Here is a 63075-nt window from a genome sequence, read left to right on the forward strand (position 1 = left end):
GGTTACATCTGAGCTAATTTACAATGCTATTATAATAGGGGTGGACACTTATCCAATCAAGATATTCTAGTTTTGCATTTTGAATTAATTTTCTGAAATTTGGAGAATTTGTTTTTCACTTGGAAGTTGTGGGTTACAAAGTGCAAATATAGTTGGGAAAAGCCTGATTTAATGCAATTTATTTCCAGGCGATAAGGCAACAAAAGGTGAAAATTTTGAAAGGGGGTGTAGACTTTCTCGAGGTATTGTACCTTTCCTCGTCCTTGCTATAAATAAATTATTTGTTATTATAAATATATGTACCATTGAGGGATTCGTGTCTTTTCCTCCATTGGTTTAACCTGGTCCGTGCGTAGTGTTAGCCAGGAATTTCTACCTCACCAATTTGCTCTGTTAGCCGGTGCGTACTTGGCAGCTCTGCTCGGCTGCACCTAATTAGGTAAAGTTAAGACAAGTATGCATTGAGGGCATGAGTTTCCCTTTGATATTGTCGTCTAATGGTAAGGTAACCATGCTAAGTAGTGGTGATACCCTGCTAGGATTGGCAGTACCAATTAGCGTTCGTGGCTGATTAGCAACCCACCGAGCTGCGGAGTTAACCATGGCTGGTGGCTTCAGGATCGGGCGTTTGGGAGGAACCTGAGTGCTCCCTCGGTTGGTGCCCAAATGCCCGACTGCTCAGTCCGCCCCTGGGTTAACATCTGTAGAGATCTCAGTGTGATCGAAAAAAAGGACCTGTGGCATCTAATTTATGCAAAAATGCAGAGTCCTCCAGCCCTATATTGTGCTGACAATATGGGACTTCAAAGGCCTTTTTGGCATGCGCTGTGGGTGCGTTTTCAGCAACTCACTTCTGCTCGACAGCGTCAAGACTCGTGGAAGACACCAGGAGTGAAGATACGATTTGGGATCTTCCAAGGTGATAGCCTTTTGCCTCTCCTGATTTGTCTGTCCCTGGACTCATTGAGCAATTTCATTAATGATAGAGGACATGGATACACCCTGAAATCCAATAAGAGAGTGTCCAAATAAACAGGGAAGATGACACATCTACTGTACATGAATGATGTAAAACTCTTTGCACCAAATAACGAAAAGTTGGTAGAATAACTGAAATTAGTGAAGCGGTACTCCAACGACATTCAAATGGAATGTGTCCCAGCTAAATGTGCCAAGTGCACAGTCGTACAAGCTATACCAGCAAAAACAGACATCATAAAAATCGACCAAAATACAAGAATACAGGAACTAGAAAATGAAGTATCATACAAATACCTCAGAATAGACAGATGTAGGCCACCAAATATTTTGAAGGCAGCAAAAACCGAACCGAAAACGGCAGCTTCGTTGGGAACAAGGATCGCATATGAGGTGCCCAGGTATCATGCAGTTCGACATGCGTTTGTGACGCAGCCTGGTCCTGCAGCTTTTGGGGACTTGTTGACCCCATGCTGCCAGGAGTGAAAGCTTAAGTTTTGGCAACTCCCTCTAGTCCAGTCCTGCCAGTTGAGGCCAAGAGAGGCCGAGTTCCATGAGATCAAAGACCGCACCGAATACAACGACGTTGATGGGAGCAAAAACCGAGCCGAGGATGGCAGTTTTGGTGAGGCCGAGGGGCTGTGTAGGTGCTGCCCAGAGATGCGCTGCTTGACATGCATTTGGAACGCGGCCTTACCTTGCGGTTTGCTTTGCAGCTTGTTGAATTTTACCGAATTCATCCCATCAATGAAGGAAAAGACCGAGACTGAGCATACCCAGAGGTCACACTGGATGTTGTGCAGATTGACATTGTCGCCACTTTGGGGGCGGAGGAGGAAACAGAGCACGGATAAGAAAGACGGCTTGGTTCCTGAGTCGTGGTTTCTTTCTGGGGTGAAGATGGATGCTTTGGGATCAGGGTAGGCTCTGTTCAGTCTTCAATTCAGATCAGGGAAGTTCAAGATCAGGGAGATGAGGAGACCGGTGGTGGTGGCGCGCGCACACACACACACACACACACACACACACACACACACACACACACACACACACACACACACACACACACACACACACACACACACACACACACACACACACACACACACACACACACACAGACACACACACACACACACACACACACACACACACACACACACACACACACACACACACACACACACACACACACACACACAGTAGCCATATTGGATTAAAGGGGAAAATTTGAAATTTGGACATCTCTGAAACCGCTCAATGAAAAAAATTGAAACTTGGCATATGTCAACCCCCCATGGGGTATATAGGGGGATGATGATGATGTCGTCATTGAAGAGGTATTCCACCCATAATTGGTTGAATTGAAAACTTTATCTGAAACTTCATGCGTCTGATCTACGACCCGATGTGAGTGAAGAATTAAATTTATGACATCATCAGTCACGTGGTCTGGTGGCCTTATTGGATTGAAAATAAAAATGTAAAAAATAGTCTCCTCCAGAACTGCTTAACAGATTCATATGAAACTTCACACATATGATCGATGAGCCATGGGGAATATAGTTTGAATTTTTTAAAATATTCATCTTAATTGATGCAATTTAGCCTTAATGTGCACAAAAGTGGTTCTTAAATATCCTAATAATCAATCAATAAAGCGACAAATAATGTCAATGTATGTGACATAATTGGGTGCGGAGATGATATGGGTTTGTGGGCCATAATAGCAGTGGACATGCCATTTGTATTTTGGCTTCTGCACGGGAAACAAATTCTTGTTACTGACATTTATTTTTTCACTTAATTTTAATGTTTAAAGATATATATTTATATATTTTTTATTTTGGGTTTTCTCTAAATGCATTTTTAATTTTTTACTTATCATTGTCACATGTTCAGTGAATGATGGTATTTTTGTTCAGAATGAGTATGCTGGGTGAGATCTACCAAGTGCAGCTTATTCCACATGCAGCCTACTTGCCATGTGTGAAGTTTCAAATTTTACTATGGAGCACTTTCAGAGAGGTCTAACATTTCTACTTTTTCCAACGTGGCTGCAGCACTTATGACGTCATAATTATTGAAACATTCTACATGAGTAGTTTCACCAATGGTGAAAAATTTGTGTCAATCCGACAAGCGGTTCCAGAGAAAAGGGAATAACAAAATGCAGACACGCACGTTCGTACGCACATACGAGGCCGATCGCTTTACCCCGCTTTTCGCTTCGCGAGCATGCGTTCGTTATTTTATGGAAATACACTGTTACAATTTTTATAAGGAAATATTTTCCAACTCGTTTTCATTTCCAATCAGCTCTATAATAACTTGTCTTTGAGCAGCTACTGAATGTGTGATATCAGAATAAGATGTGATCATTTCTAAATGCCTTTTTGATAATACTGCAGTACTGATGAAAATGCCATAGTTATACTTTAGTGTTACTATTGTACCTTTTCATATGAGGTGCATAATATTAACTCGACACCTCTCATCCATGTCAGCCTCCACCATGGTGAAATCAGAACGAACTGATTCGTCACACTCTCATGGATTGTTTAACCCTAATATGGGGCCTTTCAAAAAATTACGTGACAATATTTTTTTAGGGAGGTGCATACCATACGTGCTGATGGGCTTGATTAAACCTCACTAATTATTTTTTTTCCCCATATGATATTTTTTGGCGTCCCTCATTGTGGGTCACACTCGACCCAAACAAAACCAAATAGAAATCTCATGTAACAAACCCAGGCAGTGTATAATCAGGAGGATGGTGGCCATATTATTTTGGATTGGTGCCATGGTGGGTGGAGTCAAGCAACAAATGTGGGTGGGGTCCATTTCAAATTTTTTTTTTTTTTTAAATGGGTGCACATTTCAAAAATCGACCTCAACCAGAACCACAACAACAACCACGCAGAGCTCTTGTGGACCAGCGACTCATTGCAGGTAAAAAGACCTTGTCTTCTTACAGTCTTACATCTTCAGATAGAGAAACAATCTACCATAGCAGCTTCATAAAGAGTTCTTCTGTAATTAAAGAATGGCAGGTCAGACAATGATGCAAACTGGGATGGAAACGAGACGAGGAAAAGCATTTTGAGGCAAAGTCGAGGCCCAATGAAGCAGGGACCCACAGCCTGTAGCTCGAGGGGTCGGTACACACTACCAAGTGTCAAACCTGGGCTGTGTTCAGTTATGAAGCAGCTAGCTAGCGTTTGCCAAGCCAGCAGTTATCAAACGTTTCGCATGGAGTGCTTGCTTGAGTGCTGTAAGCTACTTAGCAAGTGCCCTACAAGAAACTTGGTAACTGAACAAACACCCCAGTCTTCCTCTGACTGTCAGAGACAGTGCTGCCTATGCCAATGCTTCTGACAAATTGTTGTGGAAATACAAGTTGCCCTGATGTTGCACTCAGCCCCTTGAGTGCACATGTGCGTTGCTTGTCTTTGGGATATTCCGAGCGATTTGGCCACATCCCTAATGCCCCTGTTGTTGATCCCCAAGCCAACCCTAATTAAACGGCTCATCATGGAGCTGTATTTTAAATGTATCTTCATGCACTCAAAATTATTCTTATTCCTCAAAGAATATTATGTTTGATTTAATAATCTTCGTTTCACGACAAGAGAATGTGTTCCGGTGAATGGAAGATGGCTGACATCTCAATGGCCAGGATTGGCAGCGTGATGCCATGGTAACTGGTATTATTAACCAGGCAAGCTTTGGAATAGAGAAGGTTGAGCATATTGAGTGAAGTCTAGCGTGTTTTGGATATTTAATTGATTTAAAGGTGAGGTGTGTGTGTGTGTGTGTGTGTGTGTGTGTGTGTGTGTGTGTGTGTGTGTGTGTGTGTGTGTGTGTGTGTGTGTGTGTGTGTGTGTGTGTGAGATTTCTCCTCTAGGAATTGATGAGTATTCGAGGTGGACACTTGTGGGTGTTTCACACTTTCTTTTTCCTCTCTCAATGGCTCCAGACATACAAGACAAAAGGGAAAGAATAACACCTTTCAGAAGGCTAGAGAGCCAGATCAGTCACAATCATAATGAAACAATCAGAGTTCCAAAGTGCTCCGGACTATGGAGGTATGAGAATCAATTTCACACCAGGGAGTCCAGACAAAGAGGAACATTGAAGACCAGGCATGTGCCATTGTAAACCTTCGGCTACAGGCTCTCATTGCAGGGGCCAAGTCAGCCACAAAAAACGGCATGCAAGCCCCTCCCAAGAGACCCAGTGATTGGCTTTCCTTGAGATACTCACACCCACCCCGTCTGCCTCCCCCCACCCCGGTCTCCTCGACTGAACAAGCACATGCTTTCCCTCCTGGCAGAGCAGACGAAACCTGGACAAACTCAGCTGGCACAGACAGTTGTGCTTCAGCCAAAGCAACGAGCCACAAGCTGGCTGACGTGCTGTGGATATGGTGGTTAAACAGAGTGCTCTGGGTTGATTACGGCCCATTCGGGCGGCTGTGGACAAGTCACCTGTTAGAGAGGAGAGACAGAGACAGAGACAGAGAAAATGCCAGTGCGACTGCACAGGTGAGTACTTCTGGTTAGATTCCTGTAAACAATCAATTTATCAACAACTTTTTGAAAGAATAATGATGTAATATTTTCATTCCAAAAGGTTTTTGTGCATTTTCAAATAGGATATTCTAACAAGTATGATAATGTGACTGTATGTGTGCGTGTAATATATATATAATATACATCTTCTCTTCCTCATTGATACATACAATATATATATATATATATATATATATATATATATATATATATTGTATGTGGAAACATATAATATACATCTTCTCATGTGTATATATATATATATATATATATATATATATATATATATATATATATATATATATATATATATATATATATATATTATACATCTTCTCTTCCTCATTGCTATATATATATATATATATATATATATATCATCATCATCATCATCACCGTCACACGTCACACATATGGAGGGCAGCCCTGATGGCCTCGAGGTATGTACACTTGCTTCGAAGCTGTCTAGCCTGGGTTTGAATCCTGACTCAGCTGTAAACTGCCATCTGTTGTTGCACAGGCAGGGAGATTCATCAATGTGTGTGCTGTCCTCGGATGGTTGTTAAATGGGAATCCTGTCTACTGCCCTCAGTTGGTGGATGATAAAGATGCCATGTTGTCCTTCGTGAAGAGTAGGTGATCTATTGCTGGCACCCTGGCCAAATTCCAAATTTCTGCCTGAACCTTTGTTGACTGACAGGGTCTGTCTCTCTCTGCCAGCCGGTTCTGAAAGACTTCGGCCAAGTTTCCACCGGCCAACCCCACAAGAAGGTGGGGATAATTGTCGTCGTTAAAGAACACACACACACACACACACACACACACACACACACACACACACACACACACACACACACACACACACACACACACACACACACACACACACACACACACACACACACACACACACACACACACACACCTATATGTAATAACTATGTCCAAAACACCAGTATTATCATATAGCCAATGATTATTTGGTGAACCAGCTATTGTTAACATTCGTAATGTCCAAGTTTGACGAACTGTACAAAGAATACAATTGCATGAACTGTGAAAACACGACACGGGGCAGGAGAGAGTGAAAGTTTATCTAACGGAGCCTTTAAACGAGACTTGTTTTCACAGATTGCTCATCAGGATGTCCTTTTTTTCTTGCTTTTCTGGACATTCCAATGCCTGAATGTGAGAGCGAATGGGCCGCGTCAGGGTTAACCCAATCGTTTCGAAGTTGTGACTAAAGGCTGGGTAATGTCTCCTGCTCTGCGATCATCCCGTTCTTTTGCCCCCAGTTAGATGTTTGTGGTTTGGCTCAGAGTTCAAACTTTTTCCCATTGTCCGTTTAAAAGTTCGTTTGGTGTTTCTTTGTGAAATGGTCACACCAGGAGAAAAACGTTTTCCACATTTGCCTGAACTGTTCATAATGTGTGCACACCTACAGGTATAAAAGCTACTCCAAGTTGACGCAACAAATACAAAGCGTTATTATAACCTAAATCTGACTACAAATCTTCACTGTAATGACATTTGTGTTGTTGAAACATGGTATTGTTGTTAAAGAGAAGTGTTTGTTATATGCAAAAGTTTTTTTTTAATTGTTTGGATAGTTTTGTGACCCCAAACAGCTTTGATAATGCAAATTTTTGTGAGACATTCATAAACCTTTTGAAATTGTAAAAAATATTTTTTTATCACCATATTGTGATTTTGAAATTTTTAAACATTGTGATTGGAAAACGTTTTGTTATTATGAGCATATTGTGATTGGAAAAAGTTTTTATTCTCATCAGCATTTTGTGATTGGAATTTTTTTTGGTATTATCAGTTCGTCTCCCGAGGCAGTGGGTTTTAAAATCGCTTTTTTTTATAATCACTTCCGTGCTTCTTTCTTTTCTTCTTTACCATTGAGCTTCAGTGTGTCTGTCTCGGCCAGAACATTTTAACCAATTCAGCTTTTGTTATCAAAATTTCAGCAAACCTTTACTTACGAGAATATGGAGAAGCCAAATAGGCATTATCAGTCCATCCACAGCACGTCAAGCATGAGACGGCAGGTTTAAAGTAAATAAATAAATAAATAGCTTCCGTATTTATTTATTTCCCATTAAGCTTCAGTGTGTCTGTCCAGGCCATAACATTTTTTTTTTTTTTTTACCATTTCAGCTTTTGTCTTCCAATCTTCAACAAACCTCCATTATGAGAATATGGAAAACACAAGTTAATAAAATGTACAATTGTTTTTTAACTGTTGTTTTCGTCAAGTTTAATGAGTACAAGCCAGACATGGACTGGCTTTCCATTTTAAGATGCTATCAAGTTAACATTTTGTGTTTGGAAGCGTTTTTGTGATTATTAACATTTCATGATGTAAAATGTCCTTGTTACCATTTTGTGATTGAACACATTTGTATTGTCAGCACTGTGCGATTGCAAAATGGTTGTTTTTGTATTTGTGATTGGAAAATGCTTTTGTTACTCTGAGCATTTTGTGAGTGAAAATGTTTTTATTATTATTATCACTTTATGATTCTAAAAATATTTTATTTATGTTGTTACCAAATGTGATTATAAAACATATTTGATATTACCCTTTTGTGCTTGTAAAATGTTTTTTTCTCATTACCATTTTGTGCCTTGAAAACATTTTTGTTCTTCTGAACATTTTAAATGTTTTTTTTTGGTTTTACAGGACGAGACAGCCGGGTTTTTTATTGCTCCTGTGTTTCTTAGATTTGCCTGGTTTTCATGTGGCTGATTCATTGCTTGTTAGGCCCTTGAGGGGGGTTGAATGTTCCTGTCATGTTAATTGTTTATTAGGTTGGAATTTTTCTTTAAAAAGTGTATTGTGAATTGAGCACCTCACAGGCAGCACCTCCATCTGCTCTTTCACCCCCCCCATTCCCTCTCACTCTGTCCTCTATTCTTTCTCTTTCTCACAATTTCTCTTTCTCTCACTGCCTTGTACCCATCAGCAAAAGACACCCTCTCTCAATGCAATTATTATTATTATTGTTTACCATTTGAGCTTTTGTAATCACATGTTTAACAATCTTGTGTTATGACAATATGGAGAACACTTCTTAATAAAATTTGCATTTTTTAAAGTTGTTCTTTTCTTCAAATTTAGTCCGAGTATAAAGTGGGCGTGGATGGGTTTTGTATTTGGAAATGCCTTCTCGTTAACATTTTGTGATGAGAAATTTTTTTTTCCGATTATTACCCTTTTGTGATTATAAAACGTTTTTGTTTTTAGATCCTCGTGGAGGATCTCCAAGTCTTACTCACGTTGCTGTTCTTCATTTTCTTCTTATGGACTTTTTTTTCACAGCCTACAGTTTTTATCGAAACTTCCTGAAACTTGGCATATATATGTAAAAATACCCTGCGCAGACAGTAATCATCTCCGATTTTGAAAATTCCTCCTAGAAAAAAAAGTTATGACATCAAAATATCTCCGCTAATGGAAATCGCCTAAAAATTATCTCCGAAACTAGGCAAGCTTTTTCAATTCTGTTTGCGGTCATTGAACGGCATTAGCAGAGATGAATTACCGCACACATGATACATCACTATGACGTCATATCAATTTTTATGATGTCATTCCTATTTTTTGTTTCACAACCCAGAGTTTTCATTGGATCTTCCTGAAACTTGCCATGTATACGCAGAAAGCCCACGCACAGGCAGTACCCATCTCCGATTTTGGAAATTCTTCCAAGAAAAAAAGTTGACGTCATAATATCACAGCTAATGGAAATTGCCTATACCATTATCTCCGAAACTAGGCGCAAGCTGTTTCAATTTTGATTGTGGGAATCAAGCCGGGCATTAGCACAGATAATTTATCGCAAACCTGATACATCACAATGACGTCATATTCGTTTTTATGACGTCATCATTAAGAGGACGAGGATATTAGCTCATTTGAGCTTGTTACCATTTTGTGAATTGAATGTTTTTGTTGATGTGAGTATTTTCTGATTGTAAAACATCCTGTTTAGTAAGAGCATTTTGTAATTGGAAATTGTTTTTTCCGATTATTACCCTTTTGTGATTATAAAACGTTTTTGTTTTTGTTACCATTTTGTGAATTTAATGTTTTTGTTGATGTGAGCATTTTGTGATTGTAAAACATCCTGTTTAGTATGAGTATTTTGTGATTGGAAATGGTTTTGTCATTATTTTGTGATTGTTAAATATTTTTGTTCCGAGAAGTATTTTGTATTTGGAAAAGTTTTGTTTTTATTCACATTTTGATTACCATTTTATGAATGGAAAATGTTATTGTAAATTACCATTTGATGATTAATTATTATCAAACGTTTTTATTATTCCGACCATTTTGTGTTTAGGAAACATTAATTTTGTCACGATTTTGTGTTTGGGAAACATTTTTGTTCATATTGAGCATTTTAATGAGAAAAAGTGTTATTACTTATATTTTGTGACTGGAAAACGTTTTTTTTTTAATATTGTGAGCATTTTGTGATTGGAAAACAGATGTTTTCGTTTGCATTTGTGATTTGAAAATATGGTTCTTATTGTGAGTAGTTTGATTGTTAAACACTTTTGTTTTATGACCATTTTGATATTGAAAATAGTTTTGTGATTATTACCCTTTTGAGAATGGAAAACGTTTCTGTTATTATTACCAATTTCCGATTGTGAAACATTTGGTTTATTATTACTATTCTGTGATTATGAAATGTATTTGTAATTCTTACCTTTTCATGATTTGAAAATATTTTGTTATTATTGCCATTTTGTGATTGTAAAACGTTTGGGTTATTATGAACATTTTATGATGTAAAATGTCTTTGTTAACATCTTTGTTCATTTTGTGATTGTAAAACGCTTCTTTTATTATTATTATTTTGTGATTGTAAATAATTTTCGTTATTACAGTCAGACCCTGGGTTATGTCAGTGATTTGTTCCTTAAAAGTGTATCAAAATTACATAAATCAAAACAATTTTTCTCGTAACAATTAATGGAATAAGTGGGGGATGCGTTGCTAACATCACCACTTCACTTATTATATTTCACTTTTTACCAATGACATTATCATATCATTTTTTTATCATCATTTATTTAAGTCAGTATTATCCCCCTTATGGGGGGTTGCTGACTTTCACTCCTTCCATGACATAACTCCAGCTCTCCACTTTCTTTTATCTTCTGCGTCTTCCACTCCCAATCCCAATTTCTGACTTGTTTTCATAACCAACTCCTTCCAACTCAACTTTGGCCTTCCTCTTCCCCTTTTCCCCTCCACTTCCAAATTCCATACTCTCTTAACTCCCTCATCGTCTCTTTCTTAGCACGTGACCCAACCATCTCAAGCCACTCCTTCTTACCACCTCCACTATTGTATCTTTCAGACCAATCCTTTCCATCAACTCCTTCGTGTTCTTTCTGTCTACCAACTGCACTCCACACATCTTTCTAATCATTGCTCTTTCTGTTCTTCTCAAGAGACCTTCTTCTACCGATCTCACAGTCCATGCCTCGGAGCCATAAACCATTACTGCTCTCACACAGGTGGTATAGATCTTCCCTTTCAACTTCAAAGGCAGTCTTTTACTACATAACACCAATCAAGCTCGTTGAACTTCATCCAATCCAATCTCGTTCTTCTTGTAACTGCAAGCTCACCGCCTCCACGACTGTTGATGGTGTCAACCAGATAACAAAATCTGCTTACTCTCTCAACATCTTTCAATCTTTGCTCTGAATCTGGATCCTGATCCTGGTGGCTTAAATTTCTTCTTCTGATGCAGGCTTTACACTCAAAACTACCATCCATTCTTTGTGTCACTCTTTTCAGATTTGTACATCTACCATGAATCCATTTGTGACAAGAACTGCATCTGATGGCATTACTTACCACTCTTTTACCACAAACTCCACATGAATCATTCTTGGCCAATTCAATAACCCCTGTTTCTTCACCACATTCCATAATTTTCGTTTTCCCCATGTTGATTTTCAAACCTTTGCCTTCAAACGCCCTCTTCCATTTGTTGAACTGTGATTCCAACTCCTCCATTGATTCTGCAATCAAGACTAAATCATCCACATAAAGGAATTCAAACAACACGCCTTATCTTTCTGACTCTGACAATACGTCGCGTACCTTCACAAACGGGAGCGGCGAAAGCACCGATCCCTGATGAACGCCTATGGCCACATTTAATTTTCAAGAGAAACCACTACCAACTTGAACTCGTGTCGTCGCATCTTCATAAAGTTTCATTACAACCTCCACCAAAGCCTCAAGAACATTTCTTTTGCATAGCGCCCATTCAATGACTTTCCTGGGGACTCTGTCAAATGCCTTTTCCAGGTCTACAAAACGCATGAATAATTTATTTTTCTTTTCTTGATAGCACTCCTGCATGTGTCTGACTACGAAGATCGCATCAACCGTACCTTTTCCTGGCATGAAACCATATTGCATCTCATCAATCTTCACCACCTCCCTGAGCCGTTTCTCTAACACTCTTTCCACAAGTTTCACTCCACGATACGATCCACATTCCATGACACTCCCTTTACCTTTGTAGGTGGGTACCAAGGTGCTTTGTTTCCAATCCTCTGGCATGCTCTTACCTTGCATTATCTCATTTGCAACCTGATGTAATACTTCTAATCCATGAGGAGACGATGTAAAATGCTCCTTCGTAATGCTTGATGGACCAGACCACCTGCTTTTCCATTCTTCATACTTTCCAAAGCTTTCTTTATTTCTTCCTTTGAGATTCATTTCACTGGGCCCTCCGTTCTTTCAACTTCCACTAAACCATCCCACTGATTTTCCTGATTCATGATGGATTCCATATGCTTCTTCCAGATTCTTCTTCTATCTTCATCAACAAAGAAAATCCTCCCATTTTTATCCTTTATACAGTTGCTTTCAGTGATGTCACGAGATTCCCTCTTCATTATCTTCAGTTTCTGAAAAATTCCTTGTCTGTTCATCTGCAACTGTTCCAGCTCTTTTTCAGCTTCTTTCTTCATGGCTTCTGCCACCGCCTTCTTCGCTGCCTTCTTATCTCTCTTGTATCTTGCTTTGTTTTCTTCCGAGTTCTGTTTCTGCATCTTCTTGAAGCTTTCTTTCTTTCTTTCTTTCTTTCGATGGCCACCTTCACCTCTTCGTTTCGCCACCAGGTTTCACCATGACGTGGTTTTCCTTTACTAACACCACAAACTTCATTTGCTGCTTGTTGAGCACAATTCCTGTACTTTGTCCAGATATCTCCATCCTCTTCCTTTTCCTTCCAGAGAATATCCATCTTTTCAGCAAATTTTCTTTTTACTTCTCCATCTTCCATCTTCCAGGTCTTTGTACGCTTGCTCTGTTGTTGTTTCTTTTTCTTCACCTCATCTATTTTGTCCACATCCATTACCACCAAGCTGTGCTGGAGTTCCCCAGGAATAACTTTCACATTTCGAATTTTCTTTCTCCAACTTTTTCCTACTAACATAAAATCGATCTCCGTTTCTGCTCCACTGGACCTAAATGTTGCCTTTTTCTCATTCTTGAACCAACTGTTCATGACAACAATATCCGCCTCCACACAAAATTCTAATAAACTTCTTCCTTCATCATTTCTCCTTCCAATACTAAAACCGCCATGAACACCTTCATAGCCATCTGCATCTCTACCCACATGACCGTTGAAGTCACCAGTGACAATTAAAAATTATTTTGGCCCCGTGCTCTCTACTTCTGCTATCAGATCTTCATAAAACTTTTCTTTTTCAACTTCCTCTCGTCCCACCTGCGGCGCATATCCATTTATCACACAAATTAATTGCTTACCATGTACCATTACCACCACTAGAATCCTGTCACCAATTCTTTTTATATTAATAATATTACCACTCAGTTCCTCTTTTATCAAAACTCCCACTCCTGCAGCTCCATCACCACCTGACCACAAAAACTTATACCTGACCCCCATCGCACCAACGAATCTTGCTCCGCCTCCTTTCCATCTTGTTTCTTGCACACAACACACATCCACTTTCCTCTTTCCTCTTTCTCAGTTCCATTGCTACCTCCATACTTCTTCCCACCATTGAACCAATGTTCCAACTCCCAAACCTCAAGCTTGAATGCACATCGGGTCCATGAGAACCATCATGGGGAAGGACAGGCCTTCACGATCTTGCTTGAGGGTTTGTACCATTCTTTTTGATGTAGGCCGGTACCGCCCACGGCAATCTATGGGCTGGTTGCTGCCCATGTTGAAGTTAATGGAGCCTAAATTTTTATGGTGAGCATGCCCTTGCTTACCACCAACCTGTAACCCGAGGAGGGAGTGTAAATGGCCGTTGCCTCTTTCATAAGCTCCTCCACCCTTTGACAGGTCTTATTTTTAATCCTGCTGGGTGTCCATACACACCCTCCTCACCCCGTTTCCCGGGTGGGGTTGCCGGTTTAGTCGCCAACGACCCGACCATGGACAGCACAGTACTGGTTTACATGGTTACTGAGTAGGAGGTTACAACCTGGGCTGACATACTTTGTGATTAATGACAGTTATACTCAATTACACATACATATAAAAAAAAACAATTACCAGACATATTTAAATAAAAATAAACCTTTTCCGGAAGTGGTCAGACTTGGCAGAACCTCTTTTTCTTCCTCCTTCAATGAAAGTTGACATTTTTATAGATGGTTCGCACCATTGCCGGAGGCAAATCAAACAACCTGGCAACATCAACAGTATGTTCTTCAGCATCCATTTGACAAATAAGTCCAATTTCATTTCTGAGGCAACACTTTTACAATGCCTCTTAGCCACTCTCCAGTACAGTACTAGCTTGGTGTTGGCTTAGTGGTTGGGGTGGCGGCTTGGGATCCTCGGGTCCTGAGTTCAAGCCCCGTTGGCCGCTGAACTAAAATTGAACCAGGAGGTTGACTCAGCCTGTCATCCTTCCGAGGTCAGCAAAATGAGCACCAGTGTACTGGTAAGGGGGACACTGCATCAGCGGCATAGCCGCTTCCCAACCAATGATGCAACCAGCAGCCACAGGCTGCACTCGATCGGGAGAGTACCGTACTGTCAGACCCTGACATTCGTCAGGGATATATTCCTGAAAAAATGTCACGAATGTCAAATTCGCGAATGTTGGAGAATTGTTTCAATGGGAAAGAGGGGGATAGGTTTCCTGCGGTTCGTGATTCATCAGGGAAAATCAAAAATCCTGTGGAAAACTGCGAATATATGAATCGCAGGGCCGTAAATGTAAAAGCAGGTCAGAAAAACCGTGAATATGCAAAGCACAGAGCCGCAAATGTCGAAGCAGGTCACATTTTATGAAACATGAATATGCGGGGTCTGCGAATAGTCTAATAGTGAATAGTGGAACTGCGAATGTCAGGGTCCGACAGTATATTTCTTTGTGTGCAACGCAAAGTACAGGGTGGTTTATGAAAAAAAACGCAACCCAAAGTTGTTTTTCATACTTTTTAAATTTTCCATTAAAACACCATGAAACTTTTGCATAAGAATCTGTGTAATATGTAGAATAATGTAACACACAAAAATGAAACTAGTGATTTCAGAAGACTGTTCACAAAACATTAAGAAGATTAAGATTTCAGAAGATAGTTCACACTAAATGGCTGCCATGCTGCAGCAGGCACAAATGGGTCCTCCTGCTGAAGTTGTTGATAATTTGCTGCATTCCTGAAGCAGAATAGCTTTGATGTTGGTGGCAATTGCATTTTTGAGGTCATCAATAGTCTGAGGTCTCCCCTGGTACACTCTATCCTTCAGGTAACCCCAAAGATAGAAGTCAGGTGGGTTGAGGTCCAGAGAATAGGGCGCTCACTCAACATCTGTCCTCCTTGAGATGATTGGATCACTGAATTTCTGTTGTAGTCACTGTATCGATATGTTGGAAGTGTGAGGTGTGGCCTCATCTTGCTGAAACCATTGCACAGCCCTGTCGATGTGGTGCTTCCTCACTAATGCAACCCGGAACTTGTGGCTACCTTTCAAGTACCGTTCAGTGGTTATGGTTACCGATTTCCCTTCTTCATCTTGAAATCAGAAAGGCCCAATGATGCCAGATTTGTTTATGGCAACCCATGGAGTGCATTTCTGGCTGTGCAATGGCCTTTTATTCAAGAACTTCATCAGGAGAACGAGAACCCCAAAAACACGTTTTTAGAGTTTAAAAAGTGATTTTAGAGTTAACATGACTAAAAAAGTAGGCCTCATCAGAAAACTACACATTACTCAGAAAAATTAGATCCCTATGCATTTTTTTTCTTCAATCATTCACACATCGTCACACAAAGTTGTTTATCATTGTCTGTTAGTTTTAGCTTCACTTGTATGTGAGGGGTACATTTTTAGTTCATTCTCCAGAATTATTTGTTTACTTGATGTAGATAAGTTCAATTCTTGAGATCGACAATGCAGCGATTTCTTGGGGCTCCTCAAAGCTGCTTTATGGACCACTCCAATGTTTTCTTGTGATCTTGTCGTCCTCAGGCGATCAGACTTTGAGCAATTAAGATCTTGGACTGTCCCGTGGGACTTAAACCTCTTTATTAATAAAAAAAGCACACTTATCTAGGCTAATCTGGTCTCGAACTTCTTTCTGAATCGTGTGTGAGTCTGTTTACATGACTTTGTGGCAAAGTAAGACTCCACAATAAAGATCCTTTGTTCAATTGTCCATGCCATCTTCAAAATAAACAATATGACTCTGATGTTTGCAGGTTTTTTTTCCTCCAAATGATGCTTCAGACAAACCTCCAATTACAAAGAAATTGCAGGAAAAAATAAAAATTTCACATAACTTTAATAAGGTTGCGCTTTTAAAAATAAAAACACCCTGTAGTTCTTTCAGTGATTTTGTGATCTCCAGATATGGTACTTTGGCGATGTGTTCTGGCATCTGTATGAGCCTTGCAAGTTCTGAAAACGCTGCGATAATAAAAGGTACGGCTTTTAAAGCAACGAAACGATGTAAAATGGGGAGACGTAAATTGGGGTATTACTGTATTATGATTTTGTGATTGTAATACGTTTTTGATTTTATTACCATTTTGAAATTGTAAAACGTTTATGTTACCATGACATACTTGACCTTTTTGCTATGAAAAGCCTTTTTACTTTTACACACAAGTTCCTGACAAACTATTTTATTGATATTCAATTTTTATTTTTTCATTTTATTTTACTGACAGTCGTTTTGTTTTGAACACAAATTCCTCTGGCTGATACTTTATTGGAATTGGCAGTCATTATTTTTACAAACTTAATGCATTTTTTTTAAGCACACTTTTTGTTGTCTATGATATTTTAATGAGAGGCAGTCACGGAGATTGTCTTGATTCAAATGAACCTGCAGCCTCAAATGGAAATCATTAATTAATTTTATTTTATCAGTGATCTCCGGCTGTGTGGAGGAGCTAGTACAGAAATCACATTCAGGGCAAAGACAATGATAAAGGCCCAGTCACACCTTGACGATTTAGCCAGCGTATGCCGATTTATGAAAAATTTGTCTAAAACGCTGGCACACGTCGAATATGTTATGGGTAAGTTTTGTATACGTTAAGAGCACGCTGAAAAACACTGCCATACGTCGTAGTACGCTGGCTTTCATTGTTGTACTTTGTGGTTGTCCTCAAAATTTTGCATGCTTGAAATTTTACGACGTATGCCGGCGTATGCAACACACGTTCCGCTACGCTGGCCATAACTTGGAAGCACGTTATGCGATCGTTGACACACGTCAACACACATTACTTGTAAGTTACTCATAAGTCGAAACACGTCGAGGTAATGATTAGCGTACCCGAAACTTATTTATAACCTATGAGTAACGTGTTGTAGGCAACGTTATACGATCGTTGACACACGTCGAGGCACGTTATGCGATCGTTAACACACGTTACTTGTAAGTTATTTATAAGTCGAAACACGTCGAGGTAATGCTTAGCGTATCCAAAACTCATTTCTAACCTATGAGTAACGTGCTTTGAACCAATGAGTAGCGTACCTCCAACGCATATTGACGTATGTAGATGTATTTGATTGACGTCTTCCGCACGACCACATAACTTAATGAACGTGTTTCTAATTTACAGCTACCGTATAATGACGTATTGGCAGCGTTTAAAAAACAACAAAAAAAAAACAACAACTTCCGATATTTCGTCACGTACCGTTACGTCACGTCCGATTGCCTCTTCAGTTTGCTCGTCTTATTCTTAGTTCCTCCTCTGTGAATATTTTCTGTTTGAGGATATTGTCACGTCGACGTCGAAACTTAAAAGCAAATGTCCGAATATATTTTAAAATTCGTGATAGACTAAAAAAAAAAAAACACAACAACAACAACTTCAGATATTTCGTCACGTGCCTTCACGGAGCCAAGGAGAAAAAAAGAAAATGTGCCTTGACGGGGAAAATAAGTTTCGGGTATGCTAAACATTACCTCGACGTGTTTCGACTTATGAGTAACTTACAATTAACGTGTGTCAACGATCGCATATCGTGCCTACAACTTATTCCCAGCGTAGCGGAACGTGTGAGCCATACGGCGAGTACGTCGTAAAATTTTCAGCATGCTTGAAATTTCACGACGTATTAGATGTATTACGACATATGACAGCATACTTCATCATTTTTCAGCGTGCTCTTCACGTAAACCAAACTTACCCAAAATGTATTCGACTTGTGCCAGCGTTTTAGACACATTTTTCTTAGGTCGGCATACGTTGGCTAAATTGCCAAGGTGTGACTGCGATGTTGACACTTCCAATTCTCAGGCAGTTATGATTTGAATCGGCGAGCGGCAGGTTTTTAACAGGCTACGCCACGTGATCGTCGGCGATACGTGCCGCGCGCTATGCATACATAAGACTATCGTTGGGCATAGGTTGTGAACGCCGACAACATGCTCGGCATTCGTTGGTATAAGTTATCTATATGTGATTAAAACGTTCAGTGTACGTTACAAATACGTTATGCATACGTCCAACTCGTTATAAATACGTCCAAAACTTTTTTTAAAAACATCAAAATTTCAGCGTACGCCAATGTTTTACATACATTTTTATACGTTGCCATTGCTGGCTAAAACGTCAAGGTGTGACAGGGCCTTAAATGTCAGAGTACTTTCATGTAGATTACAAAAAAAAAATTGTAAATGATGGACAAACATGCTATATGCAATTTGAACCTGGATTTCTCACATCCTGAAACAAGGGGTTCATATGGGAACGATAACCAGGCCACCCCATTGTTGTAAGTACACGATTTAACCATGCAGCGAAATGAAGAACGAGCACAGCATGATGTAAGTGATGTAAGAGCATATTATGTCGTTTTATGGAAATGGATCTGTATGAGACAAGCAAGCACAGTGCTCTGGAAGCACTTTGGAAAATGAGCTTTGAGCTCATTTGCATTTTTTGTATTCATAGTCGAGGCTCATGGAAGAGCTGGAGAAAACTGGAATGGAACAAAATGGAAAGGGGGAAACATCAACAGGAAACACCAATTTTCTCAGCACTTGTAGTTCAGCGGGATGTTTGTAAGATGTGCACTACAGTGTGATGTTATAACTACCATTGACTCTTAGTGCTTTTTTCAGATTGTTTGTACTATTAGGATGAGAAATGGCAAAATTAAAATGAAGCTCTTTTGCCAGATTTCCATTTGTATAGAATGTCTGACCGCACTCATCGTAATGGTTGGAGCATCTGTTGTAGGTTTGGGTGGTCGGCGGTTCAAACCTGACCCCGGCCAAGTCATACCAAATATTTAAATATGTACTGCTTGCTTGCTTGATGCTTTAGCATTTAAAAAGGACAGAGCACAGGCAAACAACCGAAGGTTGGCAACCATTGCACAGGCTTTGATAGGCCTAATTGGCATGCTTCTGCGTAAAAGTTCCTTAAAATGGAGCATATTATTATTATTATAATAGGTATATTATAATCTTAAAACAAGCTTTTTGTCTACTTCTGCAACAAATGCAACAAACAGCTCTTTCTTTGCAGTTTAACATCGACCGTACATGGATGGGCATACACACGCAAAGGAATTTAAATTTGATTATGGTTTCTCTGCACAATGGTTCGTTATGGTAATTGATTCGTATCCCTTCTGAATGAGGGATTTTATTAAAATGCCTAAACTGTCGATACATCCACCACAGAGTATGTACAATGCATACAGTACACATCTTTTTGTCATCCCCCATTTTTCATCTTTTGGACAGTACACCATGACTGATGTGCATTAACATTGTTGTGACTAATGACAAGGCGGTGAACCCATAACCACGTTAGGTGACAGTTGGGCATCAGACACAGCTCGTTGATGGCGAGCATTTGTCCGTCTGTGCTGAACTACCGGAAAGGCATGTGTTTGCCATTATGCACGAGGTGGGTCGAGGCAGACAGAGATACTGGAACACATTCTGCTCTTGGGTTATTTCCACGTGCCTTGTTTAAAGCTGGGGTTACGGGGTTAATGCTTCCCATCACACCGAGTGCTCTACGACTTCAAGCAAGACCGTTACACATCTTGGCAAAGGGACCTTTTAGATTTAAAGCTCTTGTGTCAAGCTCTCCTCCACAACCACATCAGACTGTTAAAGTGGCTTTGATGATCTAGCATTTGATTGATGCCTGCAGAATATGAACGAGTTAATCAGGTTAGTGCTCATTGTAAAATATCTCAGGCCTGAGAATGAATCCAAGTTATGCATGTACATGTCACAAATGAAAGGTTCAATGAAAATCAAGGCATATGGCAGTGTGTGAGGAACCATGAAGCAATTGTAGGCATGGAGGGCCTGTGTTCCATGCCGTGACATGACAACGGGACTTGTATAGGGAAAACATGCTCTTTGTTGCAACAACAGATGGGCCACACAACATGCCCTCAAACATGATAACATGACAGACTACATACAGTACAACCCAATATTCCACACAGCACGCCATGCCAGGCAGCGGATGCGCAGTCAGGCACAAAAGAGTTCACGCAGGAAGTCATTGTGAGGCTTTGTGTGCCGCCATCTGATACTGATCTTCTACAGTGGATAGTGTAACCCAACAGTCACTTACGCGCATGAGTCTTCAACAACCGAACCGCGGTCCCCCATCACGCCGGACTGTCCGCGACCAGATGCAAAGTCCAAGCTGTCTGGAAAAGAAAATTCTTCAAAGGATGAATGTATAGCACAACATCCCAATGGCACGATTCTAAATGACGTCATAGTTTCATCGTCGTCCTCATAACAAGACTAATTATAGTGACATAGAATGAAATGACAAACTGTCAATTTAAAGTTTCAAAAAATTTAAATTAAAAATGGCCTTCAGTACAAGGCGGCTTTAAATATAATTCAAATGAAATTGTTACATTTAACTTATTCATGTTGCCTCGAGTACGAACTTACAGCAAGCTCGATGAACCATGATACTTGTACATCTTTCCTACAACAACGTCCATCAATTACAAAACTTGCACTTCATTGTTAAAGCAATCTCGATCAACCATAATACTTGTCCTTAATTCCAACAATGATCCTTGTATTTCATGAAATATCATACACCTTGATTTAAACTTAATCCGAGGATACTCATTCGTGAAATACATACACCATATTTGCTTGAGTGCCTGGCTCCCGGTCAAGAGAAAAGAGAAACCATAATTCAGTGTTTATTTAATTAAAAACCCCCCACAATGCACTTCTTTACGTATGCTCGAGAACACTGGAAAGAATGTGATAAACGAGACATGAGACCATAACATTCACAATGCGTTTGTTGCCATGACTGTAAGCTCATGGATCATTTATTTGGGGGAAAAAAGTCAAGAAACGTTCTGCAAAGAGATTTCCAGTAGGCTTCCAGTGAAGCGTACCCAACTCCTCCCCCCCCCCCCCCAGCCCTCATACCCTCTCCTAAACACTGTTGGTTGACTCGATTGTCTGCCCAGTTTCTGTGGTAACAATGGCATCAGGCCGAAGGCAGGAAATACTGTGGAGCTGAAATCAAATCGGCCTGGGCAGCCATTTTTATGTCCGCATAATGACAGCACGGACGCCAAGCAAGCCACGGTTGGCCTTGACCAGAGGGTCTCGCACATCACAGCTCGTTCCAGCCAAAAGTGAATAATGAGAAAGTTGAGCTTTTGGGAAGAAAGAAGGTTTTTCATTCACCATACTTTTGTTTAATGATTACAACACAAAAGGCTCCTTTATACGAAGGGTTCGAGTTCGGTTGGCGTTTCCACAATGTAGGAAGTTTATAAACCTTTGTATTAAGTTGACTAAAATAATAAAATGAGATATGTCGTACCAATAACCGTCATGCATTTAAATGGCCAAAGTTAATATGAATAGAAAGTTCTTGTTGGTAATCATTTACAAGCAGGAAGCAATGTGGTGAAAGAAAGTTTTGAAAAGTTTAAAAGTTCACATACTTGTCTTTAAACAGCATGAAATTGTACCACAGGACAATTGTGTTAATATATAAGGCTGATTACTGGAGCAACTTTCACATTCCAGGAATTGTAAAACATTCTGGTGTCTCCAAACCATTGCCTCAAAGGTTTGTGATTCATGCATCTGGTGAAAAAAAGCCAAATCCACTTTTGTGAGGTTGTAACATAACCATGTGACATACAAGGGTAATGACAAAACAAAACTCTTTTGGACTTTGATGAACACTCAAGCAGGAGTTTATGCTTTAAATTATATGAGAATTCCACGGCTATCTGTGGAACCCAAAAAATATGTGCCGTGGAGGCCACCTCCTCACATGGGTAAAATATTTTGTCTACGGTGATCTAAGGCTCATGGAAGAGCTCGTACATGTAATCGCATACGGGACAAGGACATCAGGAGACATGGGTGTCGTTGAACATGAAGTACAAGGGCATTAGTTGAAACAATGGACACATCAACAGAGTATATGGCATTGAACATGGGATCCCAGCATCATGAGCTGCAAATGTGCAGATGAGAATGCCAAATGAGGTAAAACTAAAGTGGTAAACAGGCAGGAAGTGGTTCAAATGAAGTTTACATTGCAGTTGTCAAGTGGGAATTGAAGCAGGAAGTCATTTTTGGGAGATTATTTTTCACCAGAAAATGAACCGCTGGGAGATCTTGGTGAATTTGAAGTTGGAGACAAATATATTGTACTCTCTTTAACTTCAGTTGTTTTTCGTACACAAGCGTCTCAAAATTAATGAAATGTTCGTATGCCATAATTATGGTCCTGATAGATTTTACTGGTAATCTGGAAGTCTCCTTACATATTCCATGAATGTTGCTCGCACTTCATTGAGAAAACGACGAGTAAACGTATAATTGAAGGAAAGATTCTGTATGATCCTCGAATTCATTCTCAGTCACAGGAAGTGTCCAGGCATCACTCATGAAGAAAATCCTGCTGAGAAAGAAAAACTAACAAACTGTTGTCAGAATCTTATTAGTGTGTGTGTGTGTGTGTGTGTGTGTGTGTGTGTGTGTGTGTGTGTGTGTGTGTGTGTGTGTGTGTGTGTGTGTGTGTGTGTGTGTGTGTGTGTGTTTTTGCGTGTGTAGAGAATGGCAGCTGAAAGGTAAAGGTTTTAACGTACAACCTTTAATAGCCGTTGTGTGTTTGTGTAAATCTATTCAAACACTTTTTGGTGCAATTTTGTATGACGCTTCACACTATTGTGTTAATACAATATTATATTGGCTGTGCAGGCCATTGGATTGCCATAGCAACTCGGATACATCACTATACTTGGCAATTTGGCGTTGCATCAACTCGGTGCTGGTTTTACTGTGACACAATGCCAAGAGCTGTGTGTTTGACACTTTAAGTTTGTTGGTGGATGAAGCAACTAACATGGAAAGCTGCCCTGGGATAGAGCCTTTGTGAAACGATTTGCAACAAAGTGATCAAATGTAACTCTGCCGAGTTTGAATGCAATTTCCACCTCGCCCTACCTTTGCTGGCAGGTTCGATAAATGGTGCAATGCTTCCATATAGGGCTTTCAAAATGACATATAAATGCAAAATGAGGCCTTTTGTGTACGTGCTGTGTGTGTTTACAGTTGGTTGGTTCTGCTTGACGGGCACTTTTAACCTGCCCTGTTGCTAGTGCAAAAACTATGATTCAAATCGTCTTTTAAACATAATTTTCAGCATTTTAGACAAAACTGTGTCAATTTCATGATGGTTCACCATAATTGTTCTGTTTTGAAATGCCATTTGGACTCATGGGAAAACACACACACACACACACACACACACACACACACACACACACACACACACACACACACACACACACACACACACACACACACACACACACACACACACACACACACACACACACACACACACACACACACACACACACCAGATGGATTATTCCACTTTTACCAATAGATGCAAAAATCTTGTTCAATTTTTCTTGTGGCCCCGGAACCAAACAAACAATATATTTATAACGGCCCTCACAGCTCACCCCCTCCACACATAGTTAATAGTAAATATCATCATCTTAAACCAGGGGTGGGCAAAATACGGCTCGAGGGCCAGGTTCAGCCCGTATATTACTTCTGTCCGGCCTGTCATAACTCCCAGACCAGACTATTTTTCCGCCCTTAAAAAAAAAACCAGATCACTGAGTTTTGGATCAAAATTGTTATTTAAACACAGTCAAAGCAATAACATTTGGGGAATTTTACTTTATTTGCGAACGTTGTACAACAGGTAAACAATGCCATGTCTGCGGTGCAGGGTTCAGGCCTATGATTGGCTGCTATGATTATGTTGCTAATCACAGCAGCCAATGGTTTAGCACTGGAACCATGTAAAAATCTAAAACTTAGCTACAGTGTATAGTTTTCAGTTTTGCAGGAATTCACATTTGTCTCATTTCAGTGGAGGGATACAAACATGAGTTTATCGAAGAAGAGAAAAGTGGACGCTGAATGCCGAGTGTTCAACAAGGAGTAGACTTCAAAATACTTATTTATGGATGGAGTAGGGAAATCTGTATGTTTAGTTTGTAAATAAAGTGTCGCCATATTCAAAGAATACTACTTGAATCGACACTTCGAGAGAAAACACGCAGCCAAATATAAGAACATGTCTGACGAAGAGAAAGCTGGACAATCGCATGACATAGTTGCTCGAATGAAAAAAAGTTCCTGAAGTTTAGTATTTTTTTTAATTTTAGTTTGTTGTGTTCATGCCCGTGAACCCGTGATGGGGACTGGGTGAAGATTTTATTTATTTTCTCCATTTTGTCATGTTGTTATCCGTGTCGTTATGTAAAGAAGCTGGTCTGCAGACCGGAAAACTAAATCCCTACTCTCCTCTCTGGTTTCTCCTAGACCCCCCCCCCACCCCACATACACTGCATGTGACAAATACGTATTTAAAAACTATGTTAAATAATAATAAAAACTTTTTTTTAACCTTTAACTTTAACAGACATTTGGACAATCTGGCAATCGCAAACTCACTGGTCTCTTCTCCACGATTATGATGCGAAAATGTCTGAACACATTAAACTCTAATTGAATTAACCATTCACTCATGCATCATGAGTTTGAAAACTATTTGGATGATGAGGAGGTAATTTTATTACAAAACAGATATGCAGCTCGTGACGACATACCGAAATTCTTACGTGGTCCACCCACAAAAATTATTGTCCTCCCTTGTCTCAAACTTATCCTGTATATTCACAAGCTCCAGTTATGTCCTCCCCATATTGTGAGTAACCGAGCATTCTGGGTTCATCAATACCTATTCCAGATACACGGTCCATTCACTGGGAGCGTAACGTTGGGGGTTTGTGTAACACACATCTATCACCGCGGAATTTGTACGACTACAACCAGGTGTCCATTCGGCGAGCTGAGAACGTTCTCCAAGCGTAGAGGCACAGCCCTTTCTCTACGGTACTTTTCCAAGTATTTTCGGCTTCTTTTAGAAGTGTTGGGAGCCATTTAATGATACAATCGTTATCTACATTGCAGTCAAAATCCTCTGATTATATGAAATGGAATTTGTGCATAAACTATAAATTGAGCAAGTGTGGCTGATGTGAAGGTCAAATGTTAAATAAATAATGGATAAATTAGATAATGTTAAGTGAAGTGAGAGAAGAGAATATATGGATATGACGAAGGAATATGACAAAGGCTTTGTCTACATTTCTTGTAACTTGTCTTGATCACCTGTGCATTCGGAAATCCATTGTAAATGTAAAGGAATAGTAGTGTTTGTGAAAGCTCGTGTCTGTTGGCGTTGGTGGACATGATAAATAAATAAAAGTTATCAACTGAGAGCTGATGATGTTGTTAACCATCAATGGAAGTGAGATGTGGCTGTGGTTTAGAGCGTTTGCCCTTTTTTAGTAAGAAGAGAGACGTGTGGGTGGAGGGAGGGTTAATTTTCGGGATTTTAGGGAAGGAGGGTTAATTTTAATTTATCCACCGACCCCTGAGTCGGTACTCGGTAGTGTAGACCTTTTATCCTTGAATTCCACTCCCTTTGGCCCTTATATGCAAGACTCCTTACCCCCTGACCAGTTGAATGATCTAACAATGAACACCTTTCACTTTCGACCCCTTCCCATCATGAATATCAATCATCTTATTCTTAAACTTCCACCAACCAATGTTGGCAGATGGGATATCCAGCTTCACGTCCATCCAAGGGACGGCACACTTTGTGGTGAAATAATCGGGTCGGGAATCAAACCCAGGCTGGACTGCTCAAAGGCAGATGTGCAAATACTACCCCAAGTCATCTCCAGTTTGGAGTTATAAAGAGTCGGTGAATTCAAATGAAGTTTCTCCAAATCTCAAACAGTAATGGCGGATAATCATATGAACAGGATATTTATAAATCAAAGAAGCGTTTTGTTTTGACCGATAACAAAATGCATTTCAGTAAGTTTAAAAGGGTGTACAGCATGGGGGGGGGGGGGGGAACCTCTCGTTAACGCTGAAAATTCAGTGTAATGGCGAGAAATTAGATCACCGAGTGATTCAGGACTTGGTCGTGTAATAGTGGAGTGTCTGCTCTGAGTCTGGGAGGTTGGTGGTTCAAACCCTGGCTGAGTCACACCAAAGACTTTAAAATTTTTAAGTGCTGCTTCCTTGCTTGATGTTCAGCATTTAAAACGATGGTGCACAGACAATCTCCATAGATTGGCATCCATGGAGAGGACGAAATTCCTCCTCAAGAAATGCCCTGCTGAGTGCAGTGAGAAAGTCAGTGCCTTTGTTTTGGCATCGCTCGTAACCCAGAGTGCCTCGGGAACTGACGGCACTTCCCCCAAGCTCAGTGGCTGTTTGTCTGGTCTAACAGTCCTGTGTTTCTCTCATGTATCCATCTGTATGTCCATGTGTGTGTGTGTGTGAGATGTGTGTGGCAGCTCCACTACGAGCCTTAGATGCTGTAAAAACAACGTATGAATTTTTTTTTTTGTATTTCCTTGTACACTCTGATGAAAGCTTTTTTGGTACATGCTCAACATACCTCACCATATCCCTTTAATTCGAGCAGGAAGAAGAGCAGGCCAGATCTGAGCCAGAGCAAAGATGTAGCTCCACTGCCAACATGGCCGCAGGAGCATGGAGATACCTGGAACGGTGAGGAAGCCTCAGATTCTCCCGTTTGGCAACTGCAGGTAGAACTCTCGACACCCCGAGAGAGTGAGGCCGAAAGCAAGCCGACTCAGGAAGGTGGTGCGGGGAAAACGTTGCACCTCGAGAAAGGTGCGCAATCTGAAGATCCTGCCATGGAAGACTTTTGGAGAGAGTTTGAGCACTTTAAAGAGGATCAGTACGAACAGGACGCTCTTGTTATCAGAACTCCAGAAGGTAACAAAACACTTTGATCGAACAAAAAACAATCACTGTGCACTTCTAAATGAGGGGCCTGTTGTCCGTGTGTTCCATGTACCATTCATCACATGTTGCATGTATCATTAATTTTAACTCACTGTGCAAACAGAGTACAAAACATCTTACAAGTCTCAACCTCCTCTGTAATACTTGTGTGTAAGGTCCATTCTTTACTTTTTTGGGGGGGAACACTTTGGTATTTGGGGAACTTCAGTGCCATCTTTCAGCTCAATTTGAGACTCGACTTTCAAGCCTCTCTCTTGAGAAACCGAAGCCCCCTATGCTTTCCTGGCACTTCGTTTTTTTTTCTAGCCGGAGAGCAAGAGGAAGCTTGGCTGCAGGAAGCCGGACTTGCCACACTCGTGCAGGACGTTGGCGACATTGGTGCGACGGCCCCGAGCCTTGGATCCAAGATGGCCTGCGTAGATGATGGGATGGTCCTGCTTTCTACGCTCACTCGAGCCCAGGCAGCAGCCGTGTTACGCCGTCTCGACACTTATAACCAAACCGTGCGCAAGAAGAGTCGACCGGTCACAAGGGATGTCCGAGAGATCTTTCCTTCCACCGATGTGACCGCTCAACCCGTAAGCATCGGATGCTCCACGAACTTGTTTGCCGTTATAAGGTTTTGGATGACACCGATAATATTGGAAATATTAGATGACGTGGGGTTTCCTTGATATACACTGCTAAAAATAATTTTCCGAGGACGAAATTTTTTTTTTTTTTTTAAATAACAAAAGTTTTCTTGAAACAAGAAAACCATGAGAAAAATGTTCTTGCAGCTAGAAAATGTTTCCCTTGGTTTTCTTCTTTCAAGAAAGCGTTTCTAAGAAAATATTTTCGTCCTCGGAAGATTTTTCCAGTGTTGACAAACCAGTTGATTGACAAGGAAGCCAAAACCTTTGTTTCTACATCTGGATGTCAACAATAAACAAACTATAACGGCACTTGGTGGAGCGCATCCTTCCACCAGGCTGAACAGTTTACATTTTGTATCCCACTGATTGGCTGGATCTGGATCCGGACCTGAACCAAAATCGAATCATCTTGTTCTCATCACCTATCCAACTCATGCACTTAGTTTTGTCATAATCTGTCCACGACTTGTTGAAATGTCATGCTAAATATCGTTTTGGGCATTATCGCTCAAAGGTGAAGAATCACTTCGAATTTTTTTAAAAAAAATTTTGTATCCGCATTTGGATCTTCACCAAAATTAAATCAATTCTTCCATGTCACACACCGAACCTGTCCATCAAATTTGGTCCGGATCCGTTCACAACTTTTTGAGATTTCTTGCACACAAACAGAAAGACAAACAGACAGGGGTGAAAACGTAACTTCCATCCACCTTCGGTGGTGGAGGCAACAACTTATTTTTGGCCAATACCCATCAATCTATTTGAATAATAATAATAAAACAGCCATTCTTTTCATACCGTGCGGCACATAGGACTGCTGAGACAGTTTAATTGTCTAAGTAGTACAATCCTGGAAGGGTCGCCACTCTGACGCAAGCATAAGCTTTTTGATTACTGCATAAACTTTGGTATAAAATATTTGTGTCACAAGGTTGGAAAACCAGCTTGTTGTACAACGTTGTGTTTGAACCTTTCAGGGTCTTGAAAATGGACTGCATTATGCTTTGAGAGCTGCGGCCAAGGAGGACTCGTTTGAAGAGGACAGACATCAGGAGGACAGCAGAAATGTCCATGGGGAAATCGAAGATGGACAAGGCAAGTGACACCATGGTTACACGTTCTAGCTTTACGAGAGCCAATCCACAGAGCAATTCGATTGTAACCCAAAGTTAAACCTTTTCTGCTTATGTTGCAGCATCATGTGAGTCCTCGTGGTCACGTGACCATCGCTTGGACAGAGATGACATAACGAGGGAAGATCTCAGGACGGAGGTACCGTATTCAGACCAAGTGATCTCGGCTTGTGAGAAGCTTCATCGGGATCTGGTGAGTGAGATTCGGGTAACGTTTTCGGTTAACATTGTACCATTGTCGGTGGTCACATAGGAGGATGACAAATAGAACACGAGGTTACTTGGCAAAGACGCAGGTGTACAATAATTCCTATTTATAAGATATCGCTGTCTACTTCATTGTAAACGAGACGAGGAACCAGTGTACGAGTAGTTTCGCGTTTTACTCGCTCGCACTCCCCCATGTAATCCAAGAGCTCACGTCGCATCACCTGCAGTGGACTATGGAAGCCAAGGTTGGGTAAGGTGCCATCTTCTCAACGCACTGATAAATTGATCAGTGTTTATTACAAAGGCACAGGAAATTAATGGTTGAGTTGTACCGAGTTATTAATCTAGAATGAACAATACATTTAGAATTCAATGTATTCGTACAACCACATCGACACAATGGGGCACACAATACATATGTCACTGTCGAGCATTCACAAAACCCGCAGGGCGAATGTCCAAGGGGGGAATGTCCCTCCAATTACCACCACAGCTGTGGAAAATTCCACACTCCACCCCTTACCCCTCGTCGGGTCACAAACCCCCTCCCCCACACCCCTCACATGATCATGATTCGCCCTCACATGGTCATCACTCTCCATCCCCCACACATGGTCACAACCCTCCCACCCCCACACACAAACATATGGTCACGAACCCCAAACGAAGCGTTTACAACATTTAGTGGATTTTTTTGGACTCAACAACCAACTCAACAACCATGAAGCAACATGCACGTTGATATTCTCTTTACAACAAAAAACAAACCTACAGCCTCGTAGCATTATTTGCTCAGTGGGATGACCCTATCGTTTTGACTGCGGGAAATTTCTGAGCAGCATTCAGAGAGAATACTTTGATTTCCCAGCAAATTCACCATTAAACTCAGTTCAGTTCGTTCATCTTCATGAATGGACTCCCGAGAAGCAAAATCATTCTCACTGGACGGACCCGAGGCTGGTTTTCAAAGCGCCGGCCCGAGCTGTTCACCAGCAGGTGTGACAGACATCCGTCATTGACACCTCGCTGGATCTATTCCAGAAGGTCTTGGACCCTTTCACATGAGGTTGGTCTGATGAATCATTATTTTGGATTTTCAGCTTGTGTAACGAAAACCCAACAAGGAGGTGATATATATATATATATATATATATATATATATATATATATATATATATATATATATATATATATATATATATATATATATATATATATTTCCAGACATTCCTCTATTATAGCTGTGTGTGTGTGTGTGTGTGTGTGTGTGTGTGTGTGTGTGTGTGTGTGTGTGTGTGTGTGTGTGTTGTACAGTTTCAATGGAGGAGAGACATCATACAAGTGGAATGCCTGGAAGTCGATGCTGACAATCAGAGCACAGCGTGCGGTCTTGTGTTACAGAGAAACGGTTTCCTGTCCAAGATCCCCGGAGCGTGGACAGAGAGGTTGGGTCAAACGCGCGTCAAAGATCTCTCACTCCAAGACATGAAAAAGGTTCGATTCTTGGCGCTGATCGAGCTCACCGCTTTCTTCGACGCACTCGGCATCGAGCTGAAACGCAGCAAGGCCATTAGAGCGAAGGTCAAAGGTGAGGGTCGCAGCTCTGCAAGGATGGGGCCAAACTCCAAATCCCCTTCTGTTCTGTTCTACTTTACGGGTCCAGTTTCGCAAAGATCGATCCAAATACAATGTTAATTACAAGGGGTATTTAGAAAACACCTTTGGTGTACAACAGTGTGATATGATTGTGCATTATGCATCCCATACTCATGGGAAATGCATGTTTAATGGGATTTGTAAACACTAAAAAGGGCAGTTTTGGTTCCCTGGTCACATCTGGAGGACCATTTGTGTTATGCTGGGTCTACCCATACAGGTGTGACCGATTTTATTGATCTGCTCCCAATTGAGGAATTCAATAGGTTTTGTGATCAAACACAGCATCTTGCTATTCAGTATCGAATGACTCGATGACGATGTACATACCAGACACTGTGAAAGCGGCCATCTACATATTACATATGTACTGTGAGGTGGGGAGGTTGGGAGGGATGTTAGAAAAGGAAAAATGAGAAAAGAAATGGTAGTGGCAAATATCGGGCTGAAAATGGAGGGGTTAAAATACAGCAGTAGAGGAAGGGGTTAAAATAGGGCAGTAAAGGGAGGGGCTAAATTAAGGCAGAAGAGGTAGGGGGCTAAATTAGGGCAGAAAAGATGCTTTGCTGTGTGGCAAATGTGTACAAACTCATTTAGTACCAAACCTCGACATGTTAGCTCTACTATTAGATCTCGATCGAGTTCATGCTTTATTTGAATCCGATCTGGATTCTAACCTGACTACTCCTGTGTTGTACAATCAGAATTGAAATTCCTAATTCCTCAGAAGTGGACATTCAATTTGATCCAACTTGTCCACAGTGTCAGATGAATTTTTTGTGCGTGATGTTCATTGCCGATAATTATTTAGTGGAACAATAAACCTTGTGTTTCTATCTTTTGTAAAAATGCTTCGAACCTCGTGCTACGGGCCGCGGAGGTCCGCAGAGAAAGGATGGTCACTCATCTTTGCTGTGTTAAAGTACAGTGGGATTATTCTGATGATGGATTATTCCCCATGAGTGATCCCTCCCCTCTTTGGCAAAACGGATCGGCAAATCCCTGTGACTCCTTGGCAAGGTGCTGGGATTCATCGGACCTTATGGCAGTGGTGGAAGGTCCTCTGAGCATGACACCTTTCACATTTTATTTGAACTCTAGTGCTCTCTCCAGTCCATTGGAACCTTTTTAGCATCAGCGCAATTTCCTCAAATTCATTTGTTGCCAAAATGGGGTTTAAAGTGGATGGCATGGCTTGGTCACTGGAGGAGCCATGCGTTGCAGTCAGCCGGCATGTTTTTCAAATTTAATGAACAGAATGACAGGAATTGTATACCTGTTATCCAGGTACAAAGATTCCCTGCATGTGTTTGAAGAATTGCAGATTTTTTTTTCACCCGTTCTCTCATTTATTGTGACATTTCAGAATGGCAGGATATCTGTGTTTAAGACAAAACTGGCATTCTGCTGAAAGGCCAGCAAGGGACGCTGCACCACGAAGCACGCTGTCCTTCAGAGGGAATGGCAGATCATAAAGTTGGGAAAACAGATTGGATTAATGGAATGAGGATATGACATGAACATGGTGGGCTAAGTTTTCTTACATGTTGATTCACTTGCAGAAGGAGGGCTTTTTGGAGTACCTCTTTGTACGCTGCTAGAGCAGGATCAGAAACGAGTTCCTGGGACTAGGATTCCTCTAATAATGCAGAGGGTAAGCACAAGTGTTTGCTAACACCCTAAACACCTCACGATGAATCACGCACCTCATGGTGATGTGAAGTGCACCTGTTAAAGTGCGTTTTGTAATGGCAGTGGTGCAAGTACACACTCTTTCAAAACCTTAAAAGTGCTCATGCGGTGACATGCTTGGCATAAGGAGCTATGCATTCTTTAACAAGGGGGCCTCCATGCATGGGAAGTGAGATTTTACATTCATCCAAATGTAATGAACCGTTCTGGGTCTGTGAACTCGAGGATGGAGCATCCTGGGACACAGCAGGTAATAAGTGGCCTGTGTCATCTGCTGGCATTTTTGGTAAACGTTGAAGATTCCAATCATTTATATATCGTAGGCCATGAAGTGTAGCTGTACTTGTAGAATTCCGCAATTTTTCAGACACATTGTTGATCAGCACTCATGCATGTGCACTTTTTGCAATGACAGACTTCCCGTCCCGCTCCTATCTTTCCATGCTTCCTATAGTCCAACCACAAGATAACATCAGGTTATTTTAATCAACTATAATCCTGCTTCTTTATTTTCATTTTCGACAGCTGTTGCAGCATCTGGAGGATTATGGTTTGTGCACAGAAGGAATCCTTAGGGTCCCCGGGTCGGTGGGTCGAGTGAAGGTAAGGATATCTGACAGTTTTCTGCAGCACTTGCATGGTAAATTATGTCTTTATCCGTTTCCAGTTCCGAGGAGTTGGGTTAATTAATTACCAATAATTGTAAGACCATTATCTGAGAGGTCTAACTATGACCATTACAACTAACTTGGAAAGGCAAACGAATGGTAGCACATGGCAGCACCCTCACCAATGATTATTAAATGGAGAATTCTCGTTTTATCTGCGACGAAGTTTTATCTTCGTCGTTTTTATCTCATGACTTTGTCTTGGTTATGTGCTTCTCAACGTTTTATCTGCGCTGAAGCAAATAATATCTTCAGAAACACATAAAACGTGACCCTCCCTTCTGTAATGTGTCTAAAACCCCGAACATTCCTCCCCTATCATGCCTTTAAATCATGTCCCTTTGTAATTTGTCTATGTGTTTCTTTTATAAATAATTCTGCAGCTCTTCCTCCTCTTCCTCCTACCCTAGAGGAAGGCGATTTTTTTTTTTTTTTTTTTTTTTTGTTGTTGTTGTAGTTTCACACAAAGTCATCACTTTTCTCTGCCTTGTTGCATTAGATTAACGTTTGCCATCACTTTATGCTTGGGGGGCCATTATTAAGGGCAAAAACACAAGGGGGTCAGGACAAACAGTATTGCGATATACACCACGAGAGTTCAGCGAGGTGTTGCAAAAACTCATCTCAAAAACCATGAATGGTCTAAATTATGCCAGATGATAACTAAGTAAGTATATAGAGATGTTGCCTATCATTGGTGGAACTCGTGAAACAGAAACCCGCAATATATAAGGGGTTACTGCACAATATAATTGCCAATTTGTCAAAGTGATAAAACAAATGCCCAGAAGAGGAAGGCATGGCTGGGTTTTGCAACGATAGATCCTTCCGCGTAACCATCCAGATCAGGCAGAGACCAAGACAGGTGAAAGTTATTTTCCCCAAGAGTCGCTATCTGCTCTGTGGTCTACGTGTGGATGTCTTTTTCCAAGGGCCATTGTGTACCTTGAGGTCCATGTGTGGATGTTTTTTGTTTTTTTCCCCCCCAACGGTTATCGTTTACCTTGAGGTCCACATGTCGGTGATTTGTACAGTTGTGTGTTAAATATGAACAATGTGGAAATGAATCGGATAATTATGCTCAATTTTTTTTTTTTAACACATTTAATACGATTGCATTTTTCCTTCTCCAAAAACACTGTTGATTAAACTTCAAGGAGTTCGACTGTGTTTTGATATTTATAGCACAATAGATAATCACCAAAATCAAATTGACTTTGAAGCGCTGTTTTCACTTCCTAACACTAATATTTCAACACCACTTTCTTCTAAAGTTCTCTTTCCATCCCAAAGGGACATCCTTGCATTTTCTTTGCCTCACAGACTCTGCGACAGGACTTGGAAATGCACTTTTATGGCAGGACCTTTGACTGGGATGCTGTGCGTGGCAACGATGCAGCGACTTTACTCAAACTGTTCTTACGAGAGCTACCCTACCCACTGCTTACCCTTGAGTACCTGGCGGCTTTTACTTCTATTCAAGGTGTGCACATCGCGTTTAGGGCTCCTTGGGCCTAGTGACTGCCATTGCGTTTCATTCTTTGGAGACACAATCTGGGTTGTTGGGAACATTACATGCACATCGATGGAGATCACACAAAGTAGTTGCAGACACTTTTTGGTGGTTATATATATACATGCTGATCAGGTAATTAATGAATAGTCCCAAGTGGGACAGACGCTCATCTCCCGATGGAGAACGGTCTCAGTCGGGCTGCATTAGGTGATCAAGGGGTCTGAGGGGTCTTAAAAGGTCTTTGGGGTCGAAAGGGTTTTATGATTCTTCTGGTTCTAAAAGGCCATAAGGGTTCTAAAGGGTATTAAAGGGTTTTTGAGTTGTAAGGGGTTTTAGGGATCTAAAGGGTCTTAAAGAGTCTTCAGGGTCTTGTGGGTCTTCGGGTGTTGAGAGGTTAAATATCGAGGTTTAATATAAACAACAACAAAACATCTCGTGAGATGACAGAATCTCATGATATGTGATAGACATACAAACACCGATTACATTTTGAGTTAATTAGCTAATTATCTCACCATCGAGATGGAAATTACAAAAGGGCTTCATTAGTTTTTGCACATCGACGTCATGAATAATCTTGTTGAGTTTCAAAACAATCCAATGAGCTGCCTCGGAGGAGTAAGGAAAAAACAAAAACAATGTCAATGGACTCGCTGACTGACTGACTGACTGACTGACTGACTGACTGACTGACGGAAGGAAGGAAGGAGGGAAGGCCGCACTGACTGCAGGACATCGTTATTGCTTTTACAGCTCATCTCTAGTCCATCATAGACCAGCTAAACATCAGACTCGTGTTCTACCTGCGTTATTAACATTTACTGCCATGAGATGTGCACAAATTACTAATTTCGTGAACAATTAATTTCTGAAATGTTTAAATACTTCTTGAAAAAATTTATGATTATTGATTTGATCTTTTTTTTTTTTGCTTCAAAGTTTTTAAAGCTCGTGGGGAATCTTGTACATCATCACAGGCATGAGGACAATCATGGTGCTGGGGTGCACGACAAAGACATTCAGAGACTTCAATGTATTTTGTTTTTACATCATCATATTTTATATAAAGCTTACCCTGAGGTCCACACCCTCACCATGAATCTATCTGTCTGTCTGTCTTATGTGCAATCCTTAAACTGCTGGACGGAATGAGTTGAAACTTCGTGGTTGTACTCAGGGTGTACCCAGAAGATTTTAGGTGGATAATTCATAGCCCCGTTTGTTTCGGCTGAAGTGGTGATGCAAAGTCTCTACGTAAATGTGTATAACGTAGCGTCGGTCCTGGTGTGAGTGGGTATTAGAAATCATAATGTAATAAAATACGTCAAATCTCTGCATGAAAACCATAGACATTGGAAATGATCATGATCGTTTGAGGTGCTTGTTTCGTAGAGGAGTACGGGAGAAGGGATGCTGAGTAAATTAATTAAAGGGAGTGGGATTGCAGACGTTTGCTGCAATGGGTCATCAGTTGAATTACAACGACACGAGTAGATAATGGACAAATCAACAGTGCATGTGATTTCAACCTGGGATCTGGGCTTTCATTTTGTAAAATGTCAATGTACAGTGACTGGCAAAAGTATATACCCCCCCTCCCCACCCTACAAATGCCACTTGAGCTTATTTCATGAAGCTTTCAAATCATACTTAATAAAAACAGTCTTCACAAAGTACTGCAAAGTGATAGACTGAAAAAATGCAGATAAAATGTGAATAAGTTGGATTAACAGAGAAAATACCAGATGATTCCCATATCCCAACATCCCAGAGAAAATCCCAACAGAGAAAATCCCAGTATTCAAACCCTTTGCCGAATTAACCCGAAATCACTTCAGAAGCGAATTACCATATTTTCCAGTGTATCAACTGCGCTTTTTTATCAGAGGAAAAAAGTGAAAAGTCAGGGATGCGGTTGATTCACACACAGATATTGAAAGAAACATCAGTGTTGAAAACAATCAATTTTTCAATGCTGAATTTCAATTATATTCCAATTGTCATACATATACAGGTGGATCTTTATTCCACATATTGGGGAACTTTTAGAGTTTTCATAATTATGTAAATGTCTGCAAGTACAATTGATCTCGGTTGGAAGTGGAAGATCCCAGAGAATTGAGAAGTGGAAGAAGTAGGAGAGCCGGCAGAGCTGAGAATGGGGTAGGCAGATCAGGGGTAGGAGAACTGACAGGGTGGGAAAACTGTAGGGAGCAAAAGAGCCAGAACACCAGCGGGTAAAGGAGTCTTAAGGGAGCACCAGTGGATAAAGGGGTCTTAAGAGTCTTGGGGTCTTAAGTGTCTTTGAGGTCTTAAAGTTTTACAGGTCATTGGGGTGTTTATGGTCTTTCAGGTCTTCAAGGTCTTCTGGCTCTGAAAAAGACTTAAGGGTCTCAAATGGTCTTCAGGATCTTCAAGAGTCTAAGGGATTTCAACTGTCTTTGGGGTCCAATGGGTCTGTGGGGTATTTGGGGTTTTAAAGTGTCTCAATTGTGTTTGGGGAATTCAATGGTCTTTTGGGTCTTTATGTCTTCGGGGTCTTTAAAGGCTGAGGTTGTGGATGAAAATACCCTTAGGAGAATCCCTTGGTTGGACTTGGTCTGTGTGCCAAATTTGGTGGTTGTCAGTCCAGCGATCTTGCAAAAAGCGCAGACAGACAGACCTCCGATGGATGTTATTTATTAGATACGAACAAATTCAACCCTTCGCTTCACTGATGGGTCAATAAAGTGGAGGGTTAGAGAGAGAGATAGAGATAGAGATAGAGATAGAGATAGAGATAGAGATAGAGATAGAGATAGAGATAGAGATAGAGATAGAGATAGAGATAGAGATATATATATATATATATATATATATATATATATATATATATATATATATATATATATATATATATATATATATATATAGATATCGAGATATATATTATATGGGAGGTGGGAAGAGCGACACCTCACCAAACGTTGCTATTCACTGCAGGAGGGAGGGGTGTGTGTGAGTGTGAGAAAAAAAAAACAACAAGACAAGACAGGTGAGGGGTGGAGCTGGGGTTAGCAAAGAGAATGATATGTGATGCTTAATGACCGAACATGAAAACAACAACAAAAAATATGTGTCAGAACAGCTGTACACACAACAACACTACAGAGTTTGTAAAGTAATCTGCTGGCACATCTGCAAAAACTTTGTTATTCCAATTCCAGAACATTTGTGGGAAAATGACCCAAGAGCAATTACTGAAAACATTGAAGTACCGCTCATGTACGGCCTTATGATCCCATCGGGCGTGAACATTGAAAACAAAGCATTGCGACCAGATATCATACTTGGGTGCAAAAAAAAAAGAGAAGGCATTGCTAATTGAGGTGTTAATACCAGTGATTTTGGACTAATGCAAAATCAAGAAAATGACCAAATACCAAGACCTCAAGCATGAAGTGGAAGAATGCCAAAATTGTACCAGTGATGATGAAGAAGAACCTCACAGAGATATTAAAAATCATCTCTGGGAATATCACGACATAAAACTACAGTTGGAAGCCGTCCTGGGCTCAGTAACTATCCTGAAGAAAGCCCTCGGCACAAAACTTTGAAAACTTCACAGCTTGGTCCGTGAATCATGACCCCTTACTGAAAAGAAGTTGGATACTTTGAGCCCACACTGGGAGGACTCTATTCCACATTCTGAAGCCCCATATGCACACACACACACACACACACACACACACACACACACACACACACACACACACACACACACACACACACACACACACACACACACACACACACACACACACACACACACACACACACACACACACACACACACACACACACACACACACACACACACACACACACACACACACACACTGCCTTTTATTCATGTATACTATATGTATATATATATATAATTTATTTTTTTTTGAGGGTGAAAAATAGTGGTGCATTTAATATGCGGTCGCAGTTAATGCACTGGAAAATACGGTATTTGTTTGAAAGGTTATAAAATAAGTATAATCTGTTTCACGTGTATGTAAATGAATTGTTTAACTTAAAAATTAAGCTCCTCCACTTATCCAAGGAGTTTTAAGGTGCAACTTACTTGGTCAACCAACAAGGCAAACATGAAGACAAAGGAGTTTTCCAAAGAAGTCAAACATAAAGTGGTGGAGAAGCTCCATTCAGGAGAGGGTTATAAGAAGATTTCAAAGTCACTCTTTATCCCTTTGAGTACGGTGAAATCCATCATTAAGTGGAAGACATATTCTACCACCCAGACTCTTCCCACATCAGGTCGTTCATCCAAACTCAGCAGCTGGGCAAGCAGGAAACTGGTTCGGGATGTCACTGTAAATCCAACAATGACTTTGAAAGATCTGCAAGGCTCTTTGTCCTTGATGGAGGTCATTGTTCATCAATCAACAATGTCCCATTCCCTTCACAAAGATTGCCTCTGTGAACAGGTGTCAAGAAAGAAGCCATTATTGAAAAAGACGCATCTAAAAGTTTGTATGGAGTTTAAGAAAAAGCATCTTAATGATACGGCAGGCATGTGGAGAAAGGTTTTGTGGTCAGATGAGACAAAAATTGGACTTTTAATCTAAATCCAAAGCGTTACATCTGGTGCAAGCTTAACATTGCACATCACCCTGTCAACACCATGCCCATTGTCAACCATGGTGGTAGCAGCATCATGTTAGGGGACTGCTTTTCATCAACAGGGACTGGCAAGCTTGTCAGGATGGAAGGGACTATGGATGGTCAAAAGTACAGGAGAATCCTTGATGAAAACCTGCTTGAGTCAGCCATGAATCTGAAACTGGATCAGAGATTCACATTTCAGCAGGACAAGGATCTGAAGCACAAAGATAAATCCACACTGGAGTGTCTGAATAACAAGAAAATAAATGTTCTTGAGTGGCCCAGTCAAAGTCCTGACTTGAATCCAATCGAACATTTATGATGAGACTTGAAGATTGCAGTCCATCAACGATTCCCATCAAACTTGGCAGAACTAGAGCAATTTTCACATGAAGAATGGGTAAAGATTTCACCACCTCACTGTGCAAAGCTGGTCGAGACCTACCCTACCCAAAGAGACCTACCCTACCCAAAAAGACCTACCCTACCCAAAAAGACTCGGAGCAGTCATTGCTACAAAATGTGTTTCCACCAAGTACTGACCAAAGGGGCTGATTACTTGTTCAACAAGTGAATTTTGATTTGTACATGTTTTTTTGCAGATATTTCTGACACATAAACTCCTTCAACTATAACATTGTTTAGTTTGATCTCTTCATCTATGAATAAAAAAGTAAATTTGGAAAAATTGTTTCTACATAATTCATAATTCATTTAAATGTGGAATTATAATCTATCATTTGAGCCTGGTGTTGGCTTTGTGGTTAGTGTGGTGGTTTGGGATTCTGGGGTCCTGATTTTGAGTCCCGTTGGAAGCTAAATTAACACCAGGGGGTTGATTCAGCCTGTCATCCTTCTGAGGTCGGCGAAATGAGTACTGGTGTACTTTTGTACTGGTAATACTGGTGTACGATGCCTGGTGTTGGGTTAATGGTTCGGGTGGTAGGCTTTGGACCCTCAGGTCCTGAGTTCAAATCCCACTCACCTGTTGAATTAATACCAGGTGGGGTTAACATGGCCTGTCATCCTTCCCGGGTCAGCAAAATGAGTGCCAGCTTGCTGGTACACTGTGTCGGAGTGGCGACCCATCCAGGATTGTGCCCAATAGCAATGGAGACCGCTTAAGCAGCACCAACGCTCTGCACAGAGTATGGTCCCAATCTCCTCAAATAGGGGCACTGCATCAGCGGCATATCCGTGCCCCAAACCGATGATGCAACCAGCAACCAAAAGGCTGCACATGAAGGGAAGGGGTATTGACGGATTTATTAAACCTGGTATTGGTGTGGTGCAGGCATGATGGGCCTCCTCCTGTGCAAAAACTTTCCTTGTAATCCTTGTAATTATTGGGATGGGCTGAATACCTTTGCAGGGCACTGCATAAGCTGATCATCTCCAGATGATGTAAGAAGTATAAACGTTGAACAACAACAACAACCCCCCCCCCCAACAAAACATTATTAACAAGCATTGTGAAAGTTCACTTGTGTTTCCTAATGTCTTTGTCCTGCCTGTGATTTCAGTACAAGCTTCTCCATGAGCCCTGTACATAAAAAGGAAATGTCTGGTTTAAACATTTAGCAATTTCTTAAGTGTCTAATCGCAGTTTCAAGGTTCCAACTGCAATCCAAGTTAATACATGAGTTTGATGTTTATCAAACATCTACACCAAGAAAATAACACGAAGCTAACCCAAAACTTCTACCCCTCCATGTTCCATTCACCCCACGTGTTGGTTCCAGACATCCCATCTCAGAAGCAGCAGCTGCAGGCTCTGAATCTTCTCATCATGTTATTACCCGATCCCAACCGCGACATGCTGCAGGTAAGGAATGGTTGTGAACCATCAGATGGGCAAAGGAATACTCGACACATGACACCAGGTTCTGCCTATATGGTTGTGTGCACGTCACCGTTTATCGTTTCAAGGTGCCTTTATGAACAGCTTGGATGATTTGGAACACACTGTGCCACATGCTTCCGCAGATTCACCCTGGGGTTGTTTACATCCTGGCAGTGAGGATGGCAGGAAGGCCCAGTTCCATGTCCTATTTTGTCCTGGGTTCAATTCTCAGAGCACTAACATCCGACTAAACCTGCTGTAATGTGGGGAGTTCCACAAGGGGATGCTGCATTGTGGAGCACTGACATTCAAGGGAGACGTTAAGCTGGCTGTCTTGCCTTTGCAGCTGTTGACATTAGTGGGGTGGCGATATGGCCATATACAGTCTGACCTACTACGACTGATACTACTACGAGTAGTCGTTTAATGACCATTTTCCCATATTATGGGGTTGGTCGGGTATGCAGTCTGACAATATAGATTAATTAATAAGGGGATATTGATTGTAAGTGTAAGCTAAGTGATTGAGATTTAGATGGTAAATATGAAAAGCATTCAGGCCTCATGGGCCACATGTAAACATTAACATTTGTTATCAAATTGAAGAAGTAAACAAAGTGTTTTTCAGCCTAAAAGCTTACATCTCCAAATGCTTGTACATATGGTAGTCTCTTTAAAACATCTAGGTTATTCCAGATCACTGTTGAACTCTGTTTTCAGTTTTGAGCATCTCTTTGTTTTTATGCAGCACAAGGCTGTGGGGTAGCATCATTGGCTGACAGTGTGGCTGTGCCACTGATGCAATTGCCCTCTGGTGGTTAGAGCAGGAATTTGGAATTGGGCGATGGTGCCAGCGATAGCTCGCGAACTCTTCTCGCAAATGATAGTTGATGTCGGCTAATGTTCGTGAAGGACACCATGGAAGAATCCTTAACGTCCACCAACGAATGCTGGCAGAGAGGATTCCGTTTAACTTCAATCCAAGTGACGGAACATTCATTGACGAATCACCCTGCCTGTGAAACACTAAAAGGGACCAAAAGGACTGTTCACTCTCTGCTCTCACCGCCCCAACTTTCTCTCCCCTTTTTTTCCCCATACTTCAAAACAAGAAGGCATTAATGACGTTAAAAGGTTAAATTAAATGATGATGAAGATCAAATTAAATGAAGACGTTAAATTAAGAGGCAATCGGAGGTTAAAATTAAATAACGATGAAACATCGATTTTTAAAATATAATTCACAATCTGGTAAGATGAGATGAGGGAATCGTGAGATGACGGAATCTCTCGTGAGATGAGGGAATCTCTGGTGAGATGACGGAATCTCTCGTGAGATGACGGAATCTCTCGTGAGATGAGGGAATCTCTGGTGAGATGAGGGAATCTCTGGTGAGATGAGGGAATCTCTCGTGAGATGACGGAATCTCTCGTTAGATGACGGAATCTCTGGTGAGATGACGGAATCTCTCGTGAGATGACGGAATCTCTCGTGAGATGACGGAATCTCTGGTGAGATGACGGAATCTCTCGTGAGATGACGGAATCTCTCGTGAGATGACGGAATCTCTCGTGAGATGACGGAATCTCTCGTGAGATGACGGAATCTCTCGTGAGATGACGGAATCTCTCGTGAGATGACAGGATCTCTAGAGAGATGACGGAATCTCTCGTGAGATGACGGAATCTCTCAAGAGATGACAGGATCTCTAGTGAGATGACGGAATCTCTCGTGAGATGACAAAATCTCTGGTGAGATGACGGAATCTCTGGTGAGATGACGGAATCTCTGGTGAGATGACGGAATCTCTGGTGAGATGACGGAATCTCTGGTGAGATGACGGAATCTTTGGTGAGATGACGGGATCTCTGGTGAGATGACGGGATCTCTAGTGAGATGACGGAATCTCTCGTGAGATGACGGAATCTCTGGGGAGATGACGGAATCTCTCATGAGATGACGGAATTTCTCTTGAGATGACAGAATCTCTGGTGAGAAGAAGGAATCTCTGGTGAGATGACGGAATCTCTCTTGATATGACGGAATCTCTCTTGATATGACGGGATCTCTGTTGAGATGACGGAATCTCTCTTGATATGACGGCATCTCTGGTGAGATGACGGAATCTCTCGTGAGATGACGGAATTTCTCTTGAGATGACAGAATCTCTGGTGAGAAGAAGGAATCTCTGGTGAGATGACGGAATCTCTCTTGATATGACGGGATCTCTGTTGAGATGACGGAATCTCTCTTGATATGACTGGATCTCTGGTGAGATGACGGAATCTCTCTTGATATGACGGGATCTCTCTTGATATGACGGGATCTCTGTTGAGATGACGGAATCTCTCTTGATATGACGGCATCTCTGGTGAGATGACGGAATCTCTCGTGAGATGACGGAATTTCTCTTGAGATGACAGAATCTCTGGTGAGAAGAAGGAATCTCTGGTGAGATGATGGAATCTCTCTTGATATGACGGAATCTCTCTTGATATGATGGGATCTCTGTTGAGATGACGGAATCTCTCTTGATATGACGGGATCTCTGGTGAGATGACGGAATCTCTCTTGATATGACGGGATCTCTCAAGAGATGACAGGATCTCTGGTGAGATGACGGAATCTTTCGTGAGATGACGGAAACTCTCGTGAGATGATGGAATCTCTCGTGAGATGATGGAATCTCTGGTGAGATGACGGAATCTCTGGGGAGATGACGGAATCTCTCGTGAGATGACGGAATCTCTCTTGATATGACGGGATCCCTGGGGATATGACGGAATCTCTCAAGAGATGATGGAATCTCTTGTGAGATGACGGAAACTCTCGTGAGATGATGAAATCTCTCGTGAGATGACGGAATTTTCGTGAGATGACGGAATATCTGGGGAGATGATGGAATCTCTGGTGAGATGACGGAATCTCTGGTGAGATGACGGAATCTCTCGTGAGATGACGGAATTTTCGTGAGATGACGGAATCCCTGGTGAGATGACGGAATTTCTGGGGAGATGACGGAATTTCTGGGGAGATGACGGAATTTCTGGGGAGATGACGGAATCTCTCGTGAGATGACGGAATCTCTGGGGAGATGACGGAATCTCTTGGGAGATGACGGAATCTCTCGTGAGATGACGGAATTTCTCGTGAGATGAAGGAATCTCTGGTAAGATGACGGAATTTATCGTGAGATGACGGAATCTCTGGTGAGATGATGGAATCTCTGGTGAGATGACGGAATCTATGGTGAGATGACGGAATCTCTGGGGAGATGACGGAATTTATCGTGAGATGACGGAATCTCTGGTGAGATGACGGAATTTCTCGTGAGATGACGGAATCTCTGGTGAGATGATGGAATCTCTGGTGAGATGACGGAATCTCTGGTGAGATGAGGGAATCTCTGGGGAGATGATGGAATTTCTCATGAGATGATGGAATCTCTGGTGAGATGATGGTGTCTCTCGTGAGATGACGGGATCTCTGGTGAGATCCCTGAATCTCTCGTGAGATGATGGAATCTCTCGGGAGATGACGTAATCTCTGGTGAGATGACGGAATCTCTGGTGAGATGACGGAATCTCTGGTGAGATGACGGAATCTCTGGTGAGATGACGGAATCTCTGGGGAGATGACGGAATTTCTCGTGAGATGACGGAATCTCTGGTGAGATGACGGAATTTATCGTGAGATGACGGAATCTCTGGTGAGATGACGGAATCTCTGGTGAGATGACGGAATTTCTCGTGAGATGACGGAACTTATCGTGAGATGACGGAATCTCTGGTGAGATCACGGAATTGCTCGTGAGATGACGGAATCTCTGGTGAGATGATGGAATTTCTCGTGAGATGAGGGAATCTCTGCTGAGATGACGTAATCTCTCGTGAGATGACGGAATCTCTCGTGAGATGACGGAATTTCTCGTGAGATGAGAGAATCTCTGGTGAGATGACGGAATCTCTCTTGATATGAGGGAATCTCTGGTTAGATGACGGAATTTCTCGTAAGATGACGGAATTTCTGGGGAGATGACGAAATCTCTGGTGAGATGACGGAATTTATCGTGAGATGACGGAATCTCTGGTGAGATGACGGAATCTCTGGTGAGATGACGGAATTTCTCGTGAGATGACGGAATCTCTGGTGAGATGACGGAATCTCTGGTGAGATGACGGAATCTCTGGTGAGATGACAGAATCTCTCGTAAGATGACGGGATCTCTGGTGAGATCACTGGATCTCTCGTGAGATTACTGAAACTCTCGTGAGATGATGGAATCTCTCGGGAGATGACGTAATCTCTGGTGAGATGACGGAATCTCTGGTGAGATGACGGAATCTCTGGTGAGATGACGGAATCTCTGGTGAGATGACAGAATCTCTGGTGAGATGACGGAATCTCTGGGGAGATGACGGAATTTCTCGTGAGATGACGGAATCTCTGGTGAGATGACGGTGTCTCTTGTGAGATGATGGGATCTCTGGTGAGATGACGGAATCTCTCGTGAGATGATGGAATCTCTCGGGAGATCATGTAATCTCTGGTGAGATGACGGAATCTCTGCTGAGATGACGGGATCTCTGGTGAGATGACGGGATCTCTGGTGAGATGACGGAATCTCTGGTGAGATGACGCAATCTCTCGTGAAATTAAGAAATTTTGGACATGCAATAATGGATTACATTTTGAGTTAATTAGTTAATTATCTCACCACCTAGATGTAAATTAAAAAGGGATCCATTAGTTTTTATACATCGACGTCAGGAATCATCACGCAGAGTTTCAAAACTATCTGTTGAGCCCCTTTGGAGGAGAAGGGAAAAAATAACCCGAAAAAAATCGTTAATGGACCCGCTGATTGACTGACTGAAGGACATAGTTATGGCTTTAACAGCTCATCTCGACTCCATCGTAGACGAGCCAACAAAAGTGCATCGTGGATGAACAAACACATTGGAAATTCAACGTCTCATTTAACCTTTTTTACATTACCCTTGTTGCAATGAATATTCTTTCATGGAAACGTAAAGATGGAGTTTCCTTTTGATTTGGACATCTATAATCTTACACCATGTGTCTCAAGTCCACCCCACCATTAATTTTCCTTTCAGGCCTTGCTTGTATTCCTGCATAAGGTTTGCATACATGAAAAGTACAACCGCATGAGCGTGCGCAATGTGGCACTGGTCATGGCTCCGAACCTCTTCCTGCCAAGGAGGAGTCCCACCGAGGTCACAGGGAGCCGTAGAGTGGGGCGTTCGGGGACTGGCATTGCTAGCATCACAAGACTTCTGATTAACTACCAACAACTCCTGTGGACGGTGAGGTTACTTTTTTGGTAAGGGAGATGTGGATGGCGCTGCCTTTTCATGCATACCGTTTTAGTACTCAAGTGTTCTAGTTACCCTGAGGACACCTAATGTCTACAATGGGTTCATACTCAAGTGTCCAGGTTACCCTGAGGCCACCTAATGTCTACAATGGGTGGATTGACATCACTTTTAGATACGAGTGGGCCTGTTGGTCTGACAGACCAAATTTATCTTCATGGCCTTGTTACATACCTGCCTGTTGTACTGTTTGAGCATTAGCTTGCCTTTCACCAAGCCCAGATGTGCTTGGGGCCAGCGCGGGGATTATACGTTCATCATCATTATTATTATTATTATTATTATTACCAAATGCTACTAATATTATTGTTGTTAATATTATTAGTATTAATTAATGTGTGCTTTGTTACAATGTTATCATTGTTTTTGTGACATTTTGTAATTCGAATGCTATGCCATGTTAGAATGATGTATTAAGCGGCTTATAGCGGCTAATGATGTATTAATACCTTATCATGGTGTGGGTTTAAAACTTGGGAATTCTCATGGATCTTTTTTATAGTTAATTTGCCTAATCAACTCTGGAGGTCAAGACGATCATTTTGGTGTATCACATTCCACATCAGCACGCTCTAGTAGAATTCCACAAAAAAAACATGCAAAACACACACACACACACCTCATTCATCTATCATAGAGTCTTAAAGGGTCTACAGCATTGCCTCTTAACCTGCGGGGCGTGAGTAATTTCCAGAGGGGGCGTGGCGTGAGCCTGGAGAAAAAGTCAGAATTTCTCTAATTATTTTTGGAATTCTTTTAACAAGTGTTTGCAAAATATCGTGATGAACATAAAAAAAGAAAAGTATCGCTTTTAATAATTTTCGTTTTCTATTCGCTACTCTGCCTCCCATTTTCTGTATTAAAATTAATTTTAAAATTTAACATTTATTTAAATTTCATATTAAAATTTATATTTTATTTTAATTTTAATATTTTAAATTTTTTTTCACAGATTTGCAGCACCCATTTCAAACTAAATAATTCGCAATGAGTGCAAAAAAGCGAAAGTATCTTGACGAATATATTTGATTTGGATTTGTGTCCCTCTAAAATGGGGACACAGGTACCCCAGTGCCGAATATGCTACAAGACTCTGAGCAATGATGATATGCAGCCCACACGCTTGGAACGCCACTTAAAGACAATGCATCCTGCTCTAGCTGCCAAACCCAAGGCATTCTTTGAAACAAAAGGCAGTCCTTGAAGCAAGCTAAGATGGACAGCAGTGGAGCATTTCGGCAACAGACTTCAAAGGTTGTTGAGGCTTCCTATGAGATCACCATATTGATTGCAAAGAGCCATAACATCGGAGAGACTCTCATAAAACCAAGTGTACTGTGTGCAGCAGAGCTCGGTCTGGGGATGATAGTGCGAACAAGCTTTCCCAAATCTCTCTATCAAACAATACCGTCAAGGGAAGGATCGATGAAATGTCTCAAGACATCAAAGATCAAGTTCTCGACCAAGTAAGAGCTTCTCCTGTATTTGCCATCCAGTTGGACGAAACGACTGATGATGCTCAGTGTTCTCAGCTACTGATGCATGCTTGTTTCATGTCAGGCAATAGTGTAAAAAAGGAAATGCTCTTCTGCCATCCCATGGAAAGTTATACAACAGCAACAGATATTTTTCAAGTGGTATAAAACTTCTTCCAGGAAAATAAACTTTCATGGGACTCACTGGTAGGGGTGTGTACTGATGGAGCTCCGGCCATGCTTGGTTTGCAATCTGGTTTCATAACAAGAGTGAAAGAAAAAAGTCCATCTGCTATAGGTACGCACTGCATCCTTCATCGTGAAGCCTTAGCATCCAGAACTCTACCTGCTGAAATAAGGGATGTCATGAACCTGGCTATCAAGGTAGTCAACTTCATCAAAGCTGGAGCCTTAAACAGTCATCTCTTCAAACAGCTGTGTGGATATGGATTCTGAACATCAAGCCTTGCTTTTCCACACAAACGTATGGTGGCTTTCAAAGGGAAACATGCTTGGATGGCTTTATGAACTACAACAAGAAGTGGCAACATTTCTCGATTCGCAGCAGAAAGCAGATATCAATGACAAGTTCCAGTCTGAAGGATTTTTCCCATCTCCAGCTTACCTGGTGGACATCTTTGAAGCCCTGAATCCCATCAACCTCAAACTCCAAGGGAAAAACATCAACATAATCATGCACCATGACATCATTCGAGCTTTCATGGCCAAACTCGACCTCTGGAAATGTCGAATTCAGGATGGAAATACAGTACAGCCAGTTTTGTTAACTTGGATTCTGCTCTCATTCACAATTACCTTGATTCTGAGTTAAAGAAACAAATAATTACTCATCTGACTGAATTGAAAGCAGAATTCATCAGATACTTTCCGGATATAGATGAGAAGCGCGAAACCTGGAAATTAATTAGGAATCCATTTCAATGTGAAGTACCTGATATTTCAGACAAAGTGCAAGAGGAGATTCTTGAGTTAAAGTTCAACTCCTCGGCTGAAGAAGACTTCAAAAAACTGGATCTAGAGACATTCTCGGTTTACCCTTTGATCTCACATCAAGCTCTTCGGATTCTGACAATGTTTGGATCAACGTATCTTTCTGAAGCTGCATTTTCCATGTTCGTTGCTGTCAAGACCAAGTACAGAAACAAGCTGAACGTTGAAGGGGACTTGTGTTGTGCTCTCTCTGGCATTCGAACACACATTCAAGATCTGGTAGCTAAAGAAGCAATGTCAAGTATCTCATTAAATATGCTGTGTACATGAGTGTTGCTTATGCAGAATTCTTTGTTCAATAAAAAGACTAAAAACACATTTTTGTTCAGTTTTTCCTTTTAATTCAGGAGGGATTTTTAATCATTTGGTTGAAGATGTGAGGTGGGGGGGGGGTGGAGGCAAGGACCAACTACGAGAGGGGGCGTGGTGGTAAAAAGGTTAAGAACCACTGGTCTACAGGGTCTTAGGGGTGTTGTGGGTCTTTTGGTTATTTGAGGTCCTCAGGGTCTTTTAGACCCTCTGAGTCTTTTGGGCCCTCAGGGACTTTTTGATCCTCTGGGTCTTTTGGGTCATCTGGGTCTTCTGGGTCCTTGGCAACTTTTGGAGCTTTGGGATATTTTGGGTCATCTGGGTCTTTCAGGTCCTCTGGATATTTTGGGCTCCAAGGGACATTGGGGTCTTTTGGGTCCTTGGGGTATTTTGGGTCTTTTGGTTATTTGTGGTCTTTTAGGTCCTTGGGGACTTTTGGGTCATCTGGGTCATTTGGGTACTCTGGGGCTTTTGTGTCCTTTGGGTCTTTTGGGTCATCTGTGTCTTTGCATCATCTGGTGTTTTCGTTCTTCTGAGTCTTTTGGGTCCCCTGGGTCTTTTGGGTCCTTGGGGTTTTTTGGGTCCTTGGGGTATTTTAGGTCTTTTGGGTTCTTGGAGACGTTTGGTTCCTCAGGGACTTTTAGGTCCTTGGGAACTTTTGAGATTTGGGGTATTCAGGGTTTTTGGGGTCCTCAGGGACTTTTGCGTCATCTGGGTTTTTTGGATCCTTGGGGACTTTTAGTTCACGGGTATTTTGGGTCTTTCGGGTTATTGGGGTCTTTTGGATCTTTGGGTCTTTTAGCGTCCTCGCAGCCTTTTGGGTCTTCTGGATCCTCTGGATCTTTTGGATCCTCTGGATCTTTTGGATCCTCTGGGTCTTTTGGGTCATCTGGGTATTTTGGGTCATCTGGGTCTTTTGGGTCCTTGGGGTCTTCTGGATGTTTTGGGTCTTTTTTGGTCATCTGGGTCTTCAGTGTGTAAAGGGACTTCAGGGGTCTTGAAGGGATCTTAGCAGTCGAAAGTGTCAAAAGGTACATTCCAATAGTACGTAATTAATAGACACAAAAAGTATGACACGCGCACGCGCACGCACACGCAGACACACACACGGATACTTTGAGACCTGGGAAGGCTCTGTTCCATCCTCTGAAACCCGCATATGGTGATAACAACCAACAGGAAAATAAAATGATGTTTTGAAAAAGTTATCTAAAACAATATAGTCACATTGTCAGAAGGTTTATATGATAAATGCTCATTTGATGGTGGTTGTATTGAGAATGTTAAACCATAAAATTGAAGTGACATGGTTGCTTGATCGAGGTAGAGGAGGATAGACTTCCTAATAGAGCAGATGGTGTTGAAAGAAAGAGGCAGGAGAGAAAGGGGTAGGCCGCTGTTGAAATGGGAGGATTGTGTGAAGAGAGATGTCAGACAGGTGGAGAGAGATGGCTGGTGATAGAGGGCAGTGGAGGAGTGTTGTGGACAGAGCAGAGCAGCAGCTCTGTTGACCTCACCCGATATGAAGGGATTTTGAGAAAGAGTGACTTGATTAGAGAATGTAAAAGTGAGGTGTAAATTACGTAAGTACCAGCAGAGTAACTTCCAGGTGGGTAGAGTTTGTGCATTACTTGCTGAAAAAAGTATAGTCTGTATATTGCAAGAAGAGTCTGTAGATGTTTGTGTGGTGTGCCTCTAAAGGGATCTAATGTGTCTAAAAGGTCTGGGGGAGTAAAGATCGAAATAGTCTAAGGGGTGTAAAGGATCTAAAGGTCATCTATATCCCCCACATCCAATAGTAGTTGGGGTCTTAAGGGGTATAGAGGTCTAAAGGGTGTAAGGGATGTAAAGGGGGTCTAAATTGTCGAAAGGGTCTAAAGGTTCAGTCCACGAGCCTCGACGAAGTATACAAAAGAGCAAACCCGAGAGGGTTTATAAGAATTCTAAAATGCTATTTATTCGACTTTTTGGGTTTTGATATTATATTCGATTTTATGAGATAGTCATTGAAATGCCACGTAATCAAGTTGCTCGTGGAACCTCTAATGGAAAGAGACAATTCTAATTTAGCTTATATATGCATAATAGGAGTTTCCCATCTTATTTTTAGGTCGTCGGTTGTAGACAGCAACTGTTCAGGGTGGTACTACCGTTCTGAATTAGGAGCATTAAAGTGGTGCTCAGAACCATCTTACACTCTCCGTATCAGGATTGCCGGTCTTACTTTCTGTCTCACTCAAACTAAAGCTACCGGGCTAGCTTTAATATCTCTTTTTTTGCAAATAAACATCACACACTTTTCTTGTCACTCATTTTCACTCCTCACTTTACATTCTCTCTTTTATTTCTCTGTATTTAAGGCCTGGCCTCGATGAGGACTATTTAGTCCATGACTGGAGCCTTCAACATTAAAAAAACCTATCTATGGTCCTTGGTGTTGGAGTAGTTACGAGACAAAGTGTTGAGGCTGGTCCACTACGATGTAGAAATAACCCAAATTAATAACTCAATCGGAAAAAAAATTTCTAATTTAATTTTTTTTAATTATCAAACATATTTTGCAGAGAACTTAAGTAAGTACCCCCGAATATACCCTGATAATTTGATGTTGATCGGCCCAAGGGTCTCGGAGTAGTTGCTGCACATAAAGACATGCAAGCATACACTCTTTCGTTTTTAATTATAGATTAAAAAAAAAAAACAAAGAACGAAGATAATCTTTAAAATCAACTTTTCGACACATTTTTCCATGTTAGATTGACCTGCCATAACAATGTCATCTCGATGCCGAGATGGCCAAATTGTGCACAACATACACTCGATCCTCGTCAACTGAAGTTGCACATTAGAGAGACATTTCAAATCATCCTTAGTTTGACTTATTTGTTGACTAATAACTTGTCTCAGTGGATTTTTTTTTCTTCTCAACCATGTAAAATCGTTTTCAGAAAGTCACGAGCCTTGAGATGTTCGCCTTTTCCAAGGCCCGAGCCTTGGAGCCATTTGCCGTTTCCAAGGTCCGACCGAACTTTAAAACCGTTCAACTTTTCCGACAGGTCCCGGTTTTCCTGGTACAACATGTGCGGCATTTAAATGCAGCTCAGTGCAAGAAGCGGTCCCGGGACAGGAGTAAGAAGAGGTTTCTCAGGAAGACTCACTCAGAGAGAGAAAAACGGTCCGAATGGAATGCCAAAGAGGCAAGTGAAAGTCACATGATTAATCACATCACTTTATCACACAAAAGTTCATTAAAAGCTTTTCTTTTGTCCATATTTTGTGTTTTTATATATATTTTTAACTTGGTGGTCGATTTTAATATTGTTATTGACTAAGCTTTCCCTTGGGGCTCTTTTTGACTTTTCTATTTAACTTAAAGAACTAAAACGAGATTTATTCTCATCACTTTATGTAAAATAACATTTCAGCATAAAATAATAAGAATTGACCACAATGCCAACTTTATAATGCATCCATTCAATTACAAGCTAGAACTTTTGCAAAAACAAAAGTTTTTGCTGTGGGCTGGTGCTATGGGTTCTACACTGTTCTCTATGGGCTGGCACTCCAGCATCACAATGGTCTCCCAGATTCTGTAGAATACAAAACTCTTTTGGCCGAAGTCTTTCATGAACAGCTGGCCAGGCCAGACGTTTGACTAAGGTGAGGGTAGGAATTTGGAACTTGGCCATGGTGCCAGCAATAGCTTGCCTCATCTTTGCAAAGGCATACAGGACAATTATGTGTATGCTGTCTCTTGGATGGAAGTCAAATCTGCCGGCATTAGTTGTTGAGCGTTAAAGAGACCAGCGGCTGAGGGTGTGTGTAGCATTGGGATTCTCATGTATGTGCTACTTGTGAATGTTTTGCAGCTGTAGAGAAACTTGGGTGGAGTTTGAAACAGCAAAGGGATTATCTTGTGTTGCTTTATACAGATTTCTTTGGCTCGAAGAGCTTGGGGGGAGGGGGGGGTCAATTTATTTATAATCTGAGCCACCTGGGGTAATTGATTCTACCTGGGGGTTTTGCCTCTCGCTCTCTCGCTCTCTCGCTCTCTCGCTCGCTCTCTCGCTCGCTCTCTCGCTCTCTCTCGCTCGCTCTCTCGCTCTCGCTCGCTCTCTCTCGCTCGCTCTCTCGCTCTCTCTCGCTCTCTCTCGCTCTCTCTCGCTCTCTCTCGCTCTCTCTCTCTCGCTCTCTCTCGCTCTCTCTCGCTCTCTCTCGCTCTCTCTCGCTCTCTCTCGCTCTCTCTCGCTCGCTCTCTCTCGCTCTCTCTCGCTCTCTCTCTCGCTCTCTCTCGCTCTCTCTCGCTCTCTCTCGCTCTCTCGCTCTCTCGCTCTCTCGCTCTCTCTCTCTCTCGCTCTCTGTCTCTCACACGCTTGTCTTAACCGAAATGGTGACCATGAACCCGTGTAGCACCACCATTTGCATCCTTGCCAACTGCCACACATTCACCCAGGTGAGGGTCCCATTACCAATTCAATTAATACGATATTTAAATTGTGGACAGCAGGACAGATTTCAAGACTTAATTAGCAGCCACCTTAGTAACAGTCTGTGAGACACACAGAACTCCTCCCTGCATAAAGCAGTACGTATCAACTGCTACACTGCCAACTGCACCAAAAGTCAATCTTCATAGGTTTTAGAAGTCTTATTGGTAAATCGCCAGCCCACCCCCTGGGGATAAGAATCAATCCATGGACATGTTTCTAGCTCCCTGGCCATCATCACTATTGGGAGATGCCTTTTTACAGTGCATGCGCTGTATACAATTGCACCGATTTTGAAATGTCCCTGGTGTCTACCACGTCTACTATGTCTCCGGTGTCCCCTGTCCCCCCCCCCCCCACGTGCCTCAAGACAGCCAATGACGGCCGTCCGGTAGATGCAGTGCGTAACCTAGATGGAAATAGCAAAAATTCACGGAAATACCTGAGTATTTCAATGGAAATTTGTGAAACTAATGTGTTATATATGTGAAAACCATTTAATTTATTGCTTGACGGGAAAAAAACCAAGAAATGTGCCCCTCTCATGTACGAACGAACGAAAGACGTCATTTCTGCCTACCATCACATTTCACGCCGAAAGACGTCAGTTCCGCCCACCATCGCATTTCGCGCCGATCGCCGAATGCTGAAAGCCAAGTTATTCTCATGCTATCATTCTTTTGCGGCCCCCTGCCACACTGTATCGAACGATTTCATTCCTTCTGTTATATATATATATATATATATATATATATATATATATATATATATATATATATATATATATATATATATATATATATATATATATATATATATATATATATATATATATATATATATATATATAGGAGCTTATCACAATAATAACAAAATTTTTACATTTCAAATTTTAAGTACGCTTTTTAATTGTTTTTCAACTGAAAAAGCATAAATTGCATATTTTAACATTAGTGTACTCATTTGATTCACCACATGCGCTGTATTGAAGGGTTTCACTTGTTATAAATTGAAAAGTCATTTTTTAAAAACCCCAAGCATTATAGCAAAGCTATGCACGTGTAGTTCAGTACCCAGACCAAAGTACACAGTCAAACAAAGCTGATCAAACTAATATACATGCACCTTGTCCCGAAGGCCAAAGCTCGTGATCATACAAAAACATATCTACCCTCATTGGGCCAAAATACATGGTCAGACAAGAAGTGTTTGTGTTTGGGGATCATTAGAATCACCTGCATGAGATGGATTTCCCCCAGGAGATGAATTGGCAGGCCGTTTGATGAGGGAATCATCACCATCATCAATGTATACAACTGCCATCTTTTAAATAGAATGCTAACCATGCAGGAACCCCTGTGTCACAGTGACCTTGTAATATCTTGCTTTTTGCCTGCAGAGTGAAGTCCCCAGTGTACCGGAAGGTATTATCCGGGTACAAGCTCCACAGCTATTCAAGGTCTCAATGGCCATCCAATTGGACAGCAGCACCACGGCTGACACCATACTGGATCGCTTCCAGAGTAGCCTGGCCGGTCGCAGGTCAGTCACATACCACCTCATGTTTCAAAATAAGTACATCAGCAACCTTATACAGTTACTGGTTTAAATAAAGAAAATGATCGTCATTATGTTATATATATATATATATATATATATATATATATATATATATATATATATATATATATATATATATATATGTAATATGTGAAAGTGTCTGCTGCTGGGCTTATGCTTGGTGATGTCATAAACAGGGTGCTGGTGGATGTTGGAGGAACACAGCATGGTAATCGTTCACATGAAGCTTTTAGTTCGAGTAAAATGGATGATTGCCAATGCCATTGCATTATTGAGCAGAACAACTACAGCAATAAAAAAAAACCATTGCAGGTGCACAGCTGCAAGACCTTTGAAATAATGTGAAGGGGAGAAACCACTTCAAGCCAGTTAGGCCAAGTTCACCATATTGATGGTAGAAGTAGCATGTATGCCTGGTGTTGGCTTTGTGGTTAGGGTGGTGGGCTTGGGATCCTCGGATCCTGAGTTCAAATCCCACTCGCTGTTGAATTAATACCAGGTGGGGTTGACTCTGCCTCTCATTCTTCCGAGGTTGGCAGAATGAGTGACAGCTTGTTGGTATACTGTGTCGGACTGGCGACCCGTCCAGGATTGTGCGCAATTGCCAAGGAGACTGCTTAGGCAGCACCAACGCTCTGCACAGAGTATGGTCCCGATGGATGGATGGATGGATGGATGGATGGATGTAATCCTGCAGTTTATCAGTTTATTACGTGTTCTAATGATCCACTGATATATTCTCACAGCGGAGACTCAACTGATGAGCCATTGAGGTACAAGCATTGTCTCTATGAAGTCGGAGGAAATATCGGTGAGAATGAGGGTGGGGGCTATGAGAAGGTAATTTAGGGTGGGGTGGGGGGGTTGGGGAGGAAGTTGTACACCTGTTCTTTAGCACTTATCTATATTTCCACAAAACACCATGCCAACAAAATCCTGAATTTGTGCATAGAAACAAAGTTGTGACACCAAACGTTGCTTTGTCTATTACAGGTGAGCGTTGCCTTGACCGGGAAACCTTCATGCTTGATTTATACAACGTCAATCCAAATGCAGAATGGATTATTAAAGAACAAACTTCGTTTTTCGACGTGTAGAGCATTTTAAAAAAAATTACTGTTATACATAACCTGTATGGAGTATAAACATGGCATAAACAAACAGCAATTGTTGCCAAAAGCCCAGAGAAAAAGCTGACCTAATGTGTTATGCAATATATCTTTTCTTTATATTTATTGGAAATGACCACAAATGGTCTGTACCAACTGTGTGAGGGCTATATTAAGATAACACATAAGCTGTGACTTAAAAATCTCTATTTAGTTTACTTTACCATAGAGATGATGTCAATGCCGGAAGAAACTGCTGTCTGGATTGCAAAGTTGGAGAAGTTTCTCCAGTTATACAAACGTAACTTTTAATGCAGAAAATGAATGCTGTAACTTTTTTATTTTATTTTTTACCAAAACAGCTTTTGTGTCATACAGTTGTTATCTATTTACAAACAAGTATTTTACTACATGTATTACCTTGTGAAACTTGCATCTGCATGACTAGTGTAATCCTCTTCTTCGTTCGTATACCGTACAAGGCTGTGGGGTAGCATCATTGGCTGAGTGCGTGGATGTGCCGCTGATGCAATGCCCTCTGCTGGTTATGACAGGAACTTGCAATTTGTTCAGGGTGCTGGCAATGGATCGCCTACTCTTCAAGAAGGACACCGTTAGATGTTTAATGTTCACCAACTAATAATGGCAGAGGGGACGCCAGTTTAATGTCTACCTGTGGGATGGCACACACATTGATGAATGACCCTGCCTGTGAAACACTAGGATGATAGTTTATAGCTGGGACGGGATTCAAACTCAGGTTGGACAGGTTAGAAGTGAGTGTGTGTACCTCGAGAGTCAAGGCCATCCTGTCAGTCCACGAGTGTAATGACTGCTGGTTTTGATCTCCTTTCTTGCTCTACCATCAAGAGAATTAACATGATTAACGAAGCAATAAACTATAACTTGCAGGATCATTGAAAGTTAGCTATTAGATTGGTCTCGAAATATCGTACCATTTATTTCACAACATTTATTTTACAAAGTCTTTAAAACACATGCAGCTGTTTAATAAAGCGACATGAGGAGACGATGGACAAATCAACACAGTATATGAGATTTGAACCTGGGATTCCAGCAACACCTCGTGGCTCAGGCTCTTGGGCTAGGTGGCTTGTGATGAGGTATCTGTTACAGACAAGTAACTTCTATCAATACAATAGCATTGTAGATTTCTTAAAGGTGAACAAGTATTTGTGGCAAAGAGAGAACCTCATTAATAATGCAGGAACAAGGACGGAACCACATCAGACCACTTGTACAAGGTTTCCAAAAGCAAAAAGGATTAGTGCCAGGTAAACAAAACTCACATCACATCCCAATGCTTAAGGGCCATTCCCAAGATTTGACGCGAGTACCAAAAGCTCAGAATGTGGCTAATGTCGATTGAATAGGAGTCTTTGCTCTACCTAAGAGTGTGAACCTTGTGCTGCTCTGTGAACAAATATCCCAAGCTGTATTCAGACAGAAAGTGCTGTCATCATGAGGTTTAATGTCGACGCTGTAATGAGAACTGGCTGCCAAATTGCTCCAGACATTGTTGAAGTGGAAACGTATTGGTTATGGAAGAATTATTAAAGGAAGCAGTGAAATGGTCGGTGAGCTTTGAAGGATCTCATCTATGTGAATGGTGTGATACTTTTGTGCACCAAGTTGACATTTCTGCAAGCCATGACCTACAGGTAAACTGTAATAGAGCAAATGTTGTGGGCTCCTTTAAACATGGTTAGAAGTTTGTGAGATGTGAAATGAAGATTAGGGATGGTTCGGCTAATAATTAATCAATGAGCTTTGTGATAGAGTCGACTTCATTGCAAATCGTTATCGCCGGTGAAGAAAGACCAATCTGAGTTCTTTGACAATATCAGTGCGACACTTGTAGCCCCATTGTTCATGGATTATGCAATCGAAATTCTACTATGTATTTTCCAAGACTGTGTATTTTTGCCAATTTCTGTTTTTGGTTTAGTTATTAAGACCAAGGATTATGATAGCCAGTTACATAAACTAAGTACCTGTACTGTATTGTGATAATGGATAGAATCAAGAGGACATTGCTTGAGGTATGCTAACTGCCACTGGAAACAAGAAGCTGACGTTTTGGATATTAACCCTTTGTCGGAACAATTTTGCTACCTGTCAGCCGATGCAGATAAACACAAGTCTACACAAGAAAGACTAATTCTTCATTCTACTTTATGGACTTGATTATCATAACGCTTAAACTAAATATTATGAAAGCCAGTTGTCCACCACACAAGGATGCATTTTAATGATAGTGTTATATATTATGATAACCAAGTCCATCACACAGAGTCATTATTGTTGGGAATAACGAAAAGTTTATTTTCCATTATGTAATGATAATTCCTCAACTCCATAACGAGCCAAGTTTGTTTATTTACACTCGTGTTAGAATTACAACTGTAGTTTGCATCACACAGTTCATAATTCCCACAATTTCATTTCATTCTCCTTTACTCTGGTGGGAGTTAAAATATTTCTCACGTGATTAATGTGTAATGAATGAACTGAAATTTTTCAATAAATGCTTTTGTGTAAATCGGTTTCCTATTCCTGAGTTACAAGTTGGGTAATACATATGATTTGGGTCATTCTGGAAAATAGTGAAGCCAAGGCATTCCAGGGACGGCCCCGCTTCCAATGGATATATATGTATATATATAGAATGTTGGCCTTATGGTTTCATATGAATTAATAATCTTGGACATTGCAAAATGCATTTGGACCGCTTTTCCTTCTTTTTATTATATTATTATTATTTTTTTTAATACTGCACAACAAATCACGACAACCTCAACATACGATCTTCACAAAACGTTACTCGATTGCTCCCAGGAAAATCCCAGGCAGGGTAAAATAAAATATTCACTTGAGGCCTGAACACAGATGTGTTATAATAAACCTGCGTAAAGCAATCTTTTTAATAACTGGTGAATCTGTAAACACAATAATAATTATATGTTTTTCCATTTAACCGAATAATGTCGTTAAGCTGATCAACCTGTGCTTGTGAGTACCGTCGTTTAAAATAAATGAACAGATGGTTGGTACTACAGAATTTTAAAATACATGAAAACAGGTCAGGTCAGGGATGGGAGCATGTGCCAGAACAGCACGTCACTGCGTCCACTTTCCGCCGGTACTCCAGGGGCCTCCGTCTGGCCATCCCCCAGGCAGATGCCAGGCCCATCCCCATCTCCTTGAGATGATGGTCAACCTGCTGCAACCATGAGGCACGTGGTCGGCCCACTGGCCTCCTCCACTCATGAGACTCCCTCGCTGAGAGAATCTGGTGAGCAGGATCAGCGTCAGGAAAACGAGCCACATGTCCATACAGCCGCAACTGATGCTCACGGACTATGCAGGTAACAAATCTCATCCGAGTTTCTCTCAGCAACCGCTCGTTGGACACAAAATCCGACCAGCGATAGCCAAGGATTCTCCGAAGACACCTGATACCAAAGGAATTAAGTCTCCGTCTCAGATCATTGGTCAGAGTTCAAGTCTCGCACCCATAGAGCAAGACTGGAAGTACCAAGGAGCTGAAGACTCGGACTTTCGTCCTCCCGCACAGGTACCGGCAGCGCCACACCCCATGATCCAGTGAATCCATGACTCCCCAGGCCCGACCCAGACGTCTATTGACCTCTGACTCACAGCCAGCAGAGACATTAATATCACTGACAAGGTAAGTGAATCTCTCCACGACCTCAACATCCTCACCACAAACAGAAACAGACAGGACAGCAGCATCTAAGATGTCACCGAAAGCCTGGATCTTAGTTTTGACCCAAGAAATCCGAAATCCCAACGGCTCCGACTCCACATTCAGCACCTCGAGGGCCCCCAAAAGGATGTCTAAAGTCTCCACAAAGATGACTGCATCATCTGCAAAATCAAGGTCCGAGATCTTGAGATTCCCAAACGATGCACCGCAGCTTGATCTCTCCAACATCCTCCCTAGAATCCAGTCCATAAAAGTGCTGAAAAGTGTGGGGGCAAGTACACACCCCTGCCGAACTCCAGTAACAACTGGAAATAAGTCAGAGATGGTACCACCACATTTCACAGCACTCTCAGTACCAGAGTAAAGTTGAGACATCAGATCGATCAGTTTTGGTGGCACCCCACGAAGACCAAGAATCCTCCAGAGGACATCCCGATTCATTGAATCGAACGCTTTACAGAGATCAACATAGGCTGCAAGCAGCCCCTGCCGAAACTCTCGTCTGCGTTCGGTGAGGACACGAAGAGCAAGGATACGGTCAATCGTTGGCCTCTTTGGTGGAAAGCCTGACTGCTCCGGACGCTGGTGCTCAAGCAGATGGTGGCGAACCCGATCAAGAATTATCCGAGCAAAGACCTTGCCCGGCACTGAGAGCAGCGTCACCCCTCGGTAGTTGTTGCAGTCTTGGCGATCACCCTTCCCTTTCCAGAGAGGGACAACAAGGCCCCTCTTCCAGTCAGTTGGGATGATGCCTGCATTCCAGGCAGAGCACAAAACTGCATGCAACGACACGAGTGCAGCATTTCCACCAGCCTTGAGAAGTTCGCCATGAATGCCACAGATCCCTGGAGCTTTGCCCCGTTTCAACTGGTTCACCGCAGCCCGTGTTTCCACAAGCGAAGGTGGACCACAGTTGATTCGAGGGTCAGCAACAGGGATTGCAACACCCTTGACGTCCAACTCGACAGCTGGGGGATCAGCCTGGTACAACCGCTCAAAGTAACCGGCCCAGCTGGCCTTCACTTCAGACTCCTCTGTCACGAGCCTACCACTCTCTGCTCGAACTGCAGTGCTCCGAGGGATGGGCTTGGATGAACGTAATGCGCGAATTCCCCTGTAAGCGGGACGAAAATCACCTGTCCACAGGTGATGCTCTACCCCCTCACAGATTCCTCGCACATAGGCCTCCTTGTCCACCCTCAGTGCACGTACAGTTTTACCCCTCAGCTCCCTGAACAGCTCAGCTCTGCCATTCAGCCTGGCCCTGCGACTCTAGTCAATGGTATCCAGTGTCCCTTGAGAGAGAAAATTCTTCTTTGCCCTGCGGTGAGCTCCAAGACATCCACCGGCAACATCAAGGACGGTGGTCTTGAAGGCGCTCCACAACTCTTCAGGACCCCCAAAGCACCCAGACCCCCCAAGTGTCCACTCAGCCTGTTCGCAAACTCCTCAGCTACTCCCTCATCCCTGAGCTTGGCAACATCCAGCCTTGGCTGGGATGGTACCATTCTCCAGGATTTAAGGTGCAGCTTTAGAGTTGCTACAACAGGCCTGTGGTCAGTATTGAGGAACTGAGCACTCTGGTAGACCCTGTAGTTCTGGATCATCCTCCAACGACCGTCAATGAGGACATAGTCAATCTCCTTTGCCACACTGCCAGCGTTGGAATACCAAGTCCAGCGATGAGCTTGTGGGTGCTGAAACCATGAACCAGCCACCCTAAGTCCATGACTTCTTGCAAAGTCAAGGAACTTCGTGCTATTCTGGTTCGTAGTTCCTGACCCATGGGGACCAACACACACCTCATAACCATCCCTATCAGATCCAGTCGATGCATTGAAATCCCCCAAGACTGGAAGTGTATCTCGTCTGGGGCACTGATCAACCACAGACTCGAGCGTGGCGTAGAATGCATCCTTCACGGTGCGATCACTCCCCTCAGTCGGAGCATAAACAGAGACCAGGGAAATGACACCTAAGGAGTGACGAATCCTTAATCTCATAATACGCTCGTTGACCGGTGTTACCTCAATTATCATTGGGGTCAGCTTATTGGACACAGCTACAGCAACTCCTTGGGTATGGTAACCATCAGAGCGACCAGACCAATAGTAGGTGTAACCACCCACCATTATCTCGCCGCAATCATGAACCCACCATTATCTCGCTGCAATCCGGTCTCCGAACCTCAGAGAGAGCTGCAATCCCGATGTCCAAACGCTTGAGCTCGGATGATAACAGAGACAGGTGATCATGCTCTCTTAGGGATAGGACATTCCAGGCACCCACCCGAAGGGACCGCCTCAGGTTAACCCAAGGAGACCGCCGTCTGGTGGACGACACCTCAGCACCACTCCGACACACTCTCCCGCAATCTGACCCAGGGATGTTACCCCGTGGTTTCCCTCCTATCATCAAAGATTGGGGTCCCGAAGGCTTTGCCCCAATCCCGTCA

General features: G+C 41.8%; 1 protein-coding gene across 4 annotated transcripts; it reads left to right on the forward strand.

The window, feature by feature from the left end:
- Positions 1–4915: 4915 nt before the first annotated feature.
- On the forward strand, positions 4916–59432 carry LOC147020295 (rho GTPase-activating protein 18-like). 4 transcript variants are annotated; one of them, XM_085895568.1, is made up of 16 exons: positions 4916–5528; positions 6148–6326; positions 27148–27464; positions 27801–28072; positions 29110–29227; positions 29328–29458; positions 30877–31063; positions 32694–32785; positions 33349–33426; positions 34815–34974; positions 41400–41482; positions 46619–46828; positions 52749–52889; positions 55579–55721; positions 56507–56571; positions 56754–59432. In XM_085895568.1, exons 3-16 carry the CDS (start codon positions 27383–27385, stop codon positions 56855–56857), a joined length of 1866 nt encoding a protein of 621 aa, XP_085751694.1. In that variant the 5' UTR covers positions 4916–5528; positions 6148–6326; positions 27148–27382; the 3' UTR covers positions 56858–59432. The 4 variants fall into 4 exon arrangements, with proteins under 4 accessions (XP_085751694.1, XP_085751695.1, XP_085751696.1 ...); XM_085895569.1 differs by having other exon boundaries at positions 6256–6326; XM_085895570.1 differs by having other exon boundaries at positions 6276–6326.
- The last annotated feature ends 3643 nt before the right edge of the window (positions 59433–63075 follow it).

This window comes from Eptatretus burgeri, chromosome 9 (assembly GCF_056783735.1).
Source record: "Eptatretus burgeri isolate ZD-2024b chromosome 9, Ebu_testis_v1, whole genome shotgun sequence".
NCBI lineage: Eukaryota > Metazoa > Chordata > Myxini > Myxiniformes > Myxinidae > Eptatretus > Eptatretus burgeri.

Bases quoted from the DNA above. Each gene is read 5' to 3' on its own strand.
- LOC147020295 (XM_085895566.1), top strand. From the start codon at position 5,509: ATGCCAGTGCGACTGCACAG. The intron at 5,529-27,147 runs GTGAGTACTTCT...TAATTCGAGCAG, and splicing joins ATGCCAGTGCGACTGCACAG to GAAGAAGAGCAGGCCAGATC. The intron at 46,829-52,748 runs GTGAGGTTACTT...CTTTTCCGACAG, and splicing joins ACCAACAACTCCTGTGGACG to GTCCCGGTTTTCCTGGTACA.